The sequence below is a fragment of the Bos indicus x Bos taurus genome, chromosome 29 (assembly GCF_003369695.1).
Source record: "Bos indicus x Bos taurus breed Angus x Brahman F1 hybrid chromosome 29, Bos_hybrid_MaternalHap_v2.0, whole genome shotgun sequence".
NCBI classification, from domain to species: domain Eukaryota; kingdom Metazoa; phylum Chordata; class Mammalia; order Artiodactyla; family Bovidae; genus Bos; species Bos indicus x Bos taurus.
In genome coordinates this window covers 12,312,660-12,384,748 of record NC_040104.1, presented here as the reverse complement: position 1 = coordinate 12,384,748, position 72,089 = coordinate 12,312,660, and the positions used below count along the sequence as shown (strand labels likewise).

Sequence of the window (72,089 nt, the reverse complement as noted above, 5' to 3'; positions counted from 1 at the left end):
TAGACTGTCTCTTCTGGGGGTGATGAGAGAGTGATGGGGAGCAGCTACAATATAGATGAAGCCTCACTCACTGCCCTGCAGCTCACCTCCTGCTGTGCAGGTCTGGTTCCTAATAGACCAAGGACTGGTACTGGTCCTGACCCACTGTGCTGGTATTGTGAACTCCTGCTCTAAACCCAATAGTGGGACATTCTATAAGATAAACCACCCTGCTTCCTCCCAGTTTCTGAACAAATGAATGGCATTAAAATTGTGAGAGGAACAGTTGTTTCATCTTAAACGAGAACAACCCAGTGCAACATATGAGTACATTCTTTCAATAAACTGTGAAAAGACATCTGCTTTTTGAGAATCAGGAAAATTTGCAAATGGACTGCATATTAAATGTTAATTTTTTGGGAACAAACAGCATTTTTTAAATATCCTATTAGTTTACCCCAAATACTCATTATGTACATTTTGTGAATTATTCATCTTGTCCCTAAAATACTTCAGGAAAAATGAATAAGAAGTAAAAGAGAGAATGAAATGAGTGTCTGTCTTGGTTTAAAAACAGATCTGCATAGCTGCTGTGGATTGAATTGTGTCCACCCTTGACTCCCAATGTGATGGTATTAGGAAGTAGGGCCTTTGGGAGGTATCCAGGTTGACATGGGGTTTTGATGGTGGTCCCTCATGATGGGATTAGCCTCTCCCTATTTTTCTCTCTTATTCTCCTTCTTCTTGTTCTCTTCAACCACCACATGTGAGAAGATAGCAAGAAGAGAAAGACTGATTCAAGTCAAGAATGTCTTCACTGGGATATCAATTGGCCATCACCTTGATGTTGCACAGTCTCATCTAAGAGGTTAGTTTTGTAGTTACTGATGCCAAATGATAAAATATAAGGTTTATGATACTCTTCTTTATTATATTTGTTATGTTTGAAACCGTTTTGTAGTAAGAAGTTTAGAGAAAGTCTTTTTTTAAATTTCTGTCTTAGAGATACCCTAAGGAGCCCAAGATAGCAGATTCAGGCAGGTCCCCAATGAATGAGTGTTTGGAGGACAACATGTTCCTTACTCCAACTCATCTCTTGTCATCTGAACACTGTCCCACACACCTGACAACTTTACCATCCCCCACCATCTGCATTACATTACCCTGCTAAGCTGAGTCATCTAGATGGAGATGTTAATGATTCAGGACAGGGTCTGGAAGCAGAAGGAATGCAGACATTTTTAGAAAGAATGAACTGGGCAGACCCATTTTGGTTTTCCCTTCTTTAGTGCCATCTGCATGTGAGGGATTGGGACTGGGTAGAGAGGAAGCCACAAGTGGGACTGCATGGATATTTGCAAGAGAGGGGAGGAGGAATTCAGAACCCAATAACCAGGAGGTGGGCAGCTTTCACAGGACCCAGGAGGGAAGGAAGAAGCACTGGGAAAAGAATAGCACCTACCTGAGGGCCATACCTACCTAAGTCTTCTTGTTAAACTTAGAGGTCATGTCCTTCCTGCTGAAATTCCTGCACCAGATATGGAGGGGAGAGAGCTGCACTCACTCCTACTGAGTCACAGGGAGAGGGACCACATCCGCCAGAGCCCGTTGATTCCACTCTAACTGTGGGTATCATCCCAAGCCAGAGAGCAAATGGCAGGTCATCCAAAAGATGACCTACTTTAATGGTATTTAAAATACTACAAAATTTGTCTAAGAGTCCTGGCATATATAGTTCTCTGAGTTTTTTAGCAGAGATGATTCATCAGCCTAATTTGGGTTTCTGCTGAGGAATCTACAAACTTCCCCATGGGTAACATCTGACTTTTAAGTACCTGACCTCATCCCACAGAATCCAAATGATGGTAATTTTGTGGGGGCAAGGTCTCTAAGGTCCTCAGTGTCACAGCAGCTGTGTGCCAAGTGGTCTACCACTCTCAGTTCTGATCCCAGGACCCATGAACATCACCAGATAGTTACAGCCCCCTGCCCACCATAGGCAACCTCAGCATCCTCAGCAACACGCACCTCTGAGCCTCTTGTCCACTGATTGACACTGGGCTTCAGTCTGAAACAAGTATTCTGGAGCAAGTCCAGTCTTTGTCATCCAAGAGATGGGAAACTGAACCCTGGGTGGTATGACTGACTCTAAAGCAGCAGGTAAGTTAGTGAATACTTGGGACCCAGGAACTCTGGTTCTTAGACCAGGAGACTTCCAGAAAGGGAAAAATGAGAGAAAACTCCATTGCATCCACTGATGGGCACCTCTCAGATATCTGCAGGCACCAAAGTGGAAGTTCCTTTCCCATTGCCCCTCAACTCTGGTTCCCATTTTATCAGCAGACCTGCCTCCATGTAGCAGCAGGAAAGCAATATTCAGGGCAGTTTCTTTTGGATTCCAGGCACAGTGGGGGAGCCCCAGCTGTAGTGACCCCAGGAGGCAGTCCTGATGTGGTGACTGACTCACTCCCAACTCAGAATCCCCAGAGCTCCCACTCCTCATTCAGACAACACAGACCTTTGGGTGACTGGATAACATAAATCTGCATTAAGAGTGAGAAGGATTCTCTTCTCAGCCTTTGGGCATCTTAGATAAATGTCTTATGTTTCCTCAGGGAACCCCTGGCTGAGGGAGGCTAAGGTCTGAGACTAGCCTGGATGCAGGGGAATGTGTTCCCTCTTTGATGCTCCAAATAGACCTTGGAGATTCAAAAGCCTCGAAAGAATTACAATCACCCTTATATTTTGTAGGGACTTTGGTTTATGAATCTGGTTGGAGAAAAAGGACACAAACTCAGGACAAGGCTGGACATCTCTGGGTCCCAGATGATTGTGAGCTGAGTTCCATCCACCAGGCTTCACAGTCAGGGGCTGATGTAATTCACAAGCCACTTTTGAGGAAACAAAAGAGGAAAGAGTTTTTCGGCAGAGAGTAGTGTGGTCAAAGGGCCTTGCGCTGTGATTCACACAGGGCAAGATGAAACAAGAGTCATTACTTGTTTCTTTGCTCTATCATTTCCTTGGCATTTCTACTCCTAAGAACAAGTACATGGAGATAGTCAGAGGCATTGGTGGTGCCCCTGGCACCTGATGCTCCTGGTGATAACCAGTTTATGGACACGTCACTGAGGCCAAAGCATATTCAGCCTCGTGATAGAACCAGATTCTCCCTTCTTGGGAAGGCTGAAATGCCTCATTTCTGCTAACTCACAACTGAAGCGTGGGATGAGTTCATGGTGGTTGACCTGTAGGCCAAGTTCCAAGCATGGAATAAAGGTTGACAGTGGAAGGGTAGCCATTCATTAAGCTTGGTTACCTTGGTCCTTAGCAGGGGCTACTTCCCACATCTAGAATGTTTTTCTCCCAGGATTTTGCATGGCCAGGTCCTTCACAACTTTTAGCATTATCTCAAATGAATCTCTCTCAGGCTTGCTTTACCTGGCCACTGCACTCTCACAAAAACAGACCCTGATCCAACAAGTGCCTAGACACCCCGTCCATCAAAACAGTAATTATAGTTACCATTGTGGAAAGGTGGAAGAGGGATAAATTGAGAGTTTGAGATTAATATATGTATACTACTTTATTTAACAGATAATCAACAAAGACATACTGTACAGCACAAGAATTCTGCTCAATAGTCTGTAATATCCTGCATGGGAAAAGAATCTAGGAAAAAATGGATACATGTCTATGTATAAGGGAATTAATTTATCATACAATTAACATTAATATAATTCTGTAAATAAACTATACTCCTATATAGATTAAAAGTTGATATATATATATATATTTTTAATGCTTACATGTAGAGACCAGTGGAGTTCCTTAGACTCTCAGGATTTCAGATATGATGCTGGATATGGCAGAACGGGTGCAGAAATCTAGACATTTTCTGAGGTTACATTTTCCTGAGCTTTGCTGTCTTTTACTTCTAGTGTCACCTTTGATTTGTCTTTGGAGGATCTAATACGAGGGCTTGGAGACACCAGCTGGGTGTTAGTTGAAGGATGAGAGGGAGGCGCTAGTGGGAGAGTGAAATCCCAGCTCCCTAGCCTGCATTGCAGAGAAGGCAATGGCACCCCACTCCAGTACTCTTGCCTGTAAAATCCTGTGGATGGAGGAGCCTGGTAGGCTGCAGTCCATGGGGTCGCTAAAAGTCAGACATGACTGAGCAACTTCACTTTCACTTTTCACTTTCATGCATTAGAGAAGGAAATGGCAACCCGCTGCAGTGTTCTTGCCTGGAGAATCCCAGGGACGGGGGAGCCTGATGGGCTGCCGTCTATGGGGTCGCACAGAGTCGGACACGACTGAAGTGACTCAGCAGCAGCAGCAGCAGCCTGCGTTGGGGCACGTTTGAGGCAAAACTTACATCCCAATTTCCCTATGAAAACAGGCTGTAGCTTCCCTCTCGATGACTTGCATGATATCAGACCCAGACTGGTTCCATCCTTTTTCATGTCCTGCTTCCCCTGAGACCTCACTGGTTTCTCTGGGAGAATATTTTAATATATATTTATTTATTTTAATCGGAGGAATTTTTTTAAAAACACTTTCGCTTCACTAAGTTTTCATTGCTGCTCAGGACTTCTCTATTATCAGCGAGCAGGGGCTACTCTGTAATTGCAGTGCACTGTCTTTTCAATCCTGTGCTTCTCTTGATGTAAATCACAGGCTCTAGGCACTCAGGCTCAGTAGTTGTGGCCCACCGGCTTAGTTGCCCTGGGGCATTTACAATCTTCCCAAACCAGGACTCAAACGCATATCTTAAGCACTGGATCAAAAGGGAAAATACTCTGGAAGGAATTTGAAATAAATCACTTTTACATGAAACTTGGTACCATGGCCTATTTATGAGGAGAAACATAGAGGATTGTCCCTGCTTCAAGCAACCTCCTGAGATCAGGACTGATTGAGGTTCCCCTCCCAAGGGTTCCTACAAGATCTTGAAGCTGTCCTGCCATGTGGCTTTGTTCTTGCTTCAGTTTCTGAATCCCACACTAGACTGCAGCTTCCAGAGGGCAGGGCTGTCACTTGACTCACTTCTAAGTATACGTTAGTAGATATTGTCTCATTCAGACCCTAATGTCAAGAAAATGCTAACACAAAGATCAGTTATTCTGAGTGTTAGGTTACAGGTTCAACAACGACTGCAATCAAACCCTAAATAACATTGTCTTAAATACAATACAATTTCAATTATCTTTCATATAATCTTAGTGCAGGTCTCTCCACAGAGATGAAGGCCCACTTCTTTCTTGTCACGTCTTCTACCTGTGCTACTTACCTCTGGTCTAACATGGCTGTTCCAGGCTCCTCTTATTACATGTGCACTCCAGCTAGTGGGACAGAAAATAATACTTCCATTTGGAACTAACATATCACCTCTACTAAAATTCCACTGGCTGAAGAATCTTCCATGGTCATGGCAAACCTGGGGGTGGTGGGCACACAGAAGGGTAGGGGGACGTGATCCTACTGAAGAACATTCATGATGAGTAGGAAGGGCCACCAATCTTCATTCATGTCCCTGTAATTCATTCTTCTTTGGTTCTCCCCACACAGCTCTTGGTATGTTTTGGCCTGCAGATATGGATATAGATGAGGTTATGAGAGGAGATGGCCCAGGCTGTACAAATATGGAGAAAACAAGAAAGGAAAGAAGATAAGAAAGTATAAAAATGAGATCTAATCTTACTGCATTATGGTCAGAAAAGATGCTTGGAATGATTTAAATTTTTTTGAATTTACCAAGGCTAGATTTATGGCCCAGGATGTGATCTATCCTGGAGAAGGTTCCGTGTGCCCTTGAGAAAAAGGTGAAATTCATTGTCTTGGGGTGAAACGTCCTGTAGATATCAATTAGGTCTAACTGGTCTATTGTATCATTTAAAGTTTATGTTTCTTTGTTAATTTTCTGTTTAATTGATCTATCCATAGGTGTGAGTGGGGTATTAAAGTCTCCCACTATTATTGTGGGATAGCAAAAGAGACACAGATGTATAGAACAGTCTTTTGGACTCTGTTGGAGAAGGAGAGGGTGGGATGATTTGAGAGAATGGCATTGAAACATGTATAATATCATATAAGAAATGAATTGCCAGTCTAGATTCGATGCAGGATTCAGGATGCTTGGGGCTGGTGCACTGGGATGACCCAGAGAGATGGTATGGGGAGGGAGGTGGGAGGGGGGTTTCAGGATTGGGAACACATGTACACCCGTGGCAGATTCATGTTGTTGTATGGCAAAACCAATACAGTATTGTAAAGTAAAATAAAGTAAAATTTAAAAAAAAATAATAAAATAAATAAAAAATAAAAAAAATTATAAAAATGCAAAATCTAAAAGAAAGCATGGTTAAAATAATAATTTTGCATTTATACAATTTAGGTATAATGGTTGATGAATCAATTTATAAAATAAAAATTAGAGAAATGTAAAATATAAATATATTCACTAAACCCAACAAAATAATAAGGCTGTATCGTATTAAACACAGAATAGTATCAGGATTAAGTTTGGATGCACATTGCAAAAAACTAAAACAACTATAACTTTAGAAAGATAAACTTGATTTTTCTCTCCCACTGGAACAAAGCTGGAGGTGGGCCAGCCAGAGCTTGGGTGCTATCCATTTCCAAGGTTACACGATTGTCTAATACAACTGCAGGAGTTCCAGCCATCAAAACTAAAATCCAGACAACAGTTAGGAAGTAGGTGGGGAAGGGAAGAGTCCCATCTCTCAGCTAAATCAGCTCCTTGAAAGCAGGCTTCCAAGAAATCCCTCATACTGATCTGCTTGCATCTCTAAGTTACCTGTCATGACTAAGAGCATGGATGGGCAGAAAATGCAGTCCTGTAGCTACTGGGCTCATGGCTATATGCAAACTATTTTCAGTTTTGAAAGAGAAGCAGATAATAGATCATTTTGTAGGTAGCCTTCAGGGTCTGCCTTAAAGAACAAACCTTTTCTGAATGGATTAGGTTGAATGGTTGGGCACAGTGTGGGAGCCAGGAGGAAGGAACAGTAATGAGAAACAGCTAGATGGACCTGAACTGTGCTCAAGATAAAAGAGGCAGACTGGTCGGTCAGTAGAGATCTTCTAAGGACTGAAGTGAGGATTACAAATGCCACATGACCCAATTTTTTTTGAAAACTGCTTTTCCAACCCAGGTCCCGAATTTCTCTCAATTCTTCAGCTTCTAAATACATTGTCTTTATTACCTCACACTCTGACCTACCTGTCTCACCTTCCTTATTTCTGTTCACATCACTTCTCCATCTAGTCCACCAGCATTGCAAGATCCAGTACTGAGGAGTTAGCAACACTTTCTAGAAGTGGGTAGAAACATAATGACTATTTCTACTTTAGTATTTGTTTGTCTTTATCAAGGTCTTCTGAAGGACTAAGATGGCTAGAATTATGGAGATCTCACATTTGAGGCCTTTTAAAAAACATTTCTTGTTACAGTGGTCTGTTGGTGGTGATGCAGTCTCATAGTTGTTCTAAGTCTGAGAAAGTATTTCATCTTGTTTTTAATATGTATTTTTCTTGGGTATAGAATTCTGAGTCAATTATATTTCTCTCAGCATTTTAAGATGTGATGCCAATGTACTCTGGCTAACATTGTTTCATATGCCTAATCTGCTATCTTTCCTATTTTTTTGTTCTACTCTGTCTCTTTTTCCTTCTGGTTACATTTCCTTGGTTGATGGTTTTAAACAATGAATTACCATGCACCTTTGAATAGCTGTCATATTTCTTGTCCTTGAATTAATTGAGCTTCTGTGTTAATGGGTTTAAAGCTTTCATCATATCTGGTAATTTTTCAGCCAATAATTATGAAGTTCTGTTCTCTAGTCTCCTTCTTTCACTTCCTGTGGGATTCCATTTACATATATTTTAGTATTCTTAAAGTTTCAAATTTCTGTGATGCACAATTAATTTTTTCCCACAGTCTTTCCATTCCTATTTTCCATGTCTGTATTTAACATACTCAGTTTTCTTCAGCTTCATGAATACAAGGATTATTGATGTAGTAAGCATTTTAATGTCCTTCCCTGCTAATGATGTAATGTATATTTTAACTGTGTTTTTACTAATTGATTTTTCCCTCATTATGGATATTTTCTTGCTTCTTTATATATCAGAAATGTTTTTTGTTTTAAATTTATGTATGTATCTTAATTAGAGGATAATTTCTTTACAATATTATGATTGAACTAGGATAAATATTTTCACAATTCATATGGAAATTTTAAATTGGATATGGTAAATTTTACCTTTTGGATGCTGGATATTTTTTAATTTTTATAAATTATTCCTGGCACTGTTTGCAAACACTGTTAATATCTTGGAAACAGTTTATTTTTTGAAGGCTTGTTGTTCAGTTTTTTGTTTAACTGATAAAAGACCAGCAATTAGCCCAAGTATACTATCCCCCACTAGTAAGGCAATATTGTCTTCAGGCCCATACTGATGTCATGGGAATTATGAGTAATTTCCATGCTGGTGGGTGGGGACACCATTAGACTTGGCTCAATTTGAGACTCAAGGATTGTTCTCTGTAATACTGACCAGTATTATCAACTCTCTGCTGAAAACTGAAGGGGTATCACCTGCACACTCCCAGAGTTCTCTGTGTGTAGCTCTCTCCTGTGAACCCTAACTACCTAGAGTCTCAAATCTCTCTTCTTGAGGAGACCGTTTGTCTCTGCCTAGATACCCCTTCCATGTATGTGTTGGAAACTGTTTCTAGAGTTGGGGCAATTGTACAGCTCACCTTGCTTGTTCCCTGCTTCAGGAATCCATACTCTGCTGCCTGACTTTTGATGTAAAAAAAAAGATCTTTCTTTTATCTCTTCTACTTTCAAGTTTTTTGGGACAGGAGGATAAATGTGTCCTTTGCTTCTCTATGTCTACAAAAATGGAGGTCCCCCTGCAATCAGAACTCACTGAATGCCTTGTGGATTCTAGGCACTGTGCATGGGTGCAGACTTGACTAGGGATATGTGTTGGGGCCTTGGGGAGCCCTGGTTTGAGGGAGAAACATGACAATTACAACTAGCATTTGCTATGGGGTATGTTCAGTTCAGTTCAGTCGTTCAGTCATGTCTGACTGTTTTCAACCCCATGGACTACAGCACGCCAGGCTTCCCTGTCCTTCACCAACTCCTGGAGCTTGCTCAAATTCATGTTTATCAAGTCAGTGATGCCATCCAGTCTTCTGATCCTCTATCGTCCTCTTCTCCTCCTGCCTTCAATCTTTCCCAGTAATAAGGTCTTTTCTAATGAGTAAGTTCTTCACATCAGTTGGCCAAAGTATTGGAGCTTCAGTTTTAGCATCGGTCTGTCCAATGAATAGTCAAGATTGATTTCCTTTAGCATTGACTTGTTGGATCTCCTTGTAGTCCAAGGGACTCTCAAGAGTCTTGTCCAACACCACAGTTCAAAACCATCAGTTCTTCATCGCTCACCATTCTTGATGGTCCAACTCTCACATCCATGCATGACAATTGGAAACATCATAGCTTTGATTATACTGAACTTTTTCTGCAAAGTAATACCTCTGCTTTTAAAAATGCTGCTAGGTTTGTCATAGCTTTTCTTCAAATAAGCAAGCAAGTTTTAATTTCATGGCTGCAGTCATCATCTGCAGTGATTTTGGAGCCTCCCAAAGTAAAGTCTCTCACTGTTTCTATTGTTCCCCCATCTATTTGCCGTGAAGTGATGGGACGAAATGCCATGATCTTCATTTTCTGAATGTGGAGTTTAAGCCAAATGTTTCACTCTCCTCTTTCACTTTCATCAAGAGGCTCTTTAGTTTCTCTTCACGTTCTGACACGTGTCTTCTGCATATCTGTGATTATTGATATTTCTCCCAGCAACTGTGATTCCAGCTTGTGCTTCAGCCAGTTGGGCATTTTGCATAACTTAATCAGCATATAATTTAAATAAGCAGGGTGACAATACACAGCCTTTACGTACTCCTTTCCTGATTTGGAGCCAATATGCTGCTCCAAGTTCAGTTCTAACTGTTGCTTCTTGACCTGCATACAGATTTCTCAGAAGGCAGGTAAGATGGTCTGGTATTCCCATCTCTGTAAGTTTTCCACAGTTTGTTGTGATCCACACAGTCAAAGGCTTTTGCATGGTCAATAAAGCAGAAGTAGGTATATTTTTGGAATTCTCTTGCTTTTTCAAAGATCCAACAGGTGATGGCAATTTGATCTGTGGTCCCTCTGCCTTTTCTAAATGCAGCTGGAACATACGGAATTTCACAGTTCATGTACTTTTGAAGACTTGCTTGGAGAAATTACTTTGGTACCATGTGAGATGAGTGCAACTTTGTGGTAGTTGAATATTCTTTGAAATTGACTCTCTTTGGGATTGCAATGAAAATGACCTTTCCTTTTTTTTTTTTTTTTTTTTTAAGAAAATGACCTTTCCATTTCTGTGGCCACTGCTGAGTTATCCAAATTTGCTAGCATATTTAGTGCATCACTTTAACAGCTTCATCTTTTAGGATTTGAAATAGCTCAACGGCAATTCCATCACCCCCACTAGTTTTGCATGTAGTTATGCTTCTTAAGGCTGTCTGGACTTCACATTTCAGGATGTCTAGCTCTAAGTGTGGAGAAGCCAATGGCACCCCACTCCAGTACTCTTACCTAGAAAATCCCATTGATGGAGGAGCCTGGAAGATTGCAGTCCATGGGCTCGCTGAGGGTTGGACATGAGTGAGTGACTTCACTTTAAATTTTCACTTTCATGCATTGGAGAAGGAAATGGCAACCCACTGCAGTGTTCTTGCCTGGAGAATCCCAGGGATAGGGGAGCCTACTGGGCTGCCATCTATGGAGTCGCACAGAGTCAGACATGACTGAAGTGACTTAGCAGCAGCAGCAGCTCTAAGTGAAACACCATCATGGTTATCTGGGTCATTAATATCTTTTTTGTATAGTTCTTCTATATATTCTTTCAACCTCTTCTTAATATATTCTGCTTCTTTTAGGTCCACACCATTTCTGTCTTTTATTTGGCCCATTTTTGCATGAAATGATCTTTCCCTACCTCTAATTTTCTTGAGTAGATCTCTGGTCTTTCCCATTCTATTGTTTTCTTCTATTTCTTTGCACTGATCAGGTAGGAAGGCTTTTTAAAAATCTCTTCTTGCTATTCTTTGGAACTTTGCATTCAGATGGGTATGTCTTTCTTTTACCATTTGCCTTTGCTTCTGTTCTTTTCTAAGTTAGTTCTAAGGCATCCTCAGACAACCATTTTGCATTTTTGCATTTCATTTTCTTGGGGATGGTCTTGATGAGGTATGTACAGATCAAAAAACGAAGATCACTGCATCCAGTCTCATTATTTCATGGCAAATACATGGAGAAACAATGAAAACAGTGACAGACTTTGTTTTCCTGGGCTCCAAAGTCACTGCAGATAGTGACGGCAACTGGGGAAAAAATGACGCTTGCTACTTGGAAGAAAAGCTATGAAAAATCTTGACAGCATACTAAAAAGTAGAGACATTGCTTTACCATCAAAAGTCTGTATAGTCAAAGCCATGGTTTTTCCAGAAGTCGTGAGAGGATATGAGAGTTGGACCATAAAGAAAGCTGAGCACCAAAGAATTGATGCTTTTGAACTGTGGTGTTGGACAAGATTCTTGAGAGTCGCTTGGACTGCAATGGAGATCCAACCAGTCCATCCTAAAGGAAATCAGTCCTGAATATTCATGGGAAGGACCGATGCTGAGGCTGAACCTCCAGTACTTTGGCCAATTGATGGGTAGAACTGACTCACTATAAAAGACCCCGATGCTGGTAAAGATTAAAGGCAGGAGGCAAAGGGGAAGAAAGAAGACCAAATTGTTTGATGGCATCACCAACTTGATGAACATGGGTTTGAGCAAGCTCTGGGAGCTAGTGATGGACAGGGAAGCCTGGTGTGCTGCACCCCATGATATAGCAAAGAGTTGGATATGACTGAGAGAGTGAACTGAACTGATGTACACAGGACAATCAGGGAGCAGGCAGAAGTCATTAAGGAAGGAGGAAGGAACTATCCCTGGACAGCTGACAATGATCGGTCAGCAAGCAGTTTCAAGCTGGAGAAACTGTAGGGAACCAATTCTATGCCAGGTGGAGAGAATGGTAAGAGAAAGGCAGGGTGGCAGTGCTGGGATTTCCCAGAGGACGAGATCCCTGTTCTACTAAACTTTATCAATGCTCAATATTATTAGGTGTTTGGAAACATGAGTTTTGTTTTGGAAGTGGTAGAGCAATATTCAATGGAAGGACTGATGCTGAAGATGAAGCTCCAACACTTAGGCCATCTGATGTGAAAACCCAGCTCATTGGAAGAGACCCTCATGCTGGGAAAGATTGTGGGCAGAAGGAGAGGGAATAAAAGAATGAGATTGTGAGATGGCATCACAAACTCAAAGGACATGACTTTGAAGAAACTCCACAAATTAGTGAAAGACAGGGAAGCCTGCTTTGTTGCCGAACATGTAATCACAAAGAGTCAGACATGACTTAGCAGCTGAACAATACCAATAAGGACACAGAGTCCACTGAGGGCTCTGGTCCTGGTTGAAGTGGAGAAAGACTTGGGTGGGAGGGGAGGCTTCCCCTCCTCTGGTGCAGATCCTTGAATCCAAGGCAAGGAGCAAAATATTTTGAATATGTTACCAAACATTGTTTTCTAAAAAAAACAAAACTGTTTTCTGCAGGAGAGAGCTTTGACTGAGTTTGTTCTCTAGATTTTACTGAGGTATTTGAAAGGGATTGGGGGTGGGCTGAGTCTGCAAAAACCAGGTGAACAGCTGCTGGAGGGCAAGGCTTGTGGTAGACATTCTGCACTAGGTGGAAAACGAATCCAGAAAAAGTGCCCCCTTCTGGCGTGTACATGCCAATGTATCACATTATTTCAGCAGATCACTTCAATGTCATTTTGGATCATGCTAGAAATGGACGATGGATGGTGTGCCTTTGTCAATTCCTGTGAGTAGTTAGATGACTAAATGTATGGTTACTTCATTGCATGGTTCAAATCATGCTTGGGAAAGAAAACTAGATCAAGTCCACACATGTTTGGTTGTTAAACAGCAAGCACAGTAAGGTTTCTAAGGCAACTGCAGGTAATTTAAACATGAAGGGCCAAATGGGGAAAGTTTCATTTAGCAGGCTGAGTTTGGACTGTACAGGTTGCATAGTTGTTATACAAGAAGTCATCTCAGCTACTTGTTGTCATGCTGGAGATGTCGGAAACAGAAAAGAGACCAAAAGCCTTACAACTTTCCTTGCAGTGTGATTTCAGGCTAAAAGTAGTTGACAAGGAAAGGCTGACTGGTAAGGATGAGGAAGGGAGTAATCTGAGCCAGTAATCTTTAGCTCTTTTGGGAGCCCAGGAAACAGAAGCATTGTCTCATTCAGAGTTCTGTGTCATGTTTCAGAGATAGATGTCATTTGGCTTGAATCAGTATTTAACCTTGGAAATGGCAGCCATAACCTCCAAACGGAAGATTTCCTTCTCCCCAGGTGGCAGAATAATTCATATTTGTTCCAGACTCAGGAACCCAGAAAGCCCTCTCAGGGCCACTTGTTCTCAGCAGGCACACATGCAATCTATAAGGTGGAACTATCATCATGGTGCCCAATTTCCAGATGAGAAAACTGAGATTAAGGGACTTGATCAAAGTCACACAGCTAAGCACGTGAAAAGCCAAGCACAAAACCAGGGTAACAGTCTTCAAATTGTGTGTTTTTGCTCCACACCCACTGGGAGTGCTGGGTGGTGATCTGGCACCAAACTTAGGCAGAAACAAGCAGTATTCAGACTTAAATTGAAGTAATTGAGGAAAACCACTAGTCCAATAAGCTATGACCTAAATCAAATCCCTTATGAATTTATAGTGGAGTAGAAAAATAGATTCAAGGGATTAGGTCTGGTAGCCTGAAGAACTATGGATGGAGGTTTGTAACACTGTATGGGAGGTGGTCACCAAAACCATTCCCAAGAAAAATAAATGTGAGAAAAAAAGGGGTTGCCTGAGGAGGCCTTAAAACAGCTGAGAAAATAAGAGAAGTGAAAGGCAAAGGAGAAAAGGAAAGATATGCACAATGGAATGCAGAGTTCTGGAGAATAGCAAGGAAAGATAAGAAAGTTTTAATAAGTGAACACTGCAAGAGTTAGAGGAAAATAATAGAATTGTAAAGAGTATAGATTGCTTCAGGAATACTGGAGCTACCAGAGGAACACTTCATAAAAAGGTGGGCACAATAAAGGACAGAAAAGTCACAGAAGCAGATGAGATTAAGAAGAGGTAGCAAGAATGCACAGAAGAACTGTATGAAAACCGTCATAATGACTGGGATAGTGATGATGCTTGGGTAAAGCACTCATCACTCATGTAAATCCAGATATACTGGAATATGAAGTCAAGTGGGCTTTAGGAAGCATCACTACAAACAATGTTAGGAGAGGTGATGGAATTCCAGCTGAGCTGTTTAAAACAACCTAAAGATGAGACTGTAAAAGTGCTGCATTCAATATGTCAGCAAATTTGGAATATTCAGCAGTGGCCACAGTGCTGGAAAAGGTCAGTTTTCATTCCAATCCAAAAGAAATGCAATTCCAAAGAATGTTCAAACTATCATGCAATTGCTCTTATCTCACTTGCTAGCAAGGTAGTGTTCAAAATCCTTCAATCTAAGCTTCAACAATACATGAACTGAAAAATTCCAGATGTACATACTGGTTTGAGGAACAAGAGATCAAATTGCCAACATCCAGTGGATCATAGAGAAAGGGAATCCCAGAAAATATTTCCATATGCTTCACTGATTATGCTAAAGCCTTTCACTGTGTAGACCACAACAAACTGTGGAAATTCTTAAGGAAATGGGAGTACCAGATCACCTTACCTGTCTCCTGAAAAGCCTGTATGTAGCTCAAAAAGCAGCAGTTGGAATAAGACACAGAACAACTGAAAGATTTAAAAGTGGGAAAGCACTGTGACAATGTGTATATTCTCACTCTGGTTATTTAACTTCTATATAGAATACATCATTTGATATGCTGGGCTGCATAATTCCCAAGATGGAATAAAGATTGCTGGGAGAAATATCAACATCCACAGATATGAAGACAACACTGCCCTAATAGCAGAAAGCAAGAAAGAACTAAAGAGCTTCTTGATGAGGAGAGGAGATGCAAAAACTGGCTTAAAACACAAGATTAAAAAACTATTCACAAAAATATACTCAACATTCATGGCATCCTGTCACACCACTTCATGGCTTACGATGAGGGAAAAGTGAAAACAGTGGCAGATCTTATTTTCTTGGGCCCCAAAACCACTAGGGACCTTGACTGCAGCCACAAAATTAAAAGACACTTGCTGCTTGGAAGGAAGAAAGGCTATGAAAAACCTGCACAGTGTATTAAAAAGAAGAGACTCACTTTGCTACAGAGGTCTGTAGTGTCAAAACTATGGTTTTTCCAGTAACCAGGTACAGATATGCAATCTGGACAATAAGAAAGGGGGAATGGCAAAAAATTGAGCTTTTGAACTGTGGTGCTTGAGAAGATTCTTGAGAGTCCCTTATACAACAAAGAGATCAAACCAGTCAATCTGAAAGGAAGTCAACCTCTAACCCCTGCTGTCTTAGCTGAGCCATCTACTGAGGGCCTCAAGGTGGAAAGAATGGATGCTTCCACTGCAAAAGTGCCTAACCATGGCAGCTCCAAGCAAATATTTTGTAGCTCCACACCTGGAGGAAGCTCAGAGAGGCTGAAGTCAATGTGTACCCTGGGTCCCCCGATACATGTGTTGCATTCTCCCCAGCATTGGAGGCCAAGCAAGGGGCATTCTGGGCCCTGGAGGAAGGGGATGGCTCAGGGATCCACTGGGACCACCACTTACCAAGTAGGACTGGAAAGGACAGAGCAGGTATTTGTGGCAGAGAGCTGGTGACAGGGGTGTGGCAACAAGAGGGAACCAGCTCTGCATGAATTACCTCACCCAAAATCCCCTGGAGGAGAAGCCCAATGATAAGATCATCTGAGATGGGATGAAGAGAGTCTGTTTCATTACCTCTTATAATTCCTCTGAATGAGGAGGTGGTGGAGTAGGTGGGTCATCACAAACTCTTCCATGGCCTAGACCATCTGCCAGTCGCTATCCTTTGGGCTGCTTGTCCCCAGCTTCAGTCATGTAGTTCGGGAGTAAATTGACAATAATGTGTGCTGCTGGGTCAGGGCCAAAAACCATGTAAAGCCAGTGAAAAGTCCCCATGTCCCTGCCAGAATGCCTAATCTGGGGCTGTACATGTGATCTGAGGTGGGTCATTCAGAGAACACCCTTGAACTCTGATGTCTGAAATCTTCTTTCCTTACTAGGTGATGCCTTCGGGATTTAAAACCCTAGGGCAGGTAGCTTGGACTCCCTCACTAGGTGTAGAAGCCTTAAGGAAGAAAGTTGCCAGGCTAAAACCATCAAAGAAGTGTGAAGCGAAAGAGCGAGAGTGAGAGAGAATTGATGACTTCTGATTTCTTGGGTCCAGTCACTGAAATCTTTGTATTTGCTCTGATTCTTGTGTCCTGGATTCCCAGAATCATTTCAATGAGTCTCCCATTTCCTTGAATCCAGTTGGAGTAGGGCTCCTCTCAATTTTGATTCAGACTTGGTTCTAGAACCTTCCTGATCATTGTATACCTGCCAGACACAAACAGACACACCAATTTGTTTCAGCACCATTACGAGTGAAACCCTTTATTCTTTACTGAGAATAGGGTGTGCAGACCACCAAATACAGTTCACCCACATCCTGGGAAGGAGTGCTCAAAGGGTGAGTGAGTGTATGTTAGGAGAGGCCTTACTGATTCCTGAACCACTCCTAGCATTTACACTGCCCGTGCCAGGCCAATCCTGTCATTTCTTCGATCAAAGACTGAGAAATACAGCCTCAGGAAGACGTCACCCAGGATCCAGATCTCTCTAGATGTCCTCACTGTGTTCTCTTTAAGGGTTGTATAGCAGTGGCTTCTAGAATCCTGGAGGAGTCAGAGACACACTCCAGTCTGCATGAGCCCTTACCGGCACCTCCCCCCAATACCCAGAACCAGCACAATTTGTTTTATTTCCCTCTTTTGGTAAGTATCAAGGGGTTTTCTCAGCATCAGGGGATATGAGAGTTCAACCAAAACCAAAGAGGACCAAGACATGAGGTTGCAATGAGGAAGGGTGTGGTGAGTGGAAGATTTGGAATTGGGGAAACAGAGGAATAAAAAACAACAAAGTCCTACTGTAGAGTGTAAGGAATTATATTCAATATTCAGTGATAAACCACATGAAAAAGAATAAGAAAAGAAATTTTATGTGTATAGCACACTTTTTATCTGTATCACATTGCAATGCAGCAGAATTTAATGCAAAACTGAAGATCAGCCACACTTCAATATAATTTTTTAGAAAAGAACAAGTGTGTCCATAGTTCTCCTCACTCCCTGTTTCCTCCTTATGACTCCTGCTCCTTGTTTTCTCTGTAGAGAATGCTGGTTCTCCTCCTGCATGCCCACAATCCATACTTTATTAAAAAAAAAAAAAAAAAAACTTTTTTTTTTTTATATTGGAGTATAGCTGATTAAAAATGTTCTGAGTTTCAAGTGGACAGTAAAGGGACTCAGCCATATGTATCCGTGCATCCTGGTGCCAAAGATACCCCTCCCATCCAGGCTGTCATATAACTGAGGGGAGTTCCCTGTGCTACACAGTAACTTGTTGTTGGTTATCCATCTTAAATAGATCAGTGCCCACAACACATTCCTGAAGACTTAACTCAGGAACTCTACAAAACCTCCTTTGGTCCGCACTCACCCTCCTTGGCCACTCCAGGCTTGGTTGGGCAACGTACTCTGGTTCCCCTTCCCCACTGGTCAACCTGTAGCCTTTATCACCCTTAGTAAGTCCCCAGTGCCCAGTGCAGACTACCTTGAGATGCCATTTACATGGAATGCAGTGCAGTTTTGCCTGGAACCAAGCAAACCTGCATATGGCTCAATGAGTTTGTGGATTAGAATTCCTGAAATTCCCTCTCTTCCTCAAAGCCTTCTTTGAGCCCATCAGCCTGCTCTGAACTCCCACAGGGAGCTGACATGAAGCCTCCACCCTATCCAGGGCTGAGCAGTCACTGTGCACCCTTTATTCACCTTAGTATCCAACCTCCCCACAGAGGGTCGGGTATCCCAAATCACAAAGGAGGCACCTGGCCAGAGCAAGGGGAAGATGCAGCCGAGTACTAAGCTGACCATGTAATTTATCATCCAAACCAGAAAAAACTTGAGAAGGGAAGGCAGACTGTTAACTTATGCTGGGACATCACACTGGAAATGCCCCCAGCCATTCTCCTTGTAACATGGCCCCAGCCATTCTCCTTGTAACAGGGACTGCTAGAGCTGACTTCCATGTTCATACAGCTAAGGGTTCAGATTCAACTGAAGCTCTTTGAGGACTGAGGACCTTAGTGTCCCCCTCTCCTTGTGACTCCCACCATGCCAGCATGGTGTGGCCTCTCCATATTTATTTCAGGAAGATCAGTGTCCCAGACGGCCCTTTAATCTCAAATGTTTGGTTTTCTGGCAGTCACTGACCCAGCCACAGGGCTCATCAGCATCTGCAATGGTGTGAGATGGCCAGTAGAGGGCGCGCTCCTCCCAACCGCAGCCCGTGGGTTGCTGCAAGTCCCAATTTGAGAACACCCCTCAGTATTGTCCCCTCACCTTGAGGATGTAGGCTCGTGCTGGCACCGGGTAGCTGATGCCGTTGATGGTGAAGATAATAGAGGGCAGGGTATTAACCGCAGAACATGAAACGTAGTGCTTTTAGAGAGAGAGGGAGAGAGGTTGGCCCTGGAGATCCTTGTTGTGTGTGGAGACTGGGAGTGAACCTGAGGCATGACCCTTCACCTTGGAACCCCGTGGCGTGGCGCCCATGAGCTTCTGTATATTATTGACCAGTCTTCTTGGGCCTTTGATCAGTGCTGTTCCGGTGTCCACAAGGGCCTCACAGCCTCCAGAACAAGCAATAATCTTTCTTTTCATGGAGATGCTGAGAAATAGTGGAAGAAAGAGGGCATCAAGGTCACTCTGAGTCTCACCAGAGCTGCCCCCTTCCTGACTGTCTCCTAAACAGCACTTCGTCTATTGGCCTCTTTTCCTTTGCTCTTGACACAGCACCTTTCTTGACATCCTCGAATGCAGTACTTGAATACACCAGGATATTTTGCACCTTGACACAGGCTGGTCTTCCTTCCTAGAAGACTCCACTCCACTTTGACTAGCAAATTTCTTCTCATCTTCCAGATTCCACCTTAATTGTATTGTTTTCGGGAAGTCTTTCCCCCATGTTTATAAGTCTCCTGTCTTGGTCACTCTCTGTAGACCCTTCCTCATGTCTGCTGCTGCTGATGCTGCTAACTCACTTCAGTCGTGTCTGACTCTGTGTGACCCCATAGACAGCAGCCCACCAGGCTCCACCATCCCTGGAATTTTCCAGGCAAGAGTACCGGAGTGGGTTGCCATTGCCTCCTCCTCCTCATGTCTAGCATGTACCAAAGGCACAATTCACTATGTGGGTGAGTCCCTTCATGTACATCTGCCTTCTTAGATGTGAGGGCAAGTTTTATTCTCCTTGCCTCCCTAAAGTGCATAGCACACAGTGCCCAGTGCTTGTCTGTTCAATGACTGAATGAAGACTGAGAAAACAATAAGAAACATCCAGAGAGCTGTACCTGGTGGGGAACAAATAACGGGTAGCACACAGAGTGAAGATGAAGATTCACCAGGGTAGCAGATTCTCATAGTAGAGGGAGAAAGGGGCTCCTCTGGGAGAGGGTTTCTCCCAGCACTGCTCTTACAACCAGCTCAGACCCTGAGACCCTGACCAGGAAATATATAACTAGCCCACAGAAACTCCAAAGAACAGGTCAGCATTTGTCCTAGGGTTTCACACAGAACCCAATCAATTATGCCTCTTGTCCTCAGGTCACTCCTGGATCCCACCTTCCTGATTCTCTTATAGACCCCCCCACTGTGTGCCCAGGTACGTGGGGTGTCTTTTTTATTAGTTGCTTTCATGTCTTAAGACTGCAGCCAACCTCTCTCCAGTGCTGGGTAGCTGCTCCCTAAGGAGACCAGTTTTCCCCATTTGCTCAGAACTTTCCCTGTTCTTAAACAGACGTTTATCTGTACTGAGAACTTCCTATGTCCAAGGTAGCCCTGGACTGTTGGTCATCTTATCATAACTCTGTTCAGGCTGCTAAAATTCTCCCTGATCGTCTGTTCACCACAATGTAGAGTCCTCTAACCCTGCTCCCCACCTCAAAGGGCAGTGGATGCAGCTCTCTCCCAGCTGCACAGACCTCTCTGTACCCTTTTAGGACCCTGATCAGAGCCATGCTCAGAAGGCCTGGGGATTATGAACCCATGGATTGTTTGTGTATCTGTGTGCTTGTGTGTTTATTTGTATGTGTGTTTGTATGTGTCTCTGTGTGTGCTTGTGTGTCTCTGACTATCTATGCATGTTTATATGTGCCTCTGTGTATGTTTATATGTGTCTGCTTATGTGTTTCCATGTGTCTGTGTGTCTGTCTGAGTCATTGTGGGTAGTGTATAGTCTGTGTGACTGTGTGTCTGAGAATGCATTTGTGTGTGTCTGCCTGTGTCCATGTACAGTAGTGGGAGCATCACTTGGGCTGACCCTTAGAGGAAGAGGCTTACCGGTCCATGTGTACACTCCAGCCGCCCGCTTGGATCAATGGCACCCAGTTGAGCTCTCCCTTGTAGTAGCGGTGGTCCACCCCACCAAACATCACCACACTGCCCTCCTGCTTGTCTCTGTAGAGAGAAGTGAGGGGGGATCCTTGGAGGACAGTAAAAACAGCACTGTCTGAGAGCTGTGCTTGTCACCCATCAAAGCTCTAATAAGGTCCCCACGTAGAGATGCAGAAATAGTGTCTGGGAAGTATTGAGATCCAGACTGAGGTCTGTAAGTGGTTAGTGAGTGGCACAGAGGAAGTTAGAAGCTGAATCACTTGGCTGGGCTCCACCCACTATGTCTTCTGAAGACGCCCTGGGCCTCCAGGGACCTGAGTGATCAGACACCCTCAGAGGACACGGTGCTGAAGCTTTTGGCTTTGCCCTTATCCACCTTGTCATTTTTCAGGAAAATCAAGGCCTGGGAGTTCTAAGGATGTGGGTTCAGGTCACCAAGAGTTGGCTCCACTGGCCCGTGACCTCTACTGTCCAAAGGGCCCCACACTCAGAAGGGACCCGACCTCTGATCTCCCTGTCTTGAAATGCCTAATATTTCTTGAACAAGGGTTCCAGAGTTTTGTGTCCCACACTTTCATTTTTCACTGGAACCTACAAATTGGGTAGCTGGTCCTGGGCTCCCAGTGAAATGCTAATGAGGAAAGAAAGATATCCACTATCCTTCTCCTTACTTCCTTATCAAATACATAAGCAAATCCTAATGCTTTTTATTCAACGTGCTTCCTGTTGCCTTCCATTAGCCTTCCTCCTCACTCACCCCAGGAGACCAATTTACTGATCTTGAGCCCAGGATCAGGGTGTGTTCGAATAAAACGTTATTTATAAAAGCCACTGGTGAAGCCAGATAGGGCCCTTGGGCCATAGTTATCCTGGGTTAGATTATCTCTCAGGATACTTCTTTATCAAGTGTTCTATAATTTTCATGCAACTGAAAGCATCTTACAGCTAATTTGGATAAAGTGATTGTCCATCTCAGACTTACTTGCTCAAATAGAAGGCAAAAACAGGCTCAGAAATGGCACCTTCATTCTTCAGGTTGTCAAAGATGGGGATGGCTCCAGAGAAGGACATGTTTGGATAGTTCAAGCCCAAGACGCCATCAAAAGGTATACCATCAAACCCGACTTCTGCCAGGCTTATACAGAATGGCTGGTCAGTACTTACAAGGTCCCCAATCTGTGGGAGAGAAGAGTGTTCCCACTTACAGATACGTGAAGTGGGCTAGGACTGGGCTAGGGTACATTGCCATTAGATCCTCAGAGAGGAATTAAGGCTGGGCTCTGTCTTCAGTGATACTCAAATGATTAGACCAAGCTGGGAGGGGAATTTGGGTTCCACTTGAGAGAGGCTGTGAATTTTAAAACATCTGACCCTCTGAAAAACACCTCCTGAGTGAGTCAAATTGGCCTCGTGGCTTCTGTACAGGTGTGGCAACCAAGTCAGGCCAGGACCCATTGGTGCCACGTTATGGCAAACTGAGTGGAGAAAAAGATAGCCTTCTCTTTGGCATCACTGTGACCTAATGACAAGAATGGACTGCATTCTCTGTAAGGTACTGTGGATTCTGCATCTGTCCAGGAAGACAGAAGCCAAAAACACAATCTTGCTTGCAGGGTTCTATGAAATTACTGCCTGGGGAATTCACCTTTGGGGATATGTGTGTATTTGTGTGAGTGTGTATGAGAGAGAAAGTGAGAGAGCAGAACTACTCAAATAATTTGGGGGAGGCAGGCCATAGGTTAATTAGACTCTCAAGGATCCTCTAGAGTGACAACTCATTTATCAGGCCCCTTGACTTCTCAGGCCTCCAGTTTCGCACTATGGATACCTGAAGCCCTTGACTGCCCCCAGGGTCCCCAGATCAGTTTTATCCTGTCCCCAAACACCCCACAGCAACTTCAGTCCTGAAAAGCCAGGCTAACTCCACCTTTTACCACATGTGTGCCCTCAGCAAGGCCCTTTCTGTCTGCACCTCAGTTTCTTCATATGTCTCATGAGCTAATCAGAGTAACTGCTGTGTGGGGTTGTTGCAGGATTAAGCCAATTATCAGCTGAAATTGCCTGGAACAGTCTGTGAATATAAAATTGGGTGCTTTTTTCCCATTTTCTCACTCCCAGCAAAATGACTTGAACTGCTCATGGGCAGAGGAGCTGCAAGTCCACACTTCAAGTCACTCTCTGGATTAGCTCATCTGCTCATGTGTCACCACACGCACTATCTCCCTAGATGCAGGATCCTGTGGGTAAGATGGCCAATATCTATAGGAGTTAGGCTAGGAAGGGTCCTGCATCTGTTTTGCAAGCAGGGGTCATTCCATAGCCAGTCCTGACTCAGCATTTGTTACCAAACTGTGTCATAAACAAGAAGTCCTTTCATCCTTCCAGTATTGTACTTGATGTTGAAGAACTTTTGGGTATGCCGGAAGGTAGAAGACCGAAGATGTATGAACATAGACTTTGTAGCTGCAGACACAAGAGATGAGTGTCATCAGGTGCCAAGGGTGGAAACAGGGCAACAGGGCAAGTGAAGGATGGTCCGGGTAGGGGCTGTCTGTACTCACCACAGGCTAGACTTTGGCAAAAGACAGGGGGCACCCACAAGTCAGATGAGCCTGTGTCAAAAACAACCTGGAATTCCTGAGGGGGTGTTCCAATGGTGATATTACCCACGTAGAGCATCTACAGTGAAAAGGAGGGAGTAGGTTAGTGCAGAACTGGCTACCCTCTATTCCCACACTACTGCCTCCCTCGGGGTGTCACATATCTCTTGAGATCACTTTCTCACCACCGTGCAGCTCACAGACTTTGGTCACAGAGATGTCTGCATTTGATATATTTTTCCTGTGCTGCATTGTATGCAGTATATTGATTCTATGACCAGGCATTGAAGTGGTACCTCCTGCATTGGAAGCACAGAGGCATAATCACTGGGCCTCCAGGACCACTGGACACCCAGGGAAGTCCTGGTGCCTTCATTTGAGAAGGTCTGTAGTCTCTTCAATCCGAGCCTCAGTGCCCCCTTCTCCAGGAGGTCGTTCTGGATCAACCCCAGCCACTCCCTCTATCAGACCACATCCAATCAACTCCACACAGATGACCCTTTCATTCGACATGTATATACCCTTTGCCTATCTCTCAGGCTGGCATGGGCATTCCTGAAGACAAAATAAGCCCTTTGTCTAATGTAAAAACAGTAACCACACTGTTAAATCCTTATGGCCTTACACGGAATACGAGTTCAGTAACATTTTACTGCTGTAGTTCTTGCATCTGTGGAAACTGAATTCCTCTGTCGGGGGAGTCACAGTTGCTTTGCAGTTGGTTCTACCTTTTGATCAGTGATGGCTCACTCTTCATCTGTAACTGAGTGGCTCACACAGTCCCTAAGGAACAATCGCCCTCAAAGTAATGACACATCTTTGACACAGAAAGGGATGTTTACCTGCCACCTGTTAATTGCCGGGCCCAGTCACCAAGACCAACAGTTGAGGATGAGAGTACTTTCTCCTCTGGGTGGGGTCCCTGTTTTCCAGTGTGTCTGCCTCCTGCAGGAACCCCAACCCCAACATCCCACCAGGCACCTCCAGATGAGCCTCAGCACTAGGCTAGAGCACCAGGGGGCTCTATGGAGCACCATCCCCCCAAAATACTCATATCCATGATGTTTCTCAGTGGGTGAATAGTTAGATTTGACTCACGAGAAGAAATCTGGGACAGACTGTAAGCATGTTCCTTCAGGAAATTGTTCAGTGTGTTTTTTCCACTGAGGGTTTTTCTCATGGTCTTCACTCACCTTAGAGGTATTCTTTCACAGAACATTTGACAAAAAAAAAAAAAAAAAAACAAAGAGAATGCTACAATTAGCTGTAAGTGTTAAGGTATAATTGTCATTGTAATGTCCCTGTGTATTTTCTAATCATTTTTATGAGGCACATTATTATCAGAATTTTATGCATATACCATGGCAAAGACATCACTTTGAATACAGGCTCTGTTCTGTAATCTTGAGTAAGCCATATGACTGTGTGGTGTTTCAGTTTCCCCTTCAGTAAAATGGTGGAATGTAACAATACAAACCCTCAAAATAGAATATCTTGGGGATAAGTGAAGTGATGGATATAAGGTACCTGATAAATAGGAAGTCTCAACATGACAGTCATTAGCATTGCTGTTGCCATCCCACACTATCCTTCTCATAGAACCTCAGGGAAGGAAGTAGAAGGGGGATTTTTATCCTCTTTTACAAGGGAGCAATTTGAAATGCAAGAGGTTTCTGAGTTGACTGTGGTCACACTGCTTGTCAGATATAAAACAGTGTATATAAAACAATGTATCTTTCTCCACTTTGAAAGAGAAGTGAGAGTTGAAAAAAAGAATCCAAGATGTAGGGAACAAGTAAGGGAAATTCAGAGGCTTGAGAAGGAAGTATGTGTCAAATGAAAAATTAAAAGAAAACAACACAGAGAGAAATACATTCCCAGTGCCTTCCAAAGAGATGGAGAGATAAATGACAGTGATATAGAGATGCAGACATAGACATATACACACTTAAGTAGACAAGGAAAAAAGAGGACATGTTGAATAAAATGCAGAAAAGTGCTATTCCACAGGACCACATCGACATCTGCATAGACTGTGCACTGAACAGTTGCAAGGAGTTGAATTTTCAATAGGTCATGACATGACTGGACCCCAAGAATTGTGCAGCCATGCAAATCTACATAAGACCTTGGCATCTACAGTTCCTAGAGCAAGTTACTTATCAATAATAAAGATTTGAACTTTAAGACTCTTAGGGAAATATTCCATTCCCTTCTAAACCTGATGGGTGGAATAAACAGATGAAAAGAAAAATCCGAGAAAGGAACATGATGTGGCTTACAGTCCCCGTACTTACTTGACTATGCACTCTGAGAAGGCCACCAGCCCGAGGAGCACAAGCCACTTCATGCTTCTTTCCTGGCTCCAGGTACTCAGGGAAGTTTTGGTTCTTAGCATGTAGTGGTGACCAGGAGCCCCTAGTTATATATGCTCTGACCTACCCTAGTTTTCCCCTGTAGGCCACTAAAAGATCTAAAAAAACCACAAAGGTCTCAATAAAATCTTTACCTTCATCAGTGTCCTTTGCAAGTGGCCTTTGAAGCTTCTCAGAATACAGAGAATTGAACTGTAATCTCTTCCTTGAAGCTTGGATGGAAAATCAGACTGATCTGCATGGACATCTAAGAAGATGGAGAACCTTGCCTACTTGGAGGAAAAAAAGGGTAAGAACATCATGAAAATGGATACTAGGGGCCATGCTTGACATTCGTGGTTTCAGGTCATCTTCCTAGCCACTTCATGAGATATGCATTCCTATCTTCGTTGGAGATGAGATTGCTAGGAGGATAAGTTGTCAAATGGCAAAGTCAAGACTTCAGGGGCAGCCCAGGGCATACAACTGGCTTTAGGTAGTGGGTCTATTGGCAGACAACAGGGTCACCTATGATGCCAGTCTGCATCAAAGAATTAGGACAGAGCAGTACTTCAATTGCTTAGTTTCAGTATTGGAAGAAATGTCATATACATCCACAAGATGTTTTACATCATCCAGCAAACATACAAGGAAGAACTGTGTGCTAGGTTCTGGGTTAAAGGCTTCGAAGTCAAAGTTGATCAAGACAAAAGCATTGTTTATCTTAAGAGAGCTAGCAGTCTAGTTCTCACAAACTCATGGCCCCTGGAGGCAGTAGATATGGTAATAGGACTAAGTGGCCATGTTGGAATCTGGGCAGCACAGGCCTTACCACTGGGAGCAGCCTTTCCTCCACTTCAGGCATGCTGGAAAGCATGCCAGTTGCCTATGTTTTCAGGAGAATCAGAAGTTTGGATATTTATGTACAATCTATTGATTTTAATGTTAGCAACTAATATTTTTTCCCCAAAAAAAACAGTGGGAACTAAATCTCCACAGTGATGTGCTGAAATTAGCCTTCAGTCTCTGTAGGTCTTTGTTTCTGGCCTAGAGTTGGGAGTGCAGTAGGGACAGAGAGGAATTTAATTCATGTTGGTTGATTTAAAAAGAGACTGAATGCATACTAAACATTCTGACTCACTGGAAAAAAAACCCTGATATTCAGAAAGATTGAAGGCAGGAGGAGAAGTGGAAGACAGAGAATGAGATGGTTGGATGGCATCACCAAGTCAATGGACATGAGCTTCAGCAAGCTACTGGGAGTTGGTGATGGGTAGGGAAGCCTGGCATGCTGCAGTCTATGGCATTGCAAAGAGATAGACACAACTGAAGGACTGAACTGAACTGAACAAATTGAGAACAAGACTAATAAATCTATTTTCATCAACTTGTTGTTGACTAGCTACCTATAACAACACATTACTTAATTGGCTTTATAATTCAGACTCATGACTACATTCAGAGTAGAATATCTTCTAAGGAAAAACAAAAAATACATCCCATCAAAAACAAAAACAAAGAAAACCAAAAGAAAAAAAGGAAAGAAATGTGACACTATATTCAACAACTTCAGTTCAGTTCCGTTGCTCAGTCATGTCCAACTCTTTGTGAGCCCATAAACGGCAGCACACAAGGCCTCCCTGTCCATCACGAACTACCGGAGTCCACACATACTCATGTCCATTGAGTTGGTGATGCCGTCCAACCATCTCATCCTCTGTCATCCCCTTCTCCTCCTGCCCTCAATCTTTCCCAATATCAGGGTCTTTTCAAATGAGTCAGCTCTTCACATCAGGTGGCCAAAATATTGGAGTTTCAGCTTAAGCATCAGTCCTTCCAGTGAACATTTGGACTGATTTCCTTTAGGATGGACTGGTTGGATCTCCTTGCAGTACAACGGATGCTCAAGAGTCTTCTCCAACACCACAGTTCAAAAGCATCAGTTCTTTGGGGCTCAGCTTTCTTTATAGCCTAACTCTCACATCCGTACATGACCACTGGAAAAACCATAGCCTTGACTACATGGACGTTTGTTGACATAGTAACGTTTCTGCTTTTCAATATGCTTTCTAGGTTGGTTACAACTTTCCTTCCAAGGTGTAAATGTGCTTTAATTTCATGGCTGCAATCAACATCTGCAGTGATTTTTGAGCCCAGAAAAATTAAGTCAACCATTGTCTCCACTATTCCCCATCTATTGGCCATAAAGTAATGGGATTGGATGCCATGATCTTAGTTTTCTAAATGTTGAGCTTTAAGCCAATTTTTTCACTCTCCTCTTTCACCTTTATCAAGAGGTTCTTTAGTTCTTCTTCACTTTCTGCCATAAAGGCGGTGTCATCTGCATATCTGAGGTTATTGAAATTTCTCCTGGCAATCTTGATTCCAACCTGTGCTTCCTCCAGGACAGTGTTTTCATGATGTACTCTGCATACAACTTAAATAAACAGGGTGACACTATACAACCATGACATACTCCTTTCCTATTTGGAACCAGTCTGTTGTTAAATGTCCAGTTCTAACTGTTGATACCTGGTCTGCATATAGGTTTCTCAAGAGGGAGGTCCATTGGTCTGGTATTCCCATCCCTTTCAGAATTTTCCACATTTTATTGTGATCCATAGAGTCAAAGGCTTTGGCATAGTCAGTAAAGCAGAAGAAGGTGATTTTCTGGAATTCTCTTGCTGTTTTGATAATCCATCAGATGTTGTCAATATGATGTCTGGTTCCTCTGACTTTTCTAAAACCAGCTTGATCATTTGGAAGTTCATGGTTCATGTACTGCTGAAGCCTGGCTTGGATAATTTTGAGCATTACTTTACTAGCGTGTGAGATGAGTGCAATTGTGCTGTAGTTTGAGCATTCTTTGGTACTGCCTTTCTTTGGGATCAGAATGAAAACTGACCTTTTCCAATCCTGTGGCCACTGCTGAGTTTCCAAATTTGCTGGCATAGTGAGTACAGCACTTTCACAGCATCATCTTTCAGGATTGAAAGAGCTCAACTGGAATTCCATCACCTCCACTAGCTTTGTTCATAATGATGCTATCTATGGCCCATTTGACTTCACATTCCAGGATGTCTGGCTATAGGTGAGTGATCACACCATCGTGATTATCTGGGTCATGAAGATCTGTTTTGTACCGTTCTTCTGTGTATTCTTTCCAGCTCTTCTTAATATCTTCTGCTTCTGTTAGGTCCATACCATTTCTGTCCTTTATTGAGCCCATCTTTGCATGGACTATTCCCTTGGTATCTCTAATTTTCTTGAAGAGATCTCTAGTCTTTCCCATTCTATTGTTTTCCTCTATTTCTTTGCATTGAATGCTGAGGAAGGCTTTCTTATCTCTCCTTGCTATTCGTGGGAACTCTGCATTCAAATGGGTATATCTTTGCTTTTCTCCTTTGATTTTTGCTTCCCTTCTTTTCACAGCTATCTGTAAGGCCTCCTCAGACAGCCATTTTGTTATTTTGCATTTCTTTTTCTGGGGATGGTCTTGATTCCTGTCTCCTGTACAATGTCATGAACCTCTGTCCATAGTTCATCAGGCATTCTGTCTATTAGATCTAGTCCCTTAAATCTATTTCTCACTTCCTCTGTATAGTCATAAGGGATTTGATTTAGGTCATATGTGAATGTTTTAGTGCTTTTCTCCACTTTCTTCACTTTCAGTCTGAATTTGGAAATAAGTGTGTTCATGTTCTGAGCCACCGTCAGCTCCCAGTCTTGTTTCTGCTGACTGTATAGAGCTTCTCCATTTTTGGCTGCAAAGCATATAATAAATCTGATTTTCGTGTCGACCATCTGGTGATGTCCATGTGTAGAGTCTTCTCTTGTGTTGTTGGAAGAGGGTGTTGGTTATGACCAGTGCATTCTCTTTGTAGAACTCTATTAGCCTTTGCCCTGCTTCATTCTGTACTCCAAGGCCAAATTTTTGTGTTACTCCTGGTGTTTCTTGACTCCTACTTTTGCATTCCAGTCCCCTATGATGAAAATGACATCTTTTAGGAGTTTTAGTTCTAGAAGGTCTTTTAGGTCTTCATAGAACTGTTCAACTTCAGCTTCTTCAGCATTACTGATCAGGGCATAGACTTGGATTACCATCACATTGAATGGTTTGCCTTGGAAACGAACAGAGATCATACTGTCATTTTTGAGATTGCATCCAAGTACTGTATTTGAGACTCTTTTGTTAACTATGTTATCTACTCCATTTCTTCTAAGGGATTCCTGCCCACAGTAGTAGATATAATGGTCATCTGAGTTAAATTTCCGATTCCAGTCCATCTTAGTTCTTGGATTCCTCGAATGTCTATGTTCACTCTTGTCATCTCCTGTTTGACTACTTCTAATTTCCCTTGTAGAGAGCAATATTGCATAGGAACCTGGATTGTAAGGTCCATGAATCAAGGCAAATTGGGAGCCACTAGGGAATCCCAATTTGCCTTGATTCATGGACCGTACAATCCAGGTTCCTGTGCAATATTGCTCTCTACAGCATCTTATCTTGCTTCTATCACCAGTCCCACCCTCAACTGGGTGTTGTCTTTGTTTTGGCTCCATCCCTTCATTCTTTCTGAAGTTATTTCTCCACTGATCTCCAGTAGCATATTGGGCACCTACTGACCTGGGGAGTTCATCTTTCAGTGTTCTATCTTTTTGCCTTATCATACTGTTCATGGGGTTCTCAAGGCAAGAATATTGAAGTGGTTTGCCATTCCCTTCTCCAGTGGACCACATACACTCCACCATGACCCGTCCGTCTTGGGTGTCCCCACAGGGCATGGCTTAGTTTCATTGAGTTAGACAAGGCTATGATCCGTGTGACAGATTGGCTTGTTGTCTGTGATTGTGGTTTCAGTCTGTCTGCCCTCTGATTCCCTCTCTCAGTGCCTACCCTCTTATTTGGTTTTCTCTTACCTTGGACGTGGGGTATCTCTTCATGGCTGCTCCTGCAAAGTGTAGCCACTGCACCATACCTTGGATGTAGGGTAGCTCCTCTCGGCTGCTGGCCCTGATTTGGATGTGGGGTACTTCCTCTTCACCAGGCTTCTGCATTGCCATTGCAGCTGCCATGCATCTGCACCACCATCAGAGCTGAGGAGAGCAATATTTCAACAACTTATTGTTCCCAATATTGTTTCTGTTATTGTGACTTAGTCATATGTATGTTAACAAGTAAAAGCAAGACAATAATTAAAACTAATGTTCAGAAGTAAGACTTTCAGTGGCTAGAAAAAGAGGTTCACACATAACATAAAGAAGTTTAATTCAAACCGTGCTGTCTTAAATCTTGAACTGAAAGCATAAGTTTGTACCAACTAATTATACTCCTTTTTATTTAATTTTTAAGGAAAATGTGTGCTTCCTACTCTGACCACTATAAAGCCTAGAAGCAATGACAACTTGATAACAGTGACTATTCTGAGGTCTAACGTGTAGCTTCTAAATGCATTTCCCATCAGACAATGCATGGTTTCTTAGAGATGGCTGATTTTAGGACTGGGTAAAGAAATGCACAGATTAATCTTGGGAATCTTGAAGGACCAGAAAGCTGAGGGACTTCAAAGACCAATGGGACCTGGACAGAAAGTTGAGGAATCTAAATGAAAAGGCCAAACATCTACCAGTTTGTTGGGCAGAATGATGTTTCTGCTTCTCAACACACTGTTTGTCATAGCTTTCCTGCCAAGAAGCAATCACCCTCTGATTTCATGGCTGCAGGCACCATCCACAGTGGTTTTAGAGGCTAAGATGAAGAAATCTGTCACTGCTTCCACCCTTTCTTCTTCTATTTGCCATGAAGGATGGGGCTGGATCTCATGATTTTAGTTTATTTAATATTTAATTTTAAGCTGGCTGAATGTGTCCAAATGTTAACAGGCAACATCTTATTTGTCACTGTGATACATGGCTAGGGCACCAACTCACCATTCTGAGCACCAAGAAAGGAAAACAGTCAACAATATTTATGCTATTTTTGTTTCTATTAAGCATAGATTATATAACTACAAACAGTTCCACAAAAACAAGCTAGACTGACCCTTCTGGGGGTGATGAGACAGTGATGGAGAGCTGCTATAATATAGATGAAGCCTCACTCACTGACCTGCAGCTCAGCTCCTGCTGTGGAGGTCTGGTTTCTAATAGACCAAGGACTGGTACTGGTCCTGACCCACTGTGCTGGTATTGTGGACTCCTGCTCTAAACCCCATAGTGGGACATTCTGTAAGACAAACCACCCTGCTTCCTCCCTGTTTCTGAACAGATAAATGACATTATAATTGGGAGAGGAACAGTTCAGTTCAGATCATTTCAGTTCAGTCACAGTCGTGTCCGACTCTTTGCAACCCCATGAATCACAGCACGCCAGGCCTCCCTGTTCATCACCAACTCCCAGAGTTCACTCAGACTCACGTCCATCGAGTCAGTGATGCCATCCAGCCATCTCATCCTCTGTCGTCCCCTTCTCCTCCTGCCCCCAATCCCTCCCAGCATCAGAGTCTTTTCCAATGAGTTAACTCTTTGCATGAGATGGCCAAAGTACTGGAGTTTCAGCTTCAGCATCATTCCCTCCAAAGAAATCCCAGGGCTGATCTCCTTCAGAATGGACTGGTTGGATCTCCTTGCAGTCAAAGGAACTCTCAAGAGTCTTCTGCAACACCATAGTTCAAAACAATCAATTCATCGGCTCTCAACCTTCTTCACAGTCCAACTCTCACATCCATACATGACCACTGGAAAAACCGTAGCCTTGACTAGAAGGACCTTTGTTGGCAAAGTAATGTCTCTGCTTTTGAATATGCTATACAACTTGGTCAAAACTTTCCTTCCAAAGAGTAAGCATCTTTTAATTTCATGGCTGCACTCACTATCTACAGTGATTTTGGAGCCCCCAAAAATAAAATCTGACATTGTTTCCACTGTTTCCCCATCTATTTCCCATGAAGTGATGGGATTGGATGCCATGATCTTCGTTTTCTGAATGTTGAGTTTTAAGCCAACTTGTTCACTCTCCTCTTTCACTTTCATCAAGAGGCTTTTTAGTTCCTCTTCACATTCTGCCATAAGGGTGGTGTCATCTGCATATCTGAGGTTATTGATATTTCTCCCAGCAATCTTGATTCCAGCTTGTGTTTCTTCCAGCCCAGTGTTTCTCATGAAGTACTCTGCATATAAGTTAAATAAGCAGGGTGATAATATACAGCCTTGATGTACCCCTTTTCCTATTTGGAACCAGTCTGTTATTCCATGTCCAGTTCTAACCGTTCCTTCCTGACTTGCATACAGGTTTCTCAAGAGGCAGATCAGGTGGTCTGGTATTCCCATCTCTTTCAGAATTTTCCACAGTTTATTGTGATCCACACAGTCAAAGGCTTTGGCATAGTCAATAAAGCAGAAATAGATGTTTTTCTGGAACTCTCTTGCTTTTTTTATGACCCAGAGGATGTTGGCAATTTGATCTCTGGTTCCTCTGCCTTTTCTAAAACCAGCTTGAACATCAGGAAGTTCGCGGTTCACGTATTGCTGAAGACTAGCTTGGAGAATTTTGAGCAATACTTTACTAGCATGTGAGATGAGTGCAATTGTGCGGTAGTTTGAGCATTCTTTGGCATTGCCTTTCTTTGGGATCAGAATGAAAACTGAACTTTTCCAGTCCTGTGGCCACTGCTGAGTCTTCCAAATTTACTGGCACAGTGAGTACAGCACTTCCACAGCATCATCTTTTAGGATTTGAAATAGCTCAAGTGGATTTCCATCACCTCCACTAGCTTTGTTCTTAGTGATGCTTTCTAAGACCCACTTGACTTCACATTCCAGGATGTCTGGCTCTAGGTCAGTGATCACACCATCGTGCTTATCTGGGTCATGAAGATCTGTTTTGTACAGTTCTTCTGTGTATTCTTTCCACCTCTTCTTAATATTTTCTGCTTCTGTTAGGTCCATGCCATTTCTGTCCTTTATCGAGTCTATCTTTGCATGAAATGTTCCTTTGGTATCTCTAATTTTCTTGAAGAGATCTCTAGTCTTTCCCATTCTGTTGTTTTCCTCTATTTCTTTGCATTGATTGCTGAGGAAGGCTTTCGTATCTCTTCTTGCTATTCTTTGGAACTCTGCATTTAGATGCTTATATCTTTCCTTTTCTCCTTTGCTTTTCACTTCTCTTCTTTTTACAGCTATTTGTAAGGCCTCCCTGGACAGCCATTGCTTTTTTACCTTTCTTTTCCATGGGGATGGTCTTGATTCCTGTCTCCTGTACAATGTCACGAACCTCATTCCATAGTTCATCAGGCACTCTATCTATCAGATTTAGGCCCTTAAATCTATTTCTCACTTCCACTGTATAATCATAAGGGATTTGATTTAGGTCATACCTTAATGGTCTAGTGGTTTTCCCTACTTTCTTCAATTTAAGTCTGAACTTGGCAATAAGGAGTTCATGATCTCAGTCACAGTCAGCTCCTGGTCTTGTTTTTGTTGATTGTATAGAGCTTCTCCATCTTTGGCTGCAAAGAATATAATCAATCTCATTTTGGTGTTGACCATCTGGTGATGTCCATGTGTAGAATCTTCTCTTGTTTTATTGGAAGAGGGTGTTTGCTATGACCAGTGCATTTTCTTGGCAAAACTCTATTAGTCTTTGCCCTGTTTATTTCATCTTAAGAGAGAACAACCAAGTGCAACATATGACTACATTCTTCAATAAACTGTGAAAAGACATCTGCTTTTTGAGAATAGGGAAATTTGCACATGGACTGGATATAAAATGTTCATTTTATTGGGAACAAAAGAGCATTTTTTTCATATCCTATCATTCTACCAAAAATACTCATTATATATATTTTGTGAAATGTTCATCTTTTCCCAAAATACTTCAGGAAAAATGAATAAGGGGTAAAAGAGGGAATGAAATGATGGTCTCTCTTGAATTAAAAAGAGATACCTCCTACACGATGCATAGCTGCTATGGATGAATTGTGTCCATCCTTGACTCCCAGTGTGATGGTATTAGGAATTAGGGCCTCTGGGAGGTACCCAGGTTGACATGGTATTTTGATGGTAGTCCCTAATGATGGGATTAGCCTCTCCCTATTTTTCTCTCTTATTCTCCCTCTTCTTCCTTCCCTTCAGCCACCACATGTGAAAACATAGCAAGAAGAGAAAGACGGATGCAAGTCAAGAATGTCTTCCCTGGGAACTCAATTGGCCACCACCTTGATGTTGCATAGTCTCCAGTCTATGACAACCTGTGAGACTAGGAGGTTAGTTTTGTAGTTATTGATGCCAAATGATGAAATATAGGGTTCATGACACCCGTCTTTCTTATATTTGTTATGTTTTAAATTGTTTTGCAGTAAGAAGTTTATAAAGAGTCCATTTTGAAGTTTCTGTCTTAGCGATACCCTTAGGAGCCCAAGATAGCAGATTCAGGCAGGTCCCCAATGAATGAGTGGTTGGAGGACCACATGCTCCTTACCCCAACTCATCTCTTGTCATCTGAAAACTGTCCCCACACCTGACACCCTTAACGCTCCCCGGCCCCCGCCCCCCACCACCATCTGCATCGCCATTCCTCTGCTAAGCTGAGTCATCTAGCTGGAGATGTTGATGACTCAGGACAGGGTCTGGAAACAGAAAGAATACAGATATTTTTAGAAAGAAAAACTGGGCAGACCCATCTTGGTTTTCCCTTCTTTAGTGCAATCTGCAGGTGAGGGATTGGGGCTGGGTAGGGAGGGAGCCACAAGTGGGACTACATAGATATCTACAAGTGAAGGGAGTAGGAATTCAGAACCCAGTAACCAGGAGGTGGGCAGCTTGCACAGGACCCAGGAGGGAAAGAAGAAGCACTGGGGAAAGAATAGTGCCTACTTGAGGGCCAGACCTTCTTGAGTCTTTCAGTTAAACTTGGAGGTCACGTCCTTCCTGCTGGAATTCCTGCTCCAGAGGTGGAGGGGAGAGAGCTGTACTCATTCCTAATGACTCACAGGGAGAGGGCCTCCCCCAGAGACCCTTTGATTCAACTCTAACTGTGGGTATCATCCCAAGGCAGAGAGCAAATGGCAGATCATCCAAAAAAATGACATACTTTAAATAGTATTTAAAATATTACAAATTTTGTTTAAGAGTCCTGACATATCTAGTTCCCAGAGTTTTTTAGGAGAGATGATTCATTAGCCTAATTTGGGTTTCTGCTGAGGAATACACAAGCTTCCCCATTGGTAACTCTGACTTATAAATACCTGATCTCATCCCACAGAACCCAAATGATGGTAAGTTCCAGTGGGCAAGGCCTCTAAGATCCTTGGTGTCACAGCAGTTGTGTGCCAAGCGGTCTGCCACTCCCAGTCCTGAGCCCAGAACCCATGAACATCAATAGACAGTTACAGCCCCCTGCCCACCAGAGGCAGCCTCAGCATTCTCAGAAACATGCACCTCTGATCCACTTGTCCACTGATTGGCATTGAGCCTCAGACTGGAACAAGTGTTCTGCAGCAAGTCCAGTCTCCCTCATCCAAGAGATGAGAAACTGAACCCTGGGGTGTATGACTCACCTTAAAGCTGCAGGTAAGTTAGTGAAGACTTGGACCCAGGAACTCTGGTTCCCAGGCTAGGAAACTTCCAAGAACGGAAAGATGAGAGAAAGATCAATTGCATCCACTGCTGGGTAGCTCTTAGATGTCTGCAAGCACCAGAGTGGAAGTTTCTTTCCCATTGCCCTTCAAGTCTGGTTCTGATTTTATTAGCAGACCTGCCTCCATGTAACAGCAGGAAAGCAATATTCAGGGCTGTTTCTTCTTGGTTCCAGGGACAGTGGGAAGGCCAGCTGTAGTGACCCTAGGAGGTAGTTGAGAAGGTGCTGAGTGACTCACTATCAATTCAGATCCCCAGAGCTCCCACTAGACCTTCACACAAGACAGACCCTTGGCTGACTGGATAACATGAACCTGCATTCAGAGCAAGAAGCGTTCTCTTCTTAGCATTCTGGAAACTTAGATAAGTGCCTTATGTTTCCTCAGGGAACACCTGCCTGAGCGAGGTTGGGGTCTGAGTCTAGCCTGAATGCAGAAGATGTGTTCCCTCTTTGATGCTTCAAATAGACCTTGGAGATTCAATAGCCTTGAGAGAATTACAATCACCCTTATATTTTATAGGGACTTTGCTTTATGAATCTGGTTGGAGAAAAAGGACAGAAACACAGGACAAGGCCGGACATCTCTTGGTCCCAGCTGACTGTTAGTTGAGTTTCAGCCACCAGGCTTCACTGTTAGGTGCTGATGTAATTCACAAGCCACCTTTGAAGACAGAATAAAGGAAAGAGTTTTGGGGCAGAGAGCAGTGTGGTCAAAGAGCCATGGAAATCACATGGGGCAAGATGAAACAAGAGTGATTACTTATTTCTTCTCTCTATCCGTTCCTTGGCATTTCTACTCCTGAAAACAAGTACATGGAGATAGTCAGAGGCATTGGTGCTGCCCCTGGCACCTGTTGCTCCTGGTGATAACCAGTTTGTGTAAATGTCCCTGAACCAGAGCATATTCAGCCTCGTGATAGCCCCAGGTTCTCCCTTCTTGGGAAGGCTGACATGCCTCATTGTTTCTAACTCACAACTGAAGCATGGGATGAGGTATGGTGGTTGTCCTGTAGCTAAGTTCCAAACATGGAAGGAAGGTTGGCAGTGGAAGGGTAGCCATTTATTAAGCTCGGTTACCTTGGTCCTTAGCAGGGGTAATTCCCACATCTAGAATGTTTTTCTCCCAGCTTTTTGCATGGCCGTGTCCTTCTAAACATTTACCATAATTTCAAATGAGTCTCTCAGGCTTGTTTTCCCTGGCCACTGCACTCTCATGAGCACAAACCCTGATCCAAAAAATGCTTAGACACATCCCTCCATCAAAACAATAATTATAGTTACTAAAGTGGAAAGGTGGGAGAAGGATAAATTGAGAGTTTGAGATTAATATATGTATACTACTTTATTTAATAGATAACCAACAATGACCTACTGTACAGCACAGGAATTCTGATCACTAGTCTATAATATCCTGTATGGGAAAAGAATCTAAGAAACAATGGGTACATGTGTATGTATAAGGGAATTAATTTCACATACAACTAATATTAATACAATGCTGTAAATCAACTACACTCATATATAATTTAAAACCTGATTTTTTAAAAAAATACTTACATGTAGAGAACCATGGAGTTTTTTAGACTCACAGGATTTCAGATATCATGCTGGAGATGGCAGACTGGGTGAAGAAATCTAGACATTATCTGGGGTTGCATTTTCCTGAGCTTTGGTGTCTTCTCCTTCTAGTGTCACCTTTCATTTGTCTTTGAAGGATCTAATACAAAGGCTTGGAGACACCAGCTGGGTGTTAGTTGAAGGATGAGAAGGAGGCGCTAGTGGGAGAGTGAAATCCCAGCTCCCTAGCCTTGGTTTGAGGCACAACTTATATCCCACATTCCCTGTGAAAACAGGCTGTATCTTCCCTTTGCATGCCTTGCATGATATCATACCCAGACAGGTTTCATCCTTTTTCGTGTTCTGCTTTCACTTAGCCCTCACTGTTTTCTCTGGGAGAATTTTTCTTTTTTTAATTTTTGCAGCAAGTGGGGGCTGCTCTGTTATGGCAGTGCACTGACTTTTCAATCCTGTGCTTCTCTTAATGTAGATCACAGGTTCTAGGGCACTCAGGCTCAGTAGTTGTGGCCCACCAGCTTAGTTCCCCTGGGGCATTTGCAGCCTTCCCAATCCAGGTCTCTAGCACATATCTTAAGCACTGGATCAAAAGGGAAAGCACTTTGGAAGGAATTTGAAATAAGTCACTTTTATATGAAACTTGGCACCATGGCTTATTTATGAGGAGAAAGATAGAGGATTGTCCCTACTTCAAGCAACCTCCTGAGATCAGGACTGATTGAGGTTCCCCTCCCAAGGGTTAATACAGAATCTTGAAGCTGTCCTGCCATGTGGCTTTGTTCTTGATTCAGTTTCTGAATCCCACACTAGAGCACAGCTTCCAGAGGGCAGGGCTGTCACTTGACTCACTTCTAAGTACATGTCAGATATTGTCTCATTCAGACCCTGATGTTAAGACAAAGCTAACACAAAGGTCAGTTATTCTATTATGAGTGTTAGATTACAGGTTCAATGACTGTATCAAACCCTAAATAACATTATCTTAAATACAATACAATTCCAATTGTCTTTCATATGTTAGTGCAGGTCTCTCCACAGAGATGAGGGCCCACTTCTTTATTGTCACATCTTCCGCCTGTGCTACTTACCTCTGGTCTAACATGCCTGTTCCAGCTCCTGTCATTACATCTGCATTCCAGCTAGTGTGACAGAAATAATAGTTCCATTTGGAAGTGACATATCACCTCTATTCAAATTCCACTGGCGGAAGTATCTTCCATGTTCATGGCAAAACTGCGGGTGGTGGGCACACAGAAGGGCAGAGGAATGTGATCCCATTTCAGAACATTCATGATAAGTAACAAGGGTCACCACCCTTCATTCATATCCCCCGTATTCATTCTTCTTTGGTTCTCCGCACACAGCTCTCGGTCTGTTTTGGCCTGCAAATATGGATGTGGATGAGGTTATAAGAGAGGACATGGTCCAGGCTGTAAAGTATGGAGAAAACAAGAAAGGAAAGAAGATAAGAAAGTATAAAAATACAAAATCTAAAGGAAAACATGCTTATAATCATAATTTTGCATTTATACAATTTAGGTATAATGGTTGATGAATCAATTTATAAAATAAAAAAAATAAAGAAATGTAAAACATAAATATATTCACCAAACCCAACAAAATAATAAGACTATATTATATTAAACACATAGCAGTATCAGGATTAAGTTTGGATGCATATTGCAAACATCTAATACAACTATAACTTTAGCAAGATAAACTTGATTTTTCTCTCCCACTGGAACAAAGCTGGAGGTGGGTCAGCCAGAGCTTTGGTGGTATCCATTTCCAAAGTTACATGATTGTCAAATACAACTGCAAGAGTTCCACCATCACAACTGAAATCCAGACAACAGTTAGGATGAAAGTAGGTAAGGGAAGAGTCCCATCTCTCTGCTAAATCAGCTCCTTGAAAGCAGTCTTCCAAGAAATCCCTCTTACAGATCTGCTTACATCTCAGTCACCAGTCATGACTAAGACCACAGGTGTGCAGGAAATGCAGTCCTGAGGCAATGGCACGCTATTCCAGCACTCCTGCCTGGAAAATCCCATGGATGGAGGAGCCTGAAGGGCTGTAGTCCATGGGGTTGCTAAGAGTTGGACACAACTGAGTGACTTCACTTTCACCCGTTGGAGAAGGAAATGGCAACCCACTCCAGTGTTCTTGCCTGGAGAATCCCAAGGATGGGGGAGCCTGGTGGGCTGCCTTCTATGGAGTTGCAAAGAGTCGGACACGACTGAAGTGACTTAGCAGCAGCAGCAACAGCTATTGGGCTCATGGCTATATAACAAACTATTTTCAGTTTTGAAAGAGAAGCAGAGACTAGATCATTTTGTAGGTAGCCTGCAGCACCTGCCTTAAAGAACAAACCTTTTCTGAATGGATTATGCTGAATTTTCTGAATGGATTAGGCTGGGCACAGTGTGGAAGGAACAGCAATGAGAAACAACTATATGGACCTGAACTGTGCTCCAGAAAAAAGAGGCAGACTGGTCAGTAGAGATCTTCTAAGGACTGAAGTGAGGATTATACATACCACATGATGCAATTTGCTTTGAAAACTGCTTTTCCAACTCAGGTCCCAAATCTCTCTCAATTCTTCAGCTTCTAAATATCTTGTCTTTGTTATCTCACATTCTGACCTACCTGTCTCCCCTTCCTTATTTCTGTTCACATCACTTCTCCATCTAGTCCACCAGCATTGCAAGATCCAGTACTGAAGGAGTTAGCAATAGTTTCTAGAAGTGTTTACAAACACAATGACTATTTCTACTTTAATATTAGTTTCTCCTGATCAAGATCTTTTGAAAGACTGATATGGCTAGAATTATGGAGATCTCACATTTGAGACTTTTAAAAACCATTTCTTTTTACATTGGCCTGTTGGTGGTGATGCAGTCTCATAGTTGTTCAAGTCTGAGAAAGTATTTTATCTTGTTTTTAATATGTATTTTTCTTGGGTATAGAATTCTGAGTCAATTATATTTCTCTCAGCATTTTAAGATGTGGTGCCAGTGTCCTCTGGCTAACATTGTTTCATATGCCTAATCTGCTCTCTTTCCCATTTTTTGTTCTACTGTGTCTGCTTTTCATTCTGGTTACATTTCTTTGGTTGATTGTTTTAAACAATGACTTATCATGCACCTTTGAATAGTTGTCCTATTTCTTGTCTTTGAATTAATTGAACTTCTGTGTTAATGGGTTTAAAGCTTTCATCATATCTGGAACATTGTCAGCCAGTAATTATGAAGTTTTTTTCTCTATTCTCACTTCCTGTGGGATTCCATTTACATATATTTCAGTATTCTTAAAGTTGTTTCAAATTTCTGTGATGCACAATTAATTTTTCCCAGTCTTTTCATTCCTATTTTCCATGTCTCTATTTAACATACTCAGTATTCTTCAGCTTCATGAATGTAAAGATTATTATTCTAGGAAGCATTTTAATGTCCTTCCTGCTATTTGTGTGATGTATATTTTAACTGTGTTTTTACTAATTGATTTTTCCCTCATTATGGACATTTTCTTGCTTCTTTACACATTGGAAATTTTTTTTCTTTTGAAATTTATGTATTTACCTTAATTAGAGGATAATTACTTTACAATATTTTTATTTACCTAGGACAAATATTTTCACAATTCATATGGAAATTTTAAATGGATATTAGATAAGGAAATTTTTTCCCTTTGGATGCTGGATATTCTTAATTTTTATAAACTATTCCTGGCACTGTTTGCAAACACTGTTAATTTCTTGGGAACAATGGTATTTTTTGAAGGCTTGCTGTTCAGGTTTTTTAGCTGATACAATACCAGCCTTTAGACCATGTTTAGTGTTCCCCACTAGTAAAGCAATATTTTCTTCAGGACTATACTGACATCATGTGAATTATGAGTAATTTCCATGCTGGTGACTGGGGACACCATTAGACTTGGCACAATTTGAGACTCAAGTATTGTTCCCTATAATCCTGACAAGTACTATCAACTCTCTGCTGAAAACTGGAAGGGTATCACTGTACACTCGCACAGTTCTCTGTGTGTAACTCTCTCCTATGAACTCTAACTATCTAGAGTCTCAAATCTCTCTTCTTGTGGAGACCGTTTGTCTCTGCTCAGATAGCCCATCCATGTATGTGTTGGAAACTATTTCTAGAGTTGGGGCAATTGTAGAACTCACCTTGCTTGCTCCCTGCTTCAGGAATCCACTTTCTGCTGTCTGACATTTGATGTAAAAAACTGCTCTTTCATTTATGTCTTCTACTTTCAAGTTGTTTATGACAGGAGAATAAATGTGTCCTTTGCTCCTCTATGTCTACAAAAATGGAGGTCCCCCTGAAATCAAAACTCACTGAATGCCTTGTGAATGCTAGGCAGTGACTTCTGTGCATGGGTGCAGACTAACTAGGGATATGTGTTGGGGCTTTGGGGAGCCCTGTCTTGCTGGAGAAACTTGACAATTACAACTAGCATTTGCTATGGGGTATGTTCAGCTCAGTTCAGTCACTCAGTCATGTCTGACTCTTTGCAACCCCATGGACTGCAGCACGCCAGGCTTCTCTGTCCTTCACCAACTCCTTGATCTTGCTCAAACTCATGTCATCGAGTCAGTGATGCCATCCAACCATCTCACTCTCTGTCATCCTCTTTTACTGCTGCCTTCAGTCTTTCCCAGTAATAGGGCCTTTTCTAATGAGTAAGTTCTTCACATCAGTTGGCTAAAGTATTGGAGTTTCAGCTTCAGCATCGGTCCTTCCAATTAATATTTAGGATTCATTTCCTTTAGCATGACTGGGTGGATCTCCTTGTAGTCCAAGGGACACTCAAGATTCTTGTCCAACACCACAGTTCAAAACCTTCAGTTCTTCATTTCTCACCATTCTTTATGCTACAACTGTCACATCCATATATGACAACTGGGGAAAAAATCATAGCTTTGTTTATACTGAACTTTTTTAACAAAGTAATGTCTCTGCTTTTAAAAATGCTGCTAGGCTTGTCATAGATTTTCTTCAAACAAGCAAGCATCTTTTAATTTCATGGCTGCAGTCATCATTTGCAGTGGTTTTGGAGCTCCCAAAAATAAAGTCTCTCACTGTTTCCGTTGTTTCCCTGTCTATTTGCCATGAAGTGACGGGACCAAATGCCATGATCTTCATTTTGTGAATGTGGAGTTTAAGCCAGATGTTTCACTCTCCTCTTTCACTTTCATCAAGAGGCTCTTTAGTATCTCTTCATGTTCTGCCACGAGGGTGGTGTCATCTGCATATCTGAGGTTATTGATATTTCTCCCAGCAACAATGATTCCAGTTTGTGCTTCATCCAGTTGGACATTTTGCAGGATGTGATCAGCATATAATTTAAATAAGCAGGGTGACAGTATACAGCCTTTAATTACTCCTTTCCTGATTTGGAACCAGTCTGCTGTTCCATGTTCAGCTCTAACTGTTACTTCTTGACGTGCATACAGATTTCTCACAAGGCAGGTAAGATGGTCTGGTATTCCAATCTCAGTAAGTTTTTCACAGTTTGTTGTTATCCATACTGTCAAAGGTTTTTGAATGGTCAATAAAGCAGAAGTAGGTATATTTCTGGAATTCTCTTGCTTTTTCTATGATCCAAAGAATGATGGCAATTTGGTCTCTGGTTCCTCTGCCTTTTCTAATTCCAGCTTGAACATATGGAAATTCACAGTTCATGTACTGTTGAAGACTTGCTTGGAGAAATTACTTTGGTAGTATGTGATATGAGTGCAACTGTGTGGTAATTGAACATTCTTTGAAATAGCCTTTCTTTGGGATTGCCACTGCTGAGTTTTCCAAATTGGCTAGCATATTAAGTGCAACACCTTAACAGCATCATCTTTTAGGGTTTGAAATAGCTCAATTACAGTTCCATCAGCTCCACTAGCTTTACTAGTAGTGATGCTTCTTAAGGCCCTCTTGACTTCACATTTCAGGATGTCTAGCTCTATGTGAGTGATCACGCCATCATGGTTATCTGGGTCATTAATATCCTTTTTTATAGTTCTTCTATATATTCTTTCAACTTCTTCTTAATATATTCTGCTTCTTTTATTTCCATGCCATTTCTGTCTTTTATTTGGCCCATCTTTGCATGAAATGATCCTTCCCTACCTCTAAATTTCTTGAGCAGATCTCTGGTCTTTCCCATTCTATTGTTTTCCTCTATATCTTTGCACTGATCACTTAAGAAGGCTTTTTTTTTTTTTAATCTGTTGTTGCTATCTTTGGAACTCTGCATTCAGATTGGTATGTGTGTCTTTTCTCTTTTGCCTTTTGCTTCTCTTCTTTTCTAATTTATTTCTAAGGCATCCTCAGACAACCATTTTGCCTTTTTCCATTTCATTCTCTTGAGGATGGTCTTGATGTTGTACATACAGATCAAAAAACAAAGATCACTGCATCCAGATCCATTATTTCATGGAAAATACATGGATAAACAATGAAAGCAGTGACAGACTTTATTTCCCTGGACTCCAAAATCACTGCAGATGGTGACTGCAGCTGTGGGAAAAAAAAAAAAAAAAGACACTTGGTCCTTGGAAGAAAAGCTATGAAAAACCTTGACAGCATACTAAAAAGCAGAGACATTACTTTACCAACAAAGGTCTGTGTCGTCAAACCTATTTTTTTTCCGGAAGTCATGAGTGGATGTAAGAGTTGGACCATAAAGAACGTTGAGCACCAAAGAATTTATGCTTTTGAACTGTGGTGTTGGACAAGATTCTTGAGAGTCCCTTGGACTGCAATGGAGATCCAATCAGTCCATCCTAAAGGAAATCAGTCCTGAATATTCATTGGAAGGACTGATGCTGAAGCTTAACCTCCATTACTTTGGCCAACTGATGGGTAGAACTAACTCATTATAAAAGACCCCGATGCTGGGAAAAATTAAAGGCAGGAGGTAAAGGGGAAAACAGAAGACAAAATTGTTGGGTGGCATCATCAACTTGATGAACGTGAGTTTGAGCAAGCTCCAGGAGTTGGTGATGGACAGGGAAACCTGGCATGCTGCACTCCATGATATAGCAAAGAGTTGGACATGACTGAGAGACTGAACTGAAATGATGTACAGAGGACAATCAGGGAGCAGGCAGAAGTCTTTAAGGAAGGAGGAAAGAACAATTTCTGGATAGCTGACAATTTTGGGTCAGCAGGTCATTTCAAGCTGGAGAATCTTTAGGGAAACAAGTCTATGCCAGGTGGAGAGAATGGTAAGAGAAAGGCAGGGCAGCAGTGCTGGGATTTCCCAGAGGACAAGATCTTTGTTCTACTAAACTTTATCAATGCTCAATATTGTTAAGTGTTTGGAAAAAAGAGTTTTGTTTTGGAAGTTGTAGAACAATATTCAATGGAAGGACTGATGCTGAAGATGAACCTCCAACACTTAGGCCATCTGATGTGAAGATCCAGCTCATTGGAAGAGACCCTGATGCTGGGAAAGATTGTGGGCAGAAGGAGAGGGAATAAAAGAATGAGATTGTGAGATGGCATCACAAACTCAAAGGACATGACTTTGAAGAAACTCCACAAATTAGTGAAAGACAGGGAAGCCTGCTTTTTTGCCGAACATGTAATCACAAAGAGTCAGATATGACTTAGCAACTGAACAATACCAATGAAGACACAGAGACCACTGAAGGCTCTGGTCCTGGTTGGAGTGGAGAAAGATTTAGGTGGAAGGGGAGGCTTCCCATCCTCTGGTGCAGGTCCTTGAATCCAAGGCAAGGAGAACAAGATTTTGAATGTGTTACCAAACATTGTTTTCTAAAAAAAAAAAACAACAACAACAACAAAAAAACTGTTTTCTGCGGGAGAGAGAGCTTTGACTGAGTTTGTTCTCTAGATTTTACTGAGGGATTTAAAAGGGATTGGGGTCAGGCTGAGACTGCAAAAACCAGGTGACCAGCTGCTGGAGTGCGAGGCTTGTTGTAGGTATTTTGCACTAGGTGGGAAATGAATTCAGAAAAAGTGTCCCTTCTGGAGTGTGAATGCCAATGTATCACATTATTTTAGCAGATCACTTTAATGTTGTTTTGGGGCAAGTTAGAAATGTAGGATGGGTGGTTTGCTTTTCTCCATTCCCGTTGGTATTTAGATGACTAAATGTCAGGTTACTTTATTGCATAGTTGGAATCATGCTTGGGAAAGAAAACTAGATCAACTCCACACATATTTGTCCTTAAACAGCAATCATAGGAAGGTTTCTAAGGCAATGGTAGGTAATTTAAACATGAGGGGATAAATGGGTGAGAGGGTAACAGGCAGGAAGGCCAGGGGTCTCCAAAGGGAGGAGATAGCCTGCAAGTGCCAGACATTTTTATCTCTCTTAAGCAACAGAGGGAAACAAACTAATGGTATTTTTTCCTTCTCTATACAAATTTAAAAGGAGGTTTCTCTGGGTAACCCGGTGTACGAGACAGCAAAAGAGACACTGATGTATAGAACAGTCTTATGGACTCTGTGGGAGAGGGAGAGGGTGGGAAGATTTGGGAGAATGACATTGAAACATGTAAAATATCATGTAAGAAACGAGTTGCCAGTCCAGGTTCGATGCATGATACTGGATGCTTGGGGCTAGTGCACTGGGATGACCCAGAGGGATGGTATGGGGAGGGAGGAGGGAGGAGGGTTCAGGATGGGGAACACATGTATACCTGTGGTGGATTCATTTTGATATTTGGCAAAACTAATACAATTATGTAAAGTTTAAAAATAAAATAAAATTAAAAATAAATAAATAAAAGGAGGTTTCTCTTAAAATACTGTGTTGCCATAATGACACCAGGTATCACCTGAAGTTAACTATTCTCAAACCTAGAGATAACCAATGCCTTTTTCTTATGGAAATGTTTGTCTTAAGATATGCTAATATACTATACATTTACCGCAAACTCTGTCTTTAAGTCAGTTCCACCTTTTGGCTCAGAACCTACTTGACAAACCAGTATGTTATACTCAGATATTGTTCCTCCAATCTGTGTAAATGAAACTATTTGTATGGTGATCTGCCCTTCTTCAAGTTCATCATTTTATGGCCCAAGATGAACCATTTGGTGCCAAGTTATCACAGAATGCATCTTATGGGTGAGGGGCCTGGTGCCATTCAGAGTTTTAAGACATTCTTTTCTGTCATTAACAGACTGCTAGTGACTATATAACATCCAGCTGAAGACTAGCAGGGGGACACTCTTTCTGTCCCCTTCTGATGCCTATGTCAGAAGCTTTCTCTATCTCCTTTATACTTTAATAAAACTTTATTACACAAAAGCTCTGAGCGATCAAGCCTCGTCTCTGGCCCGGATGGAATTCTTCTCCTTTGGGGCCAAGAATCCTGGCGTCATTATTCAACAACAACCTTTCATGCAGAGAGTTTCATTTAACAGGCTGAGACTGGACTGTACCGGTTGCCATAGTTGTTGCTATGACAAGAAGCCATCACAGCTACTTGTTGCTATGCTGGAGATGTGGGAAACTGAAAAGAGACCAAAAGCCTTACAACTCTCCTTGCAGAGTGATTTCAGACTAGAAGTAGTTAACAAAGAAAGGCTGACTGGTAAGGCTGAGGATGGGAGTAATCTGAGCCAGTAATCATTAGCTCTGTGGGAGCATCAGCTCAGTCAGAGTTCTGTGTCATGGTTCAGAGAGAGATGTCATTTGGCTTGAATCAATAGTTAGCCTTGGGGATGGCAGCCATAACCTCTAAACAGAAGATTTCCTTCTCCCCAGGTGGCAGAATAATTCATATTTGTTCCAGACTCAGGAACCCAGAAAGCCCTCTTGGGGCCACTTGCTCTCTGCAGGCACACACGCAATCTAGAAGGTGGAACTATCATCATGGTGCCCATTTTCCAGATGAGAAAACTGAGGTTAAGTGACTTGATCAAGCTCACACAGCTAAGTACATGAAAGGCCAAGCACAAACCCAGGGTAACAGTCCTCAAATTGTGTGTTTTTGCTCCACACCCACTGGGAGTGGTGAGGGTCATCTGGCACCAATGCTTAGGCAGAAGCAAGCAGTATTCAGGTTTAATTGAAGTAACTAAGGAAAACCACTAGACCATTAAGCTATGACCTAAATCAAATCCCTTATGATTTTATAGTGGAGATTAAAAGTAGATTCAAGGGATTATGTCTGGTAGCCTGAAGAACTAGGATGGAGGTTTGTTACATTGCACGGGAGGTGGTCACCAAAACCATCCCCAGGAAAACAATGTGAGAAGGAAAAGGGGTTGCCTGAGGAGGTTTAAAAACAGCTGAGAAAATAAGAGAAGTGAAAGGCAAAGGAGAAAGGGAAAGATATACTCAGTGGCGTGTAGACTTCCAGAGAATAGCAAGGAGAGAGAACAAAGTCTTCGTAAGTGCACACTGCAAGAATTAGAGGAAAATAATAGAATTGTAAAGATTATAGATCACTTAAGGAAAATTGGAGCTACCAGAGGAACACTTCATGCAAAGATGGGCACAATAAAGGACAGAAAAGTCAAAGACCTAACAGAAGCAGATGAGATAAAGAAGAGGTAGGAAGAATGCACAGAATAACTTTGCAAAAATGGTCATAATGACTGGGATAGGGATGATGCTTGGGTCACTCATGTAAAGCCAGATATCCTGGAGTACGAAGTCAGTAGGCCTTAGGAAGCATCACTACAAACAATGTTAGGAGAGCTGATTGAATTCCAGATGAGCTATTTAAAAATCCTAAAGAATGAGGCTGTAAAAGTGCTGCATTCAAAATGTCAGCAAATTTGGAAAACTCTGCAGTGGCCACACTAACATGTATAATATCATATATGAAATGAGTCACCAGTCCAGGTTCGATGCATGATACGGGATGCTTGGGGCTGCTGCACTGGGACGACCCAGAGGGATGGTACGGGGAGGGAGGAGGGAGGAGGGTTCAGGATGGGGAACACATGTATACCTGTGGTGGATTCATGTTGATATACGGCAAAACCAATACAATATTGTAGTTAAAATATAAAATTAAATTAAATTAAAAAAAAAAAAGAAAGGCAATTCCAAAGAATGTTCAACTTATCATGCAATTGCACCCATCCCACTTGCTAACCAGGTAATGCTCAAAACCCTTCAAGTTAAGCTTCAGTGCTACATGAACTGAGAACTTCGAGATATACAAACTGGTTTGAGGAACCAGAGATAAAATTTCAACATCCATTGGATCATAGAGAAAGCAAGGGAATCCCAGAAAACATTTCCATCTGCTTCACTGACTATGCTAAAGCCTTTCACTGTGTGGACCACAACAAACTGTGAAAAATTCTTAAGGAAATGGGAGTAACAGATCACCTTACCTGTCTCCTGAAAAGTCTGTATGTAGGTCAAAATGCGGCAGTTAGAATCATATACAGAAAAACTGAAAGATTTAAAAGTGGGAAAGAAGTGTGACAACGTGTACATTGTCACTCTGGTTACTTAACTTCTATATAGGATACACCATTCGATATGCAGGACTGCATAAATCCCAAGCTGGAATGAAGATTGCTGGGAGAAATATCAACATTCACAGATCTGAAGATGACACTGCCCTAGTGGCAGAGAGCAAAGAACTAAAGAGCCTCTTCATGAGGAGAGGAGATGCAAAAACTGGTTAAAACTCAACATTCAAAAAAACTATCCACAAAAATATACTCAACATTCAGGGCATCTGATCCCACCACATCATGGCATATAGATGAGGGAAAAGTGGAAACAGTGGCAGATTTTATTTTCTTGGGCTCCAAAACAACTGTGGACCTTGACTGCAGCCACAAAATTAAAACACACTTGCTCCTTGGAAGGAAGAAAGGCTATGAAAAACCTGCATTGTGTATTAAAAAGCAGACTCACTTTGCTACAGAGGTCTGCAGTGTCAAAACCATGATTTTCCAGTAATCATGTACAGATGTGCGATCTGGACCATAAGAAATGGTGAATGCCAAAGAATTGAGCTTTTGAACTGTGGTGCTTGAGAAGATTCTTGAGAGTCCCCTATACAACAAGGAGATCGAACCAGTTAATCTGAAAGGAAATCAACCTGTGACCCCTGCTGGCTCAGCTGAGGCATCTACTAAGGGCCTCCAGGTGGAAAGAACAGATGCTTCCACTGAAAAAGTGCCTAACCATGGCAGTTCCAAGCAAATAGTTTATAGCTCCATCCCTGAAAGAAGCTCAGAAATGCTGAAGTCTCTGTGTACCCTGGGTCCCCCGATGCATGAATTGCATTCTCCACAGCAGCATTGGAGGCAAGGAAGGGGCATTCTGGGCCATGGAGGATGGGGATGGCTCTGGGATCCACTGGGGCTACCACTTACCAAGTAGGACTGGAAAGGACAGAGCAGGCATATGTGGCAGAGAGCTGGTGACTGGATGTGGGGCAAAAGGGAACCAGCTCTCAATGAAGTACCTCACCCAAAATCCCCTGGAGGATATGCCCAGTGATAAGAATATCTGAGATGGGACAAAGAGGGTCTATTTAATTATCCCTTATAATTCCTCTGAATGAGGAGGTGGTTGAGTTGGTGGGTCATCACAGGTTCTTCCATGGCCTAGACCATCTGCTAGCTGCTATCCTTGGGTCTGCCTCTCCCCAGCTTCAGTCATGTAGTTTTGGAGGAAATTGACTATCATGTCCTGAGGGGTCAGGGTCAAAGACCATGTAAAGCCAGTCATAATACGCCATTTCCCTGCCAGGATGGCTGATCTAATGCTGTACAAGTGATCTGAGGTGGGTCATTCATAGAATATCCTTGAACTCTGATGTCTGCAATCTTCTTTCCTTACTAGGTGATGCCTTCGGGATTTAAAACCCTAGGGCAGGTAGCTTGAACTCCCTCACTAGGTGTAGAAGCCTTAAGGAAGAAAGTTGCCAGGCTAAGACTGTCAAAGAAGAGTGAAGGGAAAGAGTCAGGGTGAGAGAGAATTGATGACTTCTTATTTCTTGGGTCCAGTCACTGAGATATTTGTATTTGCTCTGATTCTTGTATCCTGGATTCTCAGAATCATTTCAATGAGTCTCCCTTTTCCTTGAAGCCAGTTGGAGTAGGGCTCCTCTCAATTTTGATTCAGATTTCACTCCCTGACACAAACAGAGGCAACATTTATTTCAGCACCATTAAGAGTGAAACCCTTTATTCTTTACTGAGAATAGGGTGTACAGACCACCAAATACAGTTCACCAGCATCCTGGGCAGGAGTGCCCAAAGTGTGCGTGAGTGTGTGTTAGGAGCAGCCTTACGGATTCCTGAACCACTCCAAGCATTTACACTGCCTGTGCCAGGCCAATCCTGTCATTTCCTCGATCATAAACTGAGAAGTACTGCCTCAGGAAGACATCACCCAGGATCCAGGTCTCTGTAGATGGACTCAATTTGCTCTCTTTAAAGGCGGTATAGCAGTGGCCTCTAGAATCCTGGGGGAATCAGAGACACACACCAGTCAGCATGAGCCCTTACCGGTGACTCCCCCCACTATCCAGACCCAGCTCAATTCTTTGTTTTATTTCCCTCTTTTGGTAAGCATCAAGGGGTTTTCTCAGCAGCAGGGGGTATGAGAGTTTATCTAAAACCAAAGAGGGCCAAGACATGAGGTTGCCATGAGGAAGGGTGTGGGGGAGGGGAGGACTGGGAGTTTGGGAAACAGAGGAATGATAAACAACAAAGTCCTACTGTAGAGCGTAAGGAAATATATTCAATATTCAGTGATAAACCACATGAAAAAGAATAAGAAAAAAATATAATTTTATGTGTATAACTGAGTCACATTGCTCTGCAGCAGAACTTAATGCAACACTGAAGGCAGTGGCACCCCACTCCAGTACTCCTGCTGGAAAATCCCATGGAGGGAGGAGCCTGGTAGGCTGCAGTCCATGGGGTCGCTGAGAGTTGGACACGACTGAACGACTTCACTTTCACTTTTCACTTTCACTTTTCACTTTCATGCATTGGAGAAGGAAATGGCAACCCACTCCAGTGTTCTTGCCTGCAGAATCCCAGGAAGGGGGAGCCTGGTGGGCTGCCGTCTATGGGGTCGCACAGAGTCGACCACTGTGCAACTTCGGACACGACTGAAGCGACTTAGCAGCAGCAGGAGCAGATTAGCCACACTTCAATATAATTATTTAGAAAAGAACAAGTGTGTCCATAGCTCTCCTCACTCCCTGTTTCTTTCCTTCTGACTCCTGCTCTTTTTTTTCTCTGCAGAGACTGCTGGTTCTCCTCCTGCGTCCCCACAATCCGTACTTTATTATCAAACTCTATTTTGTATTGGAGTATAGCTGATTAACAATAGTCTGAGTTTCAGGTGGATAGTAAAGGGGCTCAACTGTATGTATCCAGGTATCTTGGTCCCAAAGACACCCCTTCCATCCAGGCTGTCATATAACTGAGGGGAGTTCCCTGTGCTACAAAGAAACTCGTTGTTGGTTATCCATCTTAAATAGAGCAGTGCCCACAGCACGTTCTTGAAGGCTTAACTCAGGAAATCTGAGAAGCTGCCTTCGGCCCACACTCACCCTCTTTGGCCACTCCAGGCTTGGGTGGGTAAGGTACTCTGGTTCCCCAGCCCCACGGGTCAGTCCGTAGCCCTCATCACCCCTAGTAAGTACCCAGTGTCCCAGTGCAGACCACCTTGAGATGCCATTTGTATAGCATCCAGTGCAGTTTTGCCTAGAACCAAGGACTCTCCACATGGCTCAATGAGTTTGTGGTTTTAGAATTCCTGAAATTCCCTCTCTTCCTCAAAGCCTTATTTGAGCCCATCAACCTGCTCTGAACTCTCTCAGGGAGCTGACATGAAGCCTCCACCCTGTGCCAGGGCTGAGCAGCCACTGTGCACCCTTTATTCACATTAGCATCCAACCTCCCCACAGAGGGGTCGGGTACCCCAACTCACAAAGGAGGCACCTGGCCAGAGCAAGGGGAAGATGCAGCTGAGAACTAGGCTGACCATGTAATTTATCATTCAAACCAGGAAAACTTTGAGAAGGGAAAGGAGCCTGTTAACTTATGCTGGGACATCACACTGGGACTGTCCCCAGCCATTCTCCTTGTAACATGGCCTATTTCAGGGACTGCTAGTGCTGAGTTTCATGTTCATGCACCTCTGAGTTCAGATTGAATTGAAGCTCTTTGAGGACTGAGGACCTTAGTATTCCCCTCTGCCTGACTCCCACTATGCCATATAGTGTGGTATCTCCACATTTATTTCAGGAAGATCAGTGTCCCACAATGCCCTTTACTTTCAAGTGATTGGTTTTGTGGGAGGCACCAGCCCAGCCACAGGGCTCAGCAGCATCTGCAGTGGTGTGACATGGCCTGCAGAGGGGGCCCTCCTCCCAGCAGTAGCCCAAGGGTTCCTACAAGCTCCGGTTTGAGAACCAACCCTCAATATTGTTCCCTCACCTTGAGGATGAGGGCTCGAGCTGGCACTGGGTAGTTGATGCCGTTGATGGTGAAGATAATAGAGGGAAGGGTATTGACCACAGAACAATAAACGTAGTGCAATTAGAGAGAGAGGGTGAGAGGTTGGCCCTGGAGTTCCTTGTTGTGTTTGGAGACTGGAAGTAACCCTGGGGCATGACCCTTCACCTTAGAAGCCTGTAGCCTGGCGCCGATAAGCTTCTGTATATTATTGACCAGTCTTCCTGGGGCTTCAGTTGTGATGTCCCAGTATCCACAAGGGCCTCACAGCCATCAGAAAAAGCAATAAACTTTCTTTTCATGGAGATGCTGAGAGACAATGGAAGAAAGAGGGCATCAAGGTGACTCAGATTCTTCCCAGAATTGCCCCCTTCCTGACTGTCTCCTAAACAGCCCTTTGTCTCTTGCCCTCTTTTCCTTTGCTCTCGACACAGCACCTTTCTTGACATCCTTGAATGCAGTACTTGAATGCACCAGGATATATTGTACCATGACACAAGTTGGTCTTCCTTCCTAGAAGACTCCACTCCACTTTGACTAGCAAATTTCTTCTCATCTTCCAGATTCCACCTTAATTGTATTGTTTTCGGGAAGTCTTTCCCCTGGTGTTTATCAGTCTCCTGTCTTGGTCTCTCTGTAGACCCTTCCTTATGTCTGCTGCTGTTGCTGCTGCTGACTCACTTCAGTCGTGTCTGACTCTCGGAGAACTCATAAAGGGCAGCCCATGAAGCTCCGCCGTCCCTGGGATTTTCCAGGCAAGAGTACTGGACTGGGTTGACATTGCCTCCTCCTCCTCATGTCTAGCATGTACCAAAGTCACAATTCACTATGTAGGTGAGTCACTTCATGTACATCTGCCTTCTTAGATGTGATGGCGAGTTTTATTCTCCTTGCCTCCCTAAAGTGCCTGGCACACAGTGGATGCCCAATGCTGGTCTGTTCAATGAGTGAATGAAGACTTAGAAAACAATAAGAAACATCAAGAGAGCTGTATGTGATGGGGAACAAATAACGGGTCGCACACAGAGTGGAGATGGAGATTCGCAAGGGCAGCAGATTCTCATAGTAGGAGAGAGGGGCTCCTCTGGGAGAGGGTGTCTCCAAGCACTGCTCCTACAACCAGCTCAGACGCTGAGACCCTGGCCAGGAAATACATGACTAGCCCACAGAAATTCCAAAGGACAGGTCAGCTTTTGTCTGAGGGTATCACACAGAATCCTATCAATTATGCCTCTTATCCTCAGGTCACTCCTGGATCCCACCTTCCTGATTCTCTGTAATAGCCCCTGTCCCACTGTGTGCCCAAGAACGTGGAATGTTTTTTTATTAGTTGCTTTCACGTCTTAAGCCTGTAGCCAACCTCTCTCCACTGCTGGGTAGTTGCTCCCTAAGAAGACCAGTTTTCCCCATTTTCTCACTGTCCCTGTTTTTAAAATGACATTTATCTGTACTGAGAACTTCCTATGTCCTAAGTAGCCCTGGACAGTTGGTCATCTTATCATAACTCTGTTCAGGCTGGAGAAATTCTCCCTGATCCTCTATTTACCACACTGTAGAGTCCTCTAACCATGCTCCATGTTTCACAGGGCAGTGGGTGCAGCCCTCTCCCAGCTGCACAGACCTCTCTGGACCCTTTTAGGACCGTGGTCAGAGCCTTTCTCAGAAGGCCTGGGTATTATGAACCCATGTTTTTTGTGTGTATTTATGTGCTTGTGTTTTTGTTTGTATGTGTGTTTGTATGTGTCTCTGTGAGTGCTTGTGTGTCTCTGACTAGCTATGCATGTTCTTATGTGTCTCTGTGAAGGTTTATATGTGTCTGCTAGTGTGTTTCCATGTGTCTGTGTGTCTGTCTGTGTCGTTGTGGGTGGTGTATATGTCTATGTGACTGTATGTTTAAGAATGTATTTGTGTGTGTCTGCCTGTGTCCATGTACAGTAGTGGGAACACCACTTGGGCTGACCCTCAGAGGGAGAGGCTTACCGGTCCATGTGTACACTCCACCACCTGCTTCGATCAATGGTACCCAGTTGAGCTCTCCCTTATAGTAGCGGTGGTCCACCCCACCAAACATCACCACACTGCCCTCCTGCTTGTCTCTGTAGAGAAGACAGGCTGGGATACTTGGAGGACAATAACCACAGCACTGTCTGAGAGCTGTGCTTGTCCACTCATCAAGGCCCTAATAAGGTCCCCATGTACAGATGCAGAAATAGCATTTAGGAGAGATTGAGATCCAGACTGAGGTCTGTTACTAACTAAGGAGTGGCACAGAGGAGGTTAGAAGTTAAATCACTTGGCTGGGCTCCACCCACTATGTCTTCTGAAGATGCCGTGGATCTCCTGTGACCTGAGTACTCAGACACCCTCAGAGGACAGGGTGCTGAAGTGTTTTGGCTTTCCCCTTGTCCACCTTGTCATTTTTCAGTAAAATCAAGGCCTGGGAGTTCTAAGGGTGTGGCTTCAGGTCACCCAGATTTGGCTCTACTGACCTGTGACCTCTACTGTCCAGAGGGTCCCACACTCAGAAGGGACCCCAACTCTGCTCTCCCTGTCTTGAAACACTTAATATTTCTTGAACAAGGGGTACCACACTTTTGTGTCCCACACTTTCATTTCGCACTGGCTCCACAAATTGGGTAGCTGGTCCTGGGCTCCCAGTGAAATGCTAATGAGGAAGGAAAGATATCCACCATCCTTCTCCTTCCTTCCTTATCAAATTAATAAGCAAATCCTAGTGCCTTTTCCTTCAACTTGTTTCCTGTTGCCTTCCATTAGCCTTCCTCCTCACTCACCCCTGGAGACCAATTTACTGATCTTGAGCCCAGGAGTAGGGTTGTGTTCCAATAAAATTTTATTTATAAAAGCCAGTAGTGATGCCAGGTAGGGCCCAGGGGCCATAGTTATCCTGGGTTAGATTATCTCTCAGGATACTTCTTTAGCAAGTGTTCTATAATTTTCATGCAACTGAAAGCAACTTACAGCTTATTTGGAGAAAGTGATTGTCCATCTCAGACTTACTTGCTCAAGTAGAAGGCAAAAACAGGCTCAGAAATGGCACCTTGATTCTTTAGCTTGTCAAAGATGGGGATGGCTCCAGAGAAGGATATGTTGGGGTAGTTCAAGCCCAAGATGCCATCATAAGTTCTGCCTTCAAACCCGTATTCCGCCACGCTTAGACCGAATGGCTGGTCAGGACTTACAAGGTCCCCAACCTGTGGGAGAGAAGAGTGATCCCACTTAAAGATATGTGAAGTGGGGCTAGGACTGGCCTGGGATGCTTTGCCATTAGATCCTCAGAGAAGAATTGAGGCTGGGCTCTATCTTTGGTGACCCACAGACGGTTAGACAAAGCTGGGAGGGGAATCTGGGTTCCACTTGAGAGAGGCTATGAATTTTAAAACATCCAATCCTCTGAAAAACACCACCTGAGTGAGTCAAATTGGCCTCATGGCTTCTGTACAAGTGGGGCAACCAAGAGTCAGGCCAGGTCCCATTGGTGCCACCTTATGGATAAAATGAATGAGGGCAAGGTAGCCTTCTCTTTGGCATCACTGTGACCTAATGACAGGAATAGACTGCATTCTCTGTAATGTACTGTGGATTCTGCATCTGTCCAGGAAGACAGAAGCTGAAAACACAATCTTGCTTCCGGGATCTATGAAATTACTGCCTGAGGAATTCACTTTTGGGGATACATGTATATTTCTGTGAATGTGTACGAGAGAGAAAGAGAGAGAGGGGAACTACTCAGGTATTTTGGGGGAGGCATGCCATAGGTTTATTAGACTCTCAAGGGTCCTCTAGAGTAAGAACTCATTTATCAGGCCCCTTGACTTCTCAGGCCCCCAGTTTCCCAATCTGGATACCTGAAGCCCTTGACTGCCCCCAGGGTCCCCAGATCAGTTTTATCCTGTCCCCAAATACCCCACAGCAACTTCAGCCCTGAAAAGCCAGCCTAACTCTACCTTTTACCACATGTGTGCCCTCAGCAAGGCCCTTGTGGTCTGTACTTCAGTTTCCTCATATGTCTCATGAACTAATCAGAGTAACTGCTGTGTGGGGTTGTTGCAGGATTAAACCAGTTACCACCTGAAAGTGCCTGGAACAGTCTGTTAATATAAAAGTGTGTGCTTTTATCCCTTCTCCTCTCTCCCAGCAAAATGAACCTTGAACTGGTCATGGGCAGAGGAGCTTCAAGTCCACATCTCAAGCAAATCTCTGGGTTAGCTAATTTGTTTACTTCTGTGTCACCACAGGCACTGCCTCCCCAGAAACATATCCTATGGATATCATGGCCAATATATATGGGAATTAGGCTAGGAAGGGTCCTTCCAGATGGTCCTGCATGTGTTTTGCAAGCTGTGGTCACACCATAGCCAGTGCTGACTCAGCATTTGTTACACTGTTACCCAAACTGTGTCATAAGCAACAACTCCGTTCATTCTCCCAGATCCATAGTTGATGGTGAAGGTCTTATGGGTAGGCCGGAAGGTGGAAGACTGAAGAAGTCTGAACCTAATGTGTGTAGCTGCAGACACAAGAGATGAGTGTCATCAGGTGCCAAGGGTGGAAAACAGGGCAGCAGGGCAAGTGAAGGATGGTCTGGGTAGCGGGTATCTGTACTCACAACAAGCTGGACTGGTGCAAAAGACGGGGGGCACCCACAAGTCAGATGAGGCTGTGTCAAAGACAACCTGGAATTCCTGAGGGGGTGTTCCAATGGTGATGTTACCCATGTAGACCAACTACAGGGAGAAGGAGGGAGTGGGTTAGTGCAGAACTGGCTACCCTCTATTCCCACACTGATGCCTCCCTCTGGGTGTCACATATCTCTTGAGATCACTTTCTAACCACTGTGCACCTCACAGACTTTGGTCACAGATGTATCTGCATTTGATATATTTTTCCTGTGCTACATTGTATGTAGGATATTGACTCTATGACCAGGCGTTGAAGTGGAACCTCCTGCATGGGAAGCCCAGAGGCATAACCACTGGGCCTCTAGGACCGCTGGACACCCAAGGAGGTCCTGGTGCCTTCATTTGAGAAGCTCTGTAATCTCTTCAAACCCAGCCTTAGCACCTGCTTCTCCAACCCAGCCTTAGCACCTGCTTCTCCAGGTGCTCCTTCTTGATCAACCCAGCCACTCCCTCTAAACTCAGACCACATCCAATCAACACCGCACAGGTGACACTTTCATTTGACATGTATTTACCCTTTGCCTATGTCTCAGGCTGGCATGGGCATTCTTGAAGACAAAATAAGCCCTTTATCTAATCTCAAAACAGTGACCACAGTGATCATTATGGCCATACATGGAATACAGATTCAGTAACTTTTTACTGCTGTCATTCTTGCATCTGTGGAAACTGAATTCCTCTGCCTGGGGATTCACAATTGCTTTGCAGTTGGTTCTACCTTTTGATTAGTGATGGCTCACTCTTCATCTGTAGCTGAGTGGCTCATGTAGTTCAGAAGGAGCAATCACCATCAAACTAATGACACATGTTTGACAGAGAAATAAATATTTACCTGCCACCTGGTAATTGCCAGGCCCAGTCACCAAGACCAACAGTTGAGGATGAGAGTGCCTTCTCCTCTGGTTGGGGTCCCTGTTTTCCAGTATCTCTGCCTCCTGCAGGAACCCCAACCTCAACATCCCACCTGGCACCTCCAAATGAGCCCCATGCTTGGCTAGAGAACAAAGGGGTGCTGTGGAGCGCCATCCTCCCCAAATACCTCACATCCATGATGTTTCTCAGCGGGTAGTTAGTTTTGAGCCACGAAAAGAAATATGGGACCGTCTGTAAGGATGCTCCTTCAAGAAATCCTTCAGCATGTTTTTTCCACTGAGGGTTTTTCTCATGGTCTTCACTTGCCTTAGAGGTATTCTTTCACCAAGCATTTGACAAAGAAAACAAAGAAGATGCTACAATTAGCTGTCAGTGTTAAGGTATAACTGTCATTGTAATGGCCCTGTGTATTTTCTAATCATTTTTATGAGGTACATTATTATCAGAATTTTATGCCTATACCATGGCAAAGACATAGATTTGAATACAGGTTCTTATCTTTTGGATAAGCCATATGACCATGTGGTGTCTCAGTCTCCCCTTTGGTAAAATGGTGGAATGTAACAATACAAACCCTCAAAATAGAATATCTTGGGGATAAGAGAAGTGATGTATATAAGGTACCTGATAAATAAGAAATCTCAACAATGACAGCCATTAACATTGTTGTTGCCATCCCACACTATCCTTCTCATAGAACCTCAAGGAAGGAGGTAGATGGGGAACTCTTATTCTCTTTTACAAGGGAGAAATTTGAAATGCAAGAGGTTTCTGAGTTGGCTGTAGTCACACTGCTTGTCAGATATAAAACAGTGTATCTTTCTCCAAGTTGTCAGAGAAGAGAGAGTTGAAAGAAGAATCCAAGATATAGGGAACAAGTAAGGGAAATCCAGAGGCTTGAGAAGGAAGGACAAGTCAAATAAAAAATTAAAAGAAACAACAGAAAGAGAAATACACTCCCAGTGACTTCCAAAGAGATGGAGAGATAAATGACAGTGATACATAGATGCAGACATAGGCATATACACACTGAAGTTGACAGGGAAAAAAGAGGACATGTTGAATAAAATGTAGAAAAGTGCTATTCCGCAGGATCACATTGATATATTCCTAGACTGTGCACTGAACAGTTGCAAGGAGTTGCATTTTCAATAGGTCATGACATGATTGGACCCCAAGATTTGTGCAACCATGCAAATCTACACCAAGACCTTGGGATCCACAGTTCCTATAGTAAGTTACTTATCAGTAAGTAAGAGTTGAACTTTAAGACTCTTAGGGAAATATTCCATTCCCTTCTAAACCTGGTGGGTGGAAGAATAATCAGATGAAAAGAAAAGTCTGAGAAAAGAATATGATGCGACATACAGTCCCCATACTTACTTGACTATGCACTCTGAGAAGGCCACCAGCCCGAGGAGCACAAGCCACTTCATGCTTCTTTCCTGGCTCCAAGTACTCAGGGAAGTTTGGGTTTGTAGCATGTAGTGGTGACCCTAGTTATATATGCTCTGACCTACCCTAGTTTTCCCGTTTAGGCCACTAAAAGATCTGAAAAAAATCACAAAGTTCTCGATAAAATCTTTACCTTCATCAGTGTCCTTGGCGAGTGGACTTTGAAGCTTCTCAGAATACAGAGAATTGAACTGTAATCTCTTCTTTGAAGTTTGGCTGGAAAATCAAACTAATCTGCATGGATATCTAAGAAGACAGAGAACCTTGCCTACTTGGAGGAAAAACAGCTAAGAACATCATGAAAATGGATTCTAGGGGCCATGCTCGACACGTGTGGTTTCATGTCATCTTCCTAGCCATTTCATGAAATATGCATTGCTGTCTTCATTGGAGAGGAGATTGCTAGGAGGATAAGTTGTCGAATGGCAAAGTGAAGACTTCAGGGACAGCCCAGGGACACACAACTGGCCTAGGTAGTGGGTCTAATGGCAGACGTCAGGGGCACCTATGATGCCAGGCTGCATCAAAGATTTAGGGCAGAGCAGTACTTCAATTTCATGGTTTCAGTATTGGAAGAAATGTCATATGCATCCTCAAGATATTTTATATCATCCAACAACTGTACAAGGAAGAACTGTGTGCTAGGTTGTGGATTAAAGGCTTCAAAGACAAAGTTGATCAAGACAAAAATAGTCATTAGCTCAAGAGAGCTAGAAGTCTAGTTCTCACAAATCCATGGCCCCAGAAGGCAGGAGATATGATCCTAGGACTAGGTAGCCTTGTTGGAATCGGGGCAGCACAAGCCTTACCACTGGGTGCAGCTTTTCCTCCACTTCACCCTTGTTGGAAAGCAGGCCAGATGGCCATGTTTTCAAGAGAATCAGAAGTTTGGATATTTATGTACAATCCACTGATTTTAATATTAGCAACTAATCTTTTTTTCCCCCAAAAAAAAACAGTGGGAATGAAATCTCCACAGTGATGTGCTGGAATCAGCCTTCAGTCTCCACAGATTTTTGTTTCTGGCCTAGAGTTGGGAGTGCAGTGGGGACAGAGAGGAATTTAGTCCATGTTGGTTGATTTTTAAAGAGACTGAATTCATAGTAAACATGCTGACTCATTGGAAAACATCCTGATATTAGGAAAGATTGAAGGCATGAGGAGAAGTGGAAGACAGAGGATGAGATGGGTGGATGGCATCACCAAATCGATGGACATGAGCTTCAGCAAGCTCTGGCAGTTGGTGATGGATAGGGAAGCCTGGCATGCTGCAGTCTATGGTGTTGCAAAAAGACAGACACATCTGAAGGACTGAACTAAACTGAACAAATTGAGAAAAAAGACTAATTAATCTAATTGAATCAAGTTGTTGACTAGCTACCTATAACAACACATTACTTAAGTGGCTTTAAAATTCAGACTTATGAATCTACATGCAGAGTGGAATATCTTCTAAGGGAAAAAAAAATATTGGCCATCAAAAACAAAACCAAAGAAAACCAAAAGAAAAAAAGGAAAGAAACCTGACACTATATTCAACAACTATATTCCCTTGGTATATTTAATTTTCTTGAAGAAATCTCTAGTCTTTCCCATGCTATTGTTTTCCTCTATTTCTTTGCTTTGATCGCTGAGGAAGGCTTTCCTATCTCTCCTTGCTATTCTTTGGAACTCTGCATTCAAACGGGTATAGCTTTGCTTTTCTCATTTGCTTTTTGCTTCCCTTCTTTTCACAGCTCTGCCTCCTCAGACAGCCATTTTTCTTTTTTGCATTTCTTTTTCTTGGGGATGGTCTTGATTCCTGTCTCCTGTACAATGTCATGAACTTACGCCCATAGTTCATCAGGCACTCTGTCTATAGATCTAGTCCCTTAAATCTATTTCTCACTTCCAGTGCATAGTCATAAGGGATTTGATTTAGGTCATACCTGAATGGTCTAGTGCTTTTCTCCACTTTCTTCAATTTCAGTCTGAATTTGGCAACAAGATGTTCACGATCTGAGCCACCGTCAGCTCCCAGTCTTGTTGTTGTGACTGTATAGAGCTTCTCCATTCTTGGCTGCAAAGAATATAATTACTCTGATTTTGGTTCCAACCATCTGGTGATATCCATGTGCAGAGTTTTCTCTTGTGTTGTTGGAAGAGGGTGTTTGCTATGACCAGTGTGTTCTCTTGGCAGAACTCTTTTAGCCTTTGCTCTGCTTCATTCTGTACTCAAAGGCCAAATTTGCATGTTACTCCTTGTGTTTCTTGACTCCTACTTTTGCATTCCAGTCCCCTATAATGAAAATGACATCTTTTAGGAGTTTTAGTTCTAGAAGGTCTTGTAAGTCTTCATAGAACCCTTCAACTTCAACTTTTTCAGTGTTACTTTCGGGGCATAGACTTGGATTACAGTGATATTGAATGGTTTGCCTTGGAAATGATCAGAGATCATACTGTCATTTTTGAGATTGCATCCAAGTACTGCATTTCAGACTCTTTTGTTGACTATGATGTCTCCTCCATTTCTTCTAAGGGATTCCTGCCCACAGTAGTAGATATAATGGTCATCTGAGTTAAATTCACTCGTTCCAGCCCACCTTAGTTCGCTAATTCTCAGAATGTCTATGTTCACTCTTGTCATCTCCTCTTTGACCACTTCCAATTTGCCTTGATTCATGGACCTGACAATCCAGGTTCCTATGCAATATTGCTCTCTACAGCATCGAATCTTCCTTCTATCACCGGTCCCACCCTCAACTGGGTGTTGTCTTTGCTTTGGCTCCATCCCTCATTCATTCTGGAGTTATTTCTCTACTGATCTGCAGTAAATATTGGGCACCTACCTACCTGGGGAGTTCATCTTTCAGTGTCGTATCTTTTTGCCTTATCATACTGTTCATGGGGTTCTCAAGGCAATAATACTGAAGTGGTTTGCCATTCCCTTCTCCAGTGGACCACATTCTGTCAGACCTCTCCACCATGACCTGTCCATCTTGTTTGATTGCACATGGCATGGCTTAGTTTCTTGAGTTAAACAAGGCTGTGATCCGTGTGACAGATTGGCTAGTTGTCTGTGATTGTGGTTTTAGTCTGTCTGCCCTCTGATGCCCTCTCTCAATGCCTACCATCTTACTTGGGTTTCTCTTACCTTGGACGTGGGGTATCTCTTCACAGCTGCTCCAGCAAAGCACAGCCGCTGCTCCTTACCTTGGTAGTGGGGTAGCTCCTCTTGGCTGCCGCCCCTGATTTGGATGTGGGGAAGTTCCTTTCCACCACGCTTTGGCACTGACGTGGCAGCCGCCATACATCTGCACCGCCATTGCAGCTGAGGCCAGCAATAATTCAACAACTTATTGTTCCACATATTGTTTCTGTTATTGTGACAGAATCGTATATATGTTAACAGGTAAAAGCAAGATAATAATTAAAACTAATGTTCTGAAGTAAGCCATTCAGTGGCTAGAAAAAGAGGTTCACACATAATATATAGAAGTTCAGTTCAAACCCTGCTGTCTTAAATCTTGAACTGAAAGTACAAGTTTGTACCAACTAATTATATTCCTTTTTATTTTAATTTTTAAAGAAAATGTGTACTTCCTCCTCCGACCACTGTAAAGCCTAGAAGCAGTGACAACTTGATAACAGTGACTATTCTGAGGTCTAACTTGTAGCTTCTAACTACATTTCCCATTAGATGATCTTAAAGAGATGGCTCATTTCAGGGGAACACATGTATACCTGTGGTGGATTCATTTTGATATTTGTCAAAACTAATACAATTATGTAAAGTTTAAAAATAAAATAAAATAAAATAAAATAAAAAAAAAAAGAAATGCACAAAGTGATCTTGGGAATCGTGAAGGACCAGAAAGCTGAGGGACTTCAAAGACCAATGGGGATTGGACAGAAAGTTGAGGAATCCAAATGAAAAGGCCAAATACCTACCAGTTTTTTTGTGTGTGTGTGCAGAATGGTGTTTCTGCTTCTCAACACAATGTTTATGTTTGTCATAGCTTTCCTGCCAAGAAGCAAACGTCCTCTGATTTCATGGCTGCAGGCAGCATCCACAGTCGTTTTAGAGGCTAAGATGAAGAAATCTGTGACTGCTTCCACATTTTCTCCTTCTATTTGCCATGAAGGACGAGGCTGGATCCCATGATCTTAGCTTTTTAATATTTAATTTTAAGCTGGCCATATGTGTCCAAATGTTAATAGGCAGCATCTAATTTGTCACTGTGGTAGACTGCTAGGGCACCAACTCACCATTCTGAGCACTGAGAAAGGAAAATAATCATCAATGTTTATGTTATTTTTGTTTCTATTAAGCATAGGTTATATAACTACAAACAGCTTCAGGAAAACAAGCTAGACTGTCCCTTCTGGGGGTGATGAGAGAGTGATGGGGAGCTGCTATAATAGAGATGAAGCCTCACTCACTGGCCTGCAGCTCACCTCCTGCTGTGGAGGTCTGATTCCTAATAGACCAAGGACTGGTACTGGTCCTGACCTACTGTGCTGGTATTGTGGACTCCTGCTCTAAACCCAATAGTGGGACATTCTGTAAGACAAACCACACTACTTCCTCTCCATTTCTGAACAAATAAATGGCATTAAAATTAGAAGAAACACTTATTTAGTCCTAAAGGAGAACAACCAAGTGCAACATAGGACAACATTCTTTCAGTAAACTGTGAAAAGACATCTGCTTTTTGAGAATCAGGGAAATTTGCACATGGACTGGATATAAAATATTCATTTTGGAGGGAACCAAAGAACATTTTTTTTTCATATCTTATCATTCTACCCAAAATACTCATTATGTACATTTGTTGAAATGTTCATCTTGTCCTAAAATACTTCAGGAAAAATGAATAAGGAGTAAAAAGAGAATGAAATGATGGTCTGTCTTGATTAAAAAACAGATAGCTGCTATGCTATGCTATGCATAGCTGCTATGGATTGAATTGTGTCCACCCTTTATTCCCAATGTGATGGTATTAGGAAGTAGGGCCTTTGGGAGGTACCCAGGTTGACATAGGGTTTTGATGGTGGTCCCTCATGATGGGATTAGCCTTTTCCTCTTTTTCTCTCTTATTCTCCCTCTTCTTCCTTCCCTTAAACCACCGCATGTGAGAACATACCAACAAGATAAAGACTGATGCAAGTCAAGAATATTTCTGCTGGGAACTCAATTGGCCACCACCTTGATGTTGCATAGTCTCCAGTCTATGACAACCTGAGGGACTAAGAGGTTAGTTTTGTAGTTATTGATGCTGAATGATGAAATATAGGGTTCATGACACTCTTCTTTCTTATATTTGTCATGTTTGAAATTGTTTTGCAGTAAAAAGCACCCCACTCCAGTACTCTTGCCTGGAGAATCCCATGGATGGAGGAGCCTGGTGAGCTGCAGTCCATGGGGTCGCTAAGAGTCAGACACGACTGAACAACTTCACTTTCAATTTTCACTTTCATGCACTGGAGAAGGAAATGGCAACCCACTCTAGTGTTCTTGCCTGGAGAATCCCAGGGACGGGGGAGCCTCATGGGCTGCCGTCTATGGAGTCGCACAGAGTCAGACATGACTGAAGCGACTTAGCAGCAGCAAGAAGTTTATAGAAAGTCCATTTTGAAGTCTCTGTCTTAGTGATACCCTGAAGATCCCAAGATAACAGATTCAGGCAGGTCCCCAACAATTGAGTGGTTGGAAGACTACATGCTCCTTACTCCAACACATCTCTTGTCATCTGAAAACTGTCCCCCACACCTGAAACCCTTACCACGCCCCTTCCCCATCTTCATCTCCATTCCTCTCTTAAGCTGAGTCATCTAGCTGGAGATGTTGATGATTCAGGACAAAGTCTGGAAGCAGAAGGAATATAGACAGTTTTAGAAAGAACGTACTGAGAAGACCCATCTTGGTTTTCCCTTCTTTAGTGCCATCTGCAGGTGAGGCATTGAGACTGGCTAGGGATGGAGCCACAAGTGGGACTGTCTACATATCTACAAGTGAAGGGAATAGGAATTCAGAACCCAGTAACGAGGAGGTGGGCAGCTTGCACAGGACCCATGAGGGAAGGAATAAGCACTGGGAAAAGAATAGTGCCTACCTGAGTTCCAGGACTTCTTGAGTCTTCCGATTAAACTTGGAGGTCACTTCCTTCCTGCTGGAATTCCTGCTGCAGATGTGGAGGGGAGAGAGCTGTACTAACTGCTAATGAGTCACAGGGAGATGGACAGCCTCCACCAGAGACCCTTTGATTCCACGCTAACTGCAGGTATCATCCCAAGCCAGAAAGCAAATGGCAGGTCATCCAAAAGATGATCTATTTTAAATAGTATTTAAAATATACAAAATTTGGCTAAGAGTTCTGGCATATCTAGTTCTTAGAGGTTTTTAGGAGAGATGATTCATCAGCCTAATTTGGGTTTCTGCTGAAGAACCTACAAGCTTCCCCATCGCTAACTATTGACTTATACCTACCTGATCTCATTCCACAGAACCCAAATGATGGTAAGTTCCAGGGGGCAAGGCCTCTAAGGTCCTCAGTGTCACAGCAACTGTGTGCCAAGTGGTCTACCACTCCCAGTCCTGAGCCTAGGACCCATGAACATCACCAGACAGTTACAGCCCCCTGTCCACCAGAATCAGCCTCAGCATCCTCAGCAGCACCCACCTCTGAGCCCCTTGTCCACTGACTGGAAGTGAGCCTCAGTCTGGAACAAGTGTTCTGGAGTAAGTCCAGTCTCCCTCATCCAAGAGGTGGGAAACTGAACCCTGGGGTGTATGACTCACCTTAAAGCTGCAGGTAAGTTAGTGAAGACTTGGGACCCAGGAACTCTAGTTCCCAGGCTAGGAGACATCCAGGAAGTTGAAGATGAGAGAAAGCTCAATTTCTCCTGCTACTGGGTAGCTCTAAGATGTCTGCAAGCACCAGAGTGGAAGTTTCTTTCTGGTTGCCCCTCAAGTCTGGTTCTGATTTTATCAGCAGACCTGCCTCTGTGTAGCAGCAGGAAAGCAATATGCAGGGCTGTTTCTTCCGGGTTCAGGCACTGGGAGAACCCTGGCTGTAGTGACCCTTGGAGGCAGTAATGCAGGTGATGACTGACTCACTCCCAACTCAGAGTCCCCAGAGCTCCCGCTCCTCCTTCACACAAGACAGACCCTTGGCTGACTGGGTAACATGAACCTACATTCACAGCAAGAAGCATTGTCTTCTCTGCCTTCTGGCGACTTAGATATATGCCTTATGTTTCCTCAGGGAACCACTGGCTGAGCGAGTTCAGGGTCTGAGACTAGCCTGGATTCATGGGATGTGTTCCCTCCTTGATGCACCAAAGACATCTTCGAGATTCAAATGCCTTGAGAGAATTACAATCACCCTTATATTTTGTAGGGACTTTGCTTTATGAATCTGGTTGGAGCAAAAGGACAGAAACACAGGACAAGGCTGGACATCTCCGGGTCCCAACTGACTGTGAGTTGAGTTCCAGCCACCAGGCTTCACAGTCATGTGCTGATGTTATTCACAAGCCATCTTTGAAGAAGGAATAGAGGAAAGAGTTTTTCGTCAGAGAGCAGTATGGTCAAAGGACCGTGGGAATCATATGGGGTAAGATGAAACAAGAGTCATTACTTGTTTCTTTGCTCTATCAGTTCCTTGACGTTTCTACTCCTGAGAACAAGTACGTGGAGATAGTCAGAGGCATTGTTGGTGCCCCTGACACCTGACGCTCCTGGTGATAACCAGTTTGAGGACACATCCCTGAATCCAGAGCATATTCAGTCTCGTGAGAGCCCCAGGTTCTCTCTTCTTGGGAAGGTTGACATGTCTCATTACTGATAACTCACAACTGAAGCATGGGATGAGGTCATGGTGGTTGACCTATAGGCCAAGTACCAAGCATAGAAGGAAGGATGGCAGTGGAAGTGTAGAAATTTATTAAGCTTGGTTACCTTGGTCCTTAGCACGGGCTACTTCCCACATCTACAATGTTTTTCTTCCAAATTTTTGCATTGCCGGGTCCTTTTCAACACTTAGCATCATCTGAAATGAGTCTCTCTCAGACTTGCATTCCCTGGCCATGCACTCTCACAAGCACAGACCCTCATCCAAAAAGTGCCTAGACACTTCCCTCCATCAAAACGATAATTATAGTTACCAAAGTGGAAAGGTGGGAGAGGGATAAATTGAGAGTTTGAGATTAATATATGTATACTACTTTATTTAATAGATAATCAACAAAGACCTACTGTACAGCACAGGAATACTGCTCAATAGTCTGTAATATCCTGTATGGGAAAAAAATCTAAGAAACAATGGGTACATGTGTATGTATAAGGGAATTAATTTCCCATACAACTAATATTAATACAATGCTGTAAATCAACTACACTCATATATAATTTAAAACCTGGTTTTTTTTAATGCTTACATGTAGAGATCCATGGAGTTCTTTAGACTCACAGGATTTCAGATATGATGTTGGACATGGCAGGTTGGGTGTGGAAATCTAGACGTTATCTGAGGTTGCATTTTCCTGAGCTGTGGTGTCTTTTGCTTCTAGTGTCACCTTTGATTTGTCTTTGGAGTATCTAATACAAAGGCTTGGAGACACCAGCTGGGTGTTACTTAAAGGATGAGAGGGAGGTGCTAGTCGGAGAGGGAAATCCCAGCCCCCTAGCCTTGTGTTGGGGCACAACTTATATCCCAAGTTCCCTGTGAAAACAGGCTGTAGCTTCCCTCTCCATGACTTGCATGATATCAGACCCAGACTGGTTTCATCCTTTTTCATGCCCTGCTTCCACTGAGACCTCAGTGGTTTCTCTGGGAGATTTTTTTTTTTTTTTTAATTTTGGCAGCATTAGGTCTTCATTGTGAAGAAGGCAATGGCACTCACTCCAGTACTCTTGCCTGGAAAATACCATGAACAGAGGAGCCTGGAAGGCTGCAGTCCATAAGGTCGCTGAGGGTCAGACACAACTAAACAACTTCACTTTCAATTTTCACTTTCATTCATTGGAGAAGGAAATGGCAACCCACTCTACTGTTCTTGCCTGGAGAATCCCATGGATGGGGGAGCCTGGTGGACTGCCGTCTATGGGGTCACACAGAGTCAGACACGACTGAAGTGACTTAGCAGCAGCAGCAGGTCTCATTGCTGCTCAGGACTTCTCTATTTTCAGTGAGCGGGGGCTCCTCTGTAATTGCAGTGCACTGGCTTTTCAACCATGTGTTTCTCTTGATGTACATCACAGGCTCGAGGGCACTCAGGCTCAGTAGTTGTGGCCAATGGCTTAGTTGCCCTGGGGCATTTGCAATCTTCCCAAACCAGGTCTCAAACGCATATCTTAAGCACTGGATCAAAAGGGAAAACACTCTGGAAGTAATTTGAAATAAATAAGTTTTACATGAAACTTGGCACCATGGCCTACTTATAAGGAGAGTGATAGAGGACTGTCCCTGCTTCAAGCAACCTCCTGAGATCAGGACTGATGAACTCCCAAGGGTTCCTACAGGAACTTGAAGCTTTCCTGCCATGTGGCTTTGTTCTTCCTTCACTTTCTGAATCCCACACTAGACCACAGCTTCCAGAGGGCAGGGCTATCACTTGACTCACTTGTAAGTATATGTCAGTAGATATTGTCTCATTCAGACCCTAATGTCAAGACAAGGCTAACACAAAGATCAGTTATTTTATTATGAGTGTTAGGTTACAAGTTCAACGACTGTAATCAAAATCTTAGTAATATTGTCTTAAATACAATACAGTTTCAATTCTCTGTCATATAGTGTTAGTGCAGGTCTCTCCATAGAGATGAGGGCCCACTTCTTTCTTGTCACAGCTTCCGCCTGTGTTACTTACCTCTGGTCTAACATGGCTGCTCAAGCTCCTGTCATTACATGTGCATTCCAGCTAGTGGGGCAGAAATTAATACTTCCATTTGGAAGTGACATATCACCTCTACTCAAGTTCCACTGGCCAAAGTATCTTCCATGGTCATGGCAAACCTGGGGGTGGTGGGCACACAGAAGGGCAGGGGAATGTGATCCTACTGAAGAACATTCATGATGAGTAATAAGGGCCACCACCCTTCATTCATGTCTCTGTAATTCATTCTTCTTTGGTTCTACCCACACAGCTCTCAGTCTGTTTTGGCCTGTAGATATGGATATGGATGAGGTTATAAGAGAGGACATGGCCCAGGCTACTGGAAAAAACAAATATGGAGAAAATATGAATCAAAAGATTAAAAAAAAGTATAAAAATGCAAAATCAAAAGGAAAACATGCTTATAATCATAATTTTGCATTTATACAATTTAGGTATAATGGTTGATGAATGAATTTATAAAATAAAAAAGAGAAATATAAAATATAAATATATTCACTAAACCCAACAAAATAATAAGACTATATCATATTAAACACATAGTAGTATCAGGATTAAGTTTGGATGCATATTGCATAAAACTAAAACAACCATAACTTTAGCAAGATAAACTTGATTTTTCTCTCCCACTGAAACAAAGCTGGAGGTGGGCAAGCCAGAGCTTGGAGGCTATTCATCTCCAAGGTTACATGATTGTCCACTATAACTGTGGGAGTTCCGGCCATCACAACTAAAACCCAGACAACAGTTAAGAAGTAGGTGGGGAAGGGAAGAGTCCCATCTCTCAGCTAAATCAGCTCCTTGAAAGCAGTCTTCCAAGGAATCCCTCTTACAGTTCTGCTTGCATCTCTAAGTCACCTATCATGACTAAGAGCACAGGTGAGTAGGAAGTGCAGTCCTGTAGCTACTGGGATCATGGATATATAACAAACTATTTTCAGTTTTGAAAGAGAATCAAAGAATAGATCATTTTGCAGGTAGCCTGCAGCACCCACCTTAAAGAACAACAACAACAACAAAAAGAATGGAATAGGCTGAATGGTTGGCCACAGTGTGGGAGCCAGGAGGAAGGAACAGCAATGAAAAACAGCTAGATCGATCTGAACTGTGCTCCAGAAAATAGAGGCAGACTGGTCAGTAGAGATCTCCTAATGATTGAAGTGAGGATTACAAATACCACATTACCCAATTTGTTTTGAAAACTGCTTTTCCAACTCAGGTCCCAAATCTCTCTCAATTCTTTAGCTTTTAAATATCTTGTCTTTGTTACCTTACATTCTGACCTTCCTTATTTCTGTTCACATCACTTCTCCATCTAGTCTACCAGCATTACAATATCCAGTATTGAGAACTTAGCAACACTTTCTAGAAGTGGGTAGAAACACAATGACTATTTCTACTTTAATATTAGTTTCTCCTGATCAAGGTCTTTTGAAGAACTGATATGCCTAGAATTATGGAGGTCTCACATTTCCTCTAAAATTCCAACTAAGAATGTGACTTCCTTGGACCTGGAGGGGATGCACTCACTTTTGGATCCACAGGTCTTAGCAGAACAGTAAGTCCCCTGAGTATGAACAAATTACATTTCAAAAGAGTGTTCAAAAATCCCAATTTCTTCATAAGTCCAGCAAAGTTACTTAGACAGCCAACTAAGACAAGTGGCTATATGTTACTGCAATTTAATAGCTTTATGATACTTTTCACACAAATAATACATAAAAAAACAAACACAATATAGAAAACAT

At 42.8% G+C, this 72,089-nt stretch overlaps 1 protein-coding gene and 1 pseudogene across 1 annotated transcript; both read right to left on the bottom strand.

The window, feature by feature from the left end:
• Window positions 1–16,756: 16,756 nt before the first annotated feature.
• On the bottom strand, window positions 16,757–36,409 carry LOC113885999 (pregnancy-associated glycoprotein 1-like). Its single transcript, XM_027531948.1, is given in 9 exon segments — window positions 16,757–17,049; window positions 18,961–19,102; window positions 20,773–20,889; window positions 21,809–22,047; window positions 23,177–23,289; window positions 23,388–23,505; window positions 24,481–24,631; window positions 25,724–25,789; window positions 36,402–36,409. Coding segments are annotated over 8 exon segments (1,083 nt in total). The 5' UTR covers window positions 25,777–25,789; window positions 36,402–36,409; the 3' UTR covers window positions 16,757–16,899.
• Window positions 36,410–51,276: 14,867 nt separating this feature from the next.
• On the bottom strand, window positions 51,277–60,472 carry LOC113885749 (annotated as a pseudogene).
• Between the last annotated feature and the right edge of the window lie 11,617 nt (window positions 60,473–72,089).